The sequence below is a fragment of the Trachurus trachurus genome (genome assembly GCF_905171665.1).
Source record: "Trachurus trachurus genome assembly, chromosome: 9".
In the NCBI taxonomy this organism is placed as follows: Eukaryota; Metazoa; Chordata; class Actinopteri; order Carangiformes; family Carangidae; genus Trachurus; species Trachurus trachurus.
In genome coordinates this window covers 11703506-11761145 of record NC_139895.1, presented here as the reverse complement: position 1 = coordinate 11761145, position 57640 = coordinate 11703506, and the positions used below count along the sequence as shown (strand labels likewise).

At 41.1% G+C, this 57640-nt stretch overlaps 5 protein-coding genes and 1 pseudogene across 6 annotated transcripts; all 6 read left to right on the top strand.

Annotated features, from left to right (window-relative positions):
* Positions 1-15929: 15929 nt before the first annotated feature.
* LOC310991848 (nuclear factor 7, brain-like) lies at positions 15930-17366 on the top strand (the record flags this gene model as incomplete). The annotated part of the gene is made up of 1 exon (XM_083979779.1): positions 15930-17366. One exon carries the CDS (start codon positions 15930-15932, stop codon positions 17364-17366), a length of 1437 nt encoding a protein of 478 aa, XP_083835905.1.
* Positions 17367-21512: 4146 nt separating this feature from the next.
* On the top strand, positions 21513-22940 carry LOC310990768 (nuclear factor 7, brain-like; the record flags this gene model as incomplete). The annotated part of the gene is made up of 1 exon (XM_083978261.1): positions 21513-22940. The coding sequence occupies one exon, from the start codon at positions 21513-21515 to the stop codon at positions 22938-22940; it is 1428 nt and encodes a 475-aa protein (XP_083834387.1).
* A 2795-nt stretch (positions 22941-25735) lies between these two features.
* LOC310991846 (nuclear factor 7, brain-like) lies at positions 25736-27160 on the top strand (the record flags this gene model as incomplete). The annotated part of the gene is made up of 1 exon (XM_083979776.1): positions 25736-27160. The coding sequence occupies one exon, from the start codon at positions 25736-25738 to the stop codon at positions 27158-27160; it is 1425 nt and encodes a 474-aa protein (XP_083835902.1).
* A 2302-nt stretch (positions 27161-29462) lies between these two features.
* LOC310991845 (nuclear factor 7, brain-like) lies at positions 29463-30808 on the top strand (annotated as a pseudogene). The gene has a single exon. The product of its transcript is annotated as a nuclear factor 7, brain-like (transcript).
* A 2396-nt stretch (positions 30809-33204) lies between these two features.
* Positions 33205-51435, top strand: LOC310991844 (uncharacterized protein; the record flags this gene model as incomplete). Its single annotated transcript, XM_083979775.1, is given in 5 exon segments — positions 33205-34618; positions 36856-36905; positions 36907-37701; positions 43327-43908; positions 50005-51435. Coding segments are annotated over 5 exon segments (4272 nt in total).
* LOC310990767 (nuclear factor 7, brain-like) lies at positions 46229-47684 on the top strand (the record flags this gene model as incomplete). The annotated part of the gene is made up of 1 exon (XM_083978260.1): positions 46229-47684. The coding sequence occupies one exon, from the start codon at positions 46229-46231 to the stop codon at positions 47660-47662; it is 1434 nt and encodes a 477-aa protein (XP_083834386.1). The 3' UTR covers positions 47663-47684.
* Positions 51436-57640: the final 6205 nt, after the last annotated feature.

Here is a 57640-nt window from a genome sequence, read left to right as displayed (position 1 = left end):
TTCTATGAACATCCCATTGCACCTTGATGTTGTTGTTGCAGAAGAATCTGTTGTCAAAAGTTTCAACTTCAACCAGAAAACTGCAACAAACTCCGTCAAAACTAGAGGAGAAGGGCTGCCTGCCTGGTGTTTGATTGTTTGTGTGTTTCAGTGTCGAGTCCAGATGGAGACGCTGTGCTGCTTGACTACTCCCTGTTAATCAACACAGCAGATGGATGGAAAGATCAGGAGAGACGAGTGACGCCATTAAAAACAGTCACGAGTCTTTTCGTTGGCGGCCTGCAGCAACGAAATGACATAAGGTGTCTGAGTTTGCTCACACAATAAATGATTAATGCTTTTTTTGTTTTAAATTATTTGTCCTGTTCTCCTTCTTGAATCTGGTTTTTGAGTTTTCCTCTTTTATTTTGGAAATAACTTCGTCTTCTTCCTGCCCTGTTTTGTTTAGCTTTGTCTGGGTCTCCCACACCTGCATTTCACCTCCATTGTGTTTTTCCTCCATGTACCGATCCCCATGACTCCCTGGGTTTTCTTTTTGGGGTTTGGGTTATACTTTATGTTTTGTGTTGCACTTTCCCTTTTATCATAACTTTGAACTGTTCAGAGACCTTTTGCATTTGTCTTTTTCCCCTCTAATAAATTACTTTGTCCCTGCTCACAATTGGGTTGGGTCCTTAGTTCCTCCCAAACCTTCTTATTTATCTTGAGATGTTTGAGATTTGCATCAATAAAGCAAACTGAATATTTATTTTGTTAGGTTCTCTGTATAGGGAATAAAAAAATAAGATCTAAAACAAACAAAAACTATGTTAGAGCTGAAAGTGCCTCAGTTAATCCACTTAAATCAAGCACCAATTTTCACCAGAACCACTTTCTACTGAGGAAACAGATGTCGGCTCCTGTTGGAGACCAATGTTAACAAATGTTGAGTGGTTTTGTGCATGTGGTGGAGAAGCGATTGTTTCCTTATGATAAAGCGAAGCAAGCGAAATAAGAAAAACAAAACAAAAACAAACGGCAGCTTCACAAACCACAGCACGATCTGATGTATCATACATCTGCATGATGTCAAATTCTATAAATCTTCTTTAAAACATCACATCAGATGGATTTAATTTCATAATCAGTTTAAAATTAGTGTAAATAACAAACCCATGACCCACAGTGAAAAACAGGAAGTGGCTGTGTGGTCAGTAAACTGCGACCACAGAACACATTTGTCACAAAGTGGTTCGTATTTAAGTGACGAGAGTAAGAATGAAAAATACTCTTTGACCTCACATATGTCTGAATAAATTAAAAACTGGAGTGATGCATTGTGGGGTTTTGTTAAGCTTTGCTCCCAGTGCTGCTGCAGATGTCGAGGCTTGTGTTTTTGGTGCAGAAATTAATATTCAAGAAAGTGAAAATCATCTGAGCAACATTTCCTTTGTACTTTTAATGATGTTTTGTATTTGAAAAAAATGACCTTTTACTTCACTTTACGAATACGATGCATTCATTTTGTATTGTGCAAGTTTTCCATCTGTATCTGTGAGAGTTTCCATGTAAAAATCTATACAGGAAATCTAGGAAACACTTTTCTTGGTCAATCATTTCAAATGTCTTGCCTTTCTTTAAGTACATCTATGTTTTATATGAAATAAAAGATTACTAAGTCTATTTTCTTAGTCATAATAAACTTCAAAGAACTTTAGTGATAATTAATATTGTACAACATACAGATCAGATGGCAACTTATTTTGCTTCAGTGTCTTTGAAGACTCTTCACTCATAGTTGCACCTGCAAATAAAACAGGATCCACATGTAAAAACATATTGGTAACACTTTATTTTAAGGGGTCCTTGTTCCTGTGTATCTACCTAATTAATTACAGTGTAATTACCTACCTTACTTACATTGTAAATACATAGTGTATTTTGGTGTACTTACAGGTCATTGTTACACTTGTAATACGAAAAGTGGCCTCTCTCTTTGCACAAGCATTTCTTATTACAAGTGTAACAAGGACCTGTAAGTACACCAAAATACACTATGTATTTACAATATAAGTACATGTTATTACATACGGTTACATAGGTAATTACACTGTAATTAATTAGGTAGATACACAGGAACAAGGACCCCTTAAAAGTGTTACCAACATATTTATTTAAGTTCTATTAGAAACACATTGAGCCGTTGTATTATTGATTTTTTAATGTTTATCTACTTACCACACGAACCCTTTAGACCGTCAGAGTAAAACAAGAATGTGATAATTACGTTAATTGGGTGAAGCAGATTGTTGGACTGAGTTTCATTCACACTGGCAAACAAAAGAGCATCTGATGAAAGAAAAGAGCTTAATGAGTTCACCTGCTGCAGCATCGTTAACGTTATCGTTGTCATTATTATAATAATAATAATAATAATGATGATGATGATGATGATTGTTATTATTGGTGTCAGTGTTGTTGGTTGGAAGTCGTCACCGTCCGACTCGCTCCCTCTGCACCAGCTCAGTGGATTGAGTCTGTTGTGTCTGGAGCCCTGAGCTTGGAGATGCTCCACGATGACGCTGCTCCGAGCCTCAGTGGCAGAGGAGGGGAGGAGGAGGAGAGGAGGAGGAGGAGGAGGAAGAGGAGGAGGAGGAGGGAAGAGGGAAGAGAGGAAGAGGAGAGGGAAGAGAGGAGGAGAGAAGGAAGAGATGGAAGAGAAGAAGAAAGGAGGAGGGGAGGAGGAAGAGGGAATAGAGGAGGGAAGGAGGAAGAGACGGAATGAAGAGGGAGAGGAGCGATGGGGAGAGGAAGAGAGAGGGAAGAGAGGAGGAGGGGAGGAAGAGAGAGGGAAGAGGGGGAAAGAAAAAGAGGAGGAAGAGAGGCAAGAGAGGAGGAGGAGGAGGGGAGGAAGAGAGAGGGAGGAGAGGAGGGAGAGAGGGAAGAGAGAAAGAGAGGAGAGAGGGAAGAGGGGAGGAGGAAGAGATCGAAGGAAGAGGGAGGGGAGGAGAGAGTAAGGATGGGGGGAGGAAGAGAGAGGGAAGAGGGGGAAAGAAGAAGAGGACGAAGAGAAGGAAAAGAGGAGAAGGAGAGAGGGAAGAGAGGAAGGGGAGGAGGAAGAGATGGGGAAAGGAAGAGGGGAGGAAGAGAGGGAATAAAGAAAGAGATGGAAGAGAGGAGGAGGGGAGGAAGAGAGAGGGAAGAGAGAAAGAGGAGGAAGAGAGGGGAAGAGGAAGGAGAGGAGGAGAGGGAAGACAGATTGAGAGAAGAAGAGGAAGATAAGGAAGAGAGGAAGAGTGGAGGGAACAGGAGAGGAGGAGGAGGAGGAGAGGGAGAGAGAGGGAGAGAGAGGGAGAGGAGGAGAGGATAAGGGGATGGAAGAGATGGGGAGAGGAAACGAGAAGAGGAAGCGAAACAAGGAGAGGAAAAACAAGATGAGAGGTGGTGAAAAGAGGAATAGAGACAAGAGATGAATGAAGGAGAGGAGAGAGGAGACGAGGAAAGAAGAGTGCAGGAAACAAGGCAAAGGAGAGGAGCGGAGGAAAGAAGAGAGGAGAGGAGAGGAGAATGGAGGTCGAGGAGGAGACGAGGTTGTTAGTTTGACTCCACATATACATACATACAGTATATTACACTCCTCTGCTGCTGCTGCTGCTGCTGCTGCTGCTGTTCGGCCTTGAGCCTCTGACCCTCACATCACCTGTGGACTTGTTGTTGCTGCCTGAAGCTCAAACGACCAATCACAGTTATTTATTGAGCCTCGTCCAGGTGAAGGCTCCTGTCACGGTCTCCAAGGGCGACGCCTCTCCTCCTCAGGACCAGAGAGGGAGACACTGCTGCCGCCAAGGTGAAGTCACTGTCCTCCTGCTCCTCTTCTTCGTTTTCTTTATTGTAAACACTTGGGTTTAACACTTAAAGGGATAGTTCAACATTTTGGCAAATTGGCCCATTGCCATAATCCCTATAGTCATAGCAGTAGGTTTGTTACCTTTAATTGTCGGTGAAAACTATTTTTAGAACGGCGGAGCAGAGCGGCGAGCTGCTCAGAGCTACGCTACGGAGGCTAATGGGATTTCTTGGTTTCCCTCATCAAACTCATCAAATACACAATCCAACAACTCCAAAACGCTCTGGTGGACAAGTTGTGACCTGCACATTCACCATGTTTGATTTGAGATAATTTGTTGAAGTTTAATTTTGTTTGTGTGGTTGTGATGGAGTGAAACTTTGGAAACAACCTTTAGTCCTCTGAGTCAGGACTGAATTTCTGATTTATTATCATCAACTAGCAGTTACAAAAATACTTTAATTAATTAAATGAAAATAAAAGTGACAGTTTATAAAAAATATAAAAATCAGCTTTTCTGTTGTTGTTCCGTTTCACGCTGCTTCCAGAGGGGGGCAGTAAAGCAGCTAACGGCTGCCGCATACCGCAAGAAGACGAAGATTAGCGTAAATTTTATGATTTGCTAGAAATGGAGAAGAAGAAAACACCCAAAATGGGACTCAGCCTCTACAAATCAATGCTTTCCAGAGGTTTTTCATACCTGGAAAAACTAAAATTAGGACTAAAACTAAATAAAAACTAAACTAAAACTGATTAATCACTTGTTAAACTAACTAAAACTAAAGTTGAAAATAAAAGCGAATTGAAAAAATGAATGAAAAACAAAGAAAAACTAAAATAACATTAGGCATTTTGGTACATTTATAACACTTTTTAATGCTCTCTCTGCCATTTTTCTTGGTGTAAATGTATTTATTTTAGACGTTTCCAGACCTGCCGACCTGAGATGAGCACCACTTTTACTAATCGACTGCAGAAATGAATCCAGGTCACAGACACGCATCACTCCACCACTGGCGTCAAACAAACTGGAGACATCATCAGAAAAGTGACTGTTAACCACATTTTCCGGACCCGGCTCCATCCAGGTCCATTTCCTGATAATCTGCTGCTCGGCCGCCATGCGTCTCAGGTTTTAATTTGACATTAGTAGGTCATGTCAAACTTTACTGAAGTCCAATAATCCTTGTTCGTGCGCAAGTGTCTATATGTCCGCTCACCACCTAAGTGTTTTACTTTAGTCTGAGCCCAAAGAGGATTTGGGGAACAGCATGTATATCCCCCCTCCCTTGTCAATTAACTAACATGTTGATGTCAGCATGGTCAGTATAATCCGTCTCTTAATGTACTGTAATAACCTCCCTCCCTTCTTCTCTGAGATGCTCACACACACACGCACATACACACGCACACCAGCAGCTCCGGAGGGAAACAGCCACACAACAACATGACAGGATGCTGCATTAGCTCAGCCGTCATAACAACATTACCAGGGGCTGAATGAAACTCTCCGGGGCTTCGCCAGAGACAACTTTCTGACCCGGCAAACGGCTCACATGTACCAGTATTGGATTTGGCGTTAATCGAGATGCCTTTCAAACTCGTAGGACTCAAACATCCCTCTCATCTGTTCTCGTCTCGTCTCAACTCGTTGTCTTTTGATTTCATTTAATAACTTTTATTAAACAGTAGCTATCAGCTGCTGAGAGAGAAACAGTGAGAGAAGAGGAATGAAAAATATTTAATAGCTATACAGAGCAACAGTGAATAAATAAAATAACTTTAAAAAACAATTAACAGAATCACCAGTGGCTCTGATTATGTGATATCACTGCATTTTGTAATAATCTGCCACATTTTGTAAAAGAAAAATCGCAATACTGTATGCAATAAACTTTGCCACATTTGTAGCTAATAAGTTGTTACATAATGCACCAAATTATTACATTTTCTTCGTAACAGAAAGTGCAACACCCACATTTTGTAACTGATGCAATATGTAACAATTTATTACAAAATGTGGCAACGTTTATTGCGTTCAAGAATTTCATTAACTACAAAATGTGTCAGCTACGAAATGCAGTGTTAGCCTATTACAAAATGTGGCGCTACAGGTGCTCTGAGCTAAATACTGATGCTAACCCCTGCTAACCCCCTTTTAGCACATAGACCTAATGGATTTATGTTTGCCTTACTGTTTTAATTTCTTATTGTGTATTTATGTGTTTTTGTTGTTTTCTATCAGTGCAGTTAGTGTTCATAGGCTGCATGAGACAATAAATCCTCCTGAGCCCTGAATGCTAACAGCAGCGATGATGCTAAACTCTCATGCCGCTCTGTCATTTTACAGAGTGTTGTGTTAAAACCAGATTGAAACTTGTGCACACCGGCACAGACGGACAGGTGTGTAGGAGAAGACCTGCGTGGTCGAGTAACATGAGAGAAAGCTCCCACACACTGTCATCACTTGCAAAGATTTATTAAACTGAGACTGAAACTTGTCCTGAGACCTTCGTCAGGTTCAGAGTGTTGTGTTGCAAGCATAAAATTGAACAACTAGCACTCAACACAACCCAAAGTAGGCTATACTTAGGATATACATCAAGGGTGTAAAATGCTAAAGGGGCGCTGCAATAGAGGTTAGAGAATGAAATATAACGTATATTTGATATGCAATAATAATTGTTGAACATAATCAACAAAAACAGACTTTTGCACCATAAGCTATAAGTTGAGAACAGGATAAAATTTCCGCTGCTGTGACTTAAAAGTATGTGCCCAGTGCATCTGTGGTGCAGGTTTGTGTTTGAGTTGCAGATGCAAAATGAGAAGACAAAATTATCAGGAAGAGAAAACATTATAAAAATGTGATTGTGCACGTTGTGAATGTGTAGTCGCCAACATTGTTAGGACCGGAAATCAAAAATGGTTCCACCCACTAGTGTTGATGTCATAGTGGAGCAACAGGAGAAGTTGTCTTCGTCCTCTGGGCACCTCATTACCTGACAGTTCATTCAGCTGAGCTCCCACTGAGATATCTCAACTGGTTATGATCATTATGGCCATCTGTTTATTGCAACAATACTGGTTTTGCAATGGAAAAAAAGTAGTTTTTACAAATTTAGTTTGTAAAGTTAAAATGATGTGACTCAGCCAGAGCAAAAAAACGTAATGAAGACCTGGTTCACGTCGACATTATTATTAATCACGACACCACACTTCCACGACGCCGGTTCCACAGCCTCCCCCTGTTCCACACAGCGAGTGTCAGGGCCAAGATGGCGGTTAATGATGCGCAGCTCGCCGGGCTGAGGCGAGGGGCTGCGCTATCAGCCGGGGGGACAGAACGGACGGTCCAGCCTGGACGGCGAACGCATCCAAGACAGCTGGTGGTGACACACAAACCGAAGCCATGCAGAGGAACCGTCAGTTCACGCATCCCCCTCCAGACGCTCAGGCTCGACGGCCTGCAGGAAGTGTGGAGCTGAGTTGAGTGTGTGTGTGTGTGTGTGTGTGTGTGTGTGTGTGTGTGTGTGTGTGTGTGTGTGTGTGTGTGGTTCTCATGACTGACATCAGTGGGGACAACAGATCTTCACGGTCTCCAGTGGACTTAATGATGATGAGGGGAGGATATGAAGATTAACAGTGAGCCCTGAGGAGTGTATGTGTGTGTGTGCGTGTTTGAAACTGCTCCCAATGCACAATGCATATTACTGTAGCTCAATTTCTCAGCTGCAAATGTTTAATAAAGTTTTGTTTACCAAAAATCTTAAAGAATCGTGGGAACAAATGGTTTCACATTGAATCAAATGACACAGGTGGTCACAAAAAGACCTTAAACTCTGTGTGTGAACAGGTTGCCTTGTATCATACACAGTCCTCAGAGGGACAAGTGTCTTTTTCCACCTCCTCTGTCTCCATGGTGAAATAAATGAGGTCCCTTCCTTTAGGGACCATGATTAAGCTTCTGCATGTGTGTGCGTGTGAATGTGTGTGTGCTGATCCTAACAAGCCTCGGTGTTATGGCTCAGGTGAGAATCAGGTTGGGGATAAAGTCGGGGGTCAGTGATTGAAGAACTGGTAGAACAGGTCCTTCCTCCCTGCAGCCCCAACTCGGAATATTGCACATACTGCACTTTTTTTTCTTTTTTTTTTATAGTTTTTTATAAATGACTGTGGTGTGATGTTTATATTCCTCTTGTCTCATTCTGTTTCTCTTTTTATACTGTTGCTATTTGCTGCTGCACAAATGTAAATTTCCCCATTGCAGGACTAATAAAATAATCTATTCTTAACTGTGTGTCGTCACGACTAATATGTTCATGTGTGTGTTTGTGCAATAGAAAGTTCCATGTGTATCTTGCAGATCATAGTGTCGTGCCATAGCACTTGTCGTCTTGTCTCTGGTCTGAAACAAATAACACAACGCTATTTGTTTTACACACACACATATAAATTGTGTTCTCTTTAATTGGGAAAACAAACTTGGCTCATTTGTTGTTGAGATGATAAAACACATTTTGTTGTTCAGTAGTTATTCCTCAGGGTGATGTGTTTTATAGAAATCTAAGATGTAAAATGTGTCTGTGCATGTGTGAAGGTATTGTTAAAAATAATATATAAGTATAGTTTCCTTTGCAGAGTTACTGAGCTAAACCTAAGAGAGCGTTTCGCCGGTGGCCTTGGTTTACGTGTCCCAGTGCACTTCTGGAAGAAAAAAAAAAAAAAAATTCTGAAGCAAAAGTTGTTGAATAATTCAACCGTGTTTAAAAAGAATAAACTATGATCCTCCATGAATATGACCTGGTAATCCCCAAAGATGCTTCCTCTTTCACTTTTCCCCCTCTCTCTCTCTCCCGACAGCTGAAAACGAAGGTTTCTTTTTTTTTTTGCTTCATTTTACTTTCAATTTCTTTTTTCTTTTTTACAGTTCAACAACTCAATATTTTTACCTCATTTTCTGAAACACACACATTACATTGATTTTACATCGTGCACGTAACTACACGTTTTAGTTTCCTATCTTGTTATCACCGTGGTTATTTGCATTGGTGTTTATTACATTAATATTTGATTTTATGTCAGAGTCGGTTTTATGTTTTATGCAGCTCTTATATATATTACATTCATATTGCATTTAAAATTTAACTTTGCTCAGTAAAATCAGGACACAATTCTTCAAATGGTGCGTTCAATTTCCCTGGGAAGTTGGAATTTGGAGGTAGAAGTGACACAGCTGTACATCTTATCTGACGGCATCTCAGGTACAGTAGTTTTCAGGACCAACACTGTAGCTATTGAATATGTTGTTTTTGTTTATGTATTATATATTATTCATATATATATATATATATATATATATATATATATATATATATATATATATATATATATATATATATATATATATATATATATATATATATATATATATATATCTCTCTTTGAGACAAAGGATCTCATTCTTAAGAGAGACCTGTTTTGGACAGACATACAATATAGAAAAATATTGCATATGGACAGATTGAGCAATACAGTTCATGACATTATACTGTAATGAAAGTTGGAAGTGGAAGCAAATTAATAAACTAAAAACAGGAACAAATTTGCTAAGATGCTAAATTTGCTAAAATCCCTTAGTTTGCAGGTCACGGGGTCAGCGAACATCGGCTGAAAACAACACGCTACGTGACTGTTTGCAAAAGCAACATAAGAACATGTCTACAGGAAGAAGCTGCACAAAACTGACAGCTACCACGTTTACATGATGTTTTTTAATTCGGAATTAAAGCTCTCATGTAAACGGGACAAGTGTGACTAATTTACAGAGTAATGTTCTTTGATTATTCACTGTGGACGCTCAGAGCAGCAGCCATCTTGGATTGTGAGCTCAAGGTTACTGAAGTTCGTCAGAGTTTTGGAGGTGAAATTTCAACTTAAGGACGAGGAGTTTCTGATGAAGTTGACGACATGGATTTTTTTTTCTTTTTTTGCACTTCCCTCTTTTTAGTTTCAGCGCACAAAGCAAGATATAAGACAAAATGTTTTCCTAGTTTAGAGTGGAAGAACTTACCTAACCCTGACCTCAACCCCATCCAACACCTCCCCTGGATTAACCAATTATGATTCTCACCCACAGTTACATGGGTGCAAATCTCTGCAGCTCTAGACCCAGGTGGAAAAGGCTGAATCCAGAGGAGTGGAGGTTTGTTGTAGAAGCAAATTGAGACACAAGATCAGAGGCACTGCAACAGGCCAGGCAGCCCAAGCAGTTGCCTCAGGTTACACTGGTCCATATCGATGACAACATGATATTTCCAATGGCTGTGTACACAACACTTCATACAATAAATTACTGCTGCCAACGCCAATGTTAATTTCTCCCATTAGCAAGGGAATAATGTATTTGTTGTCAAATGATACCAACATCAAGGGCCTCCAAGGTGCCTCTTGTCTGGGGCTGCAGATTGTCTAGACACGCCCCTGCACACGGTTACTACGAAGGAGAGATGTTCAGGTGTCCATATACTTTTAACAACACAGCATGCTCTTCCACTTATCTGTAGTTTAAAACTTTTTAGTGTTTTATTCTTTTTATCTGCATATTTTCTACCTGCCTCTTCACACTGTTTAATGCTGCTTTTTTTTTTTTTTTTTTTACAATTAAGTATAACTTGATCTCTATCTATTTCGCTGGACAGAAAAATAAAAAGCTGCAGGAATATCTTAGAAATGCCGGAACATGTTTTCAAAAGATATTAAAGTTACTGTAAGTTGCCTATATCAGTGGTTCTCAACTGGTGGGTCGGGACCCAAAAGTGGGTCGCGGACCCGTTCTGGATGGGTCGCGGACAGCTGGTCAAAAAAGTAAATAATATTTAATGCACATCTGATGTTGGACATGTCTTTTATTTTGAAAAATAACTTATTTTGAAAGGCATGCGTCACGTGAACACATGCAGTTGTAATGGTCCTCCTCAGTTTCTTATTATTTGCTCCATTTGCTCTGAATGCAAAGATATCAGTTTCTTATTAATGTGGCCTTAATGCAGTGAATCTTGTTTTGTTTTGTGGGTCTTTATTTTGCAATTTCATATTTATTCACTTTTGTGAATATGCTCTGAATGCAGAGATGCATTAGAAGTCAAATATATCGTTTTGTTGGTCTCCATGTGCAGGGTTGTGCAGTTTGATATTTCTTTATTCACTTCTGTACATGCAGTTGTCATGGTCCTCCTCAGTTTCATTCATGTGCCCTGAAATGCACTTTGCTCAATAAAGAGCAAAATTAGTTTTTAAAGGCTTTAAAAAAAAATCTTGGTTTGAATTCTATAAAAGTGGGTCGCGACTTAATGACCATGGGAAAATGTGGAGCCCAGAGTGAGACTAGTTGAGAACCCCTGGCCTATATAAAGGTGTATTGTTGTTGTCAGTGAGTGATTTCAGTCACATGAGCTGGTCACTTAAATGTCAGAACAAGAAAATCTTTAAAAACACATTGACTGGGACAGGATTTAAGTCCAATCTAGTATGAATGTTAACAAAATACAATTTTTCTGACCCGATCCAACGAGAAACATTTTATTTCTGATAGTTTTTCTTGTGTATCTGATCAGTAACATGACTTTTACTCTGAAGATAAGGCTCAATTCAAAACTGGTGCAGCATCATTTCTGATTCTCTATCACTGTAACTGCCAAATGCAATGTAGAAGAAAACAAAGGAAGTGAGAGTGTGCTGTTTGAGTGTCTTTTCTCTCACAAAGACGCAGTCAAATCCACAGAGGAGAGCAACAGAAAGCAGAGAAACAGAAAGTAGTGCAGCTTCGAGTCATCCAGAGTTGTTTCTCGCCTCCTGCTGAGTTTACACTCCCTCATTTTTCTTCTTCACTGCTCTCTGTTGATGATCGAGGAGGCACTTCCTGCAGCCGCGCATGGAGCACAGAAATGTGACCTCTGCATCACCCACTGAACTCATCAGCAGCTCCAGGTGCAGTCAGTCAAGAGCATTATCTCCTCTTTGAAGGTCTCACCCCCCAATGATGAATGTGCACAGGGGTCGCATCCAACTTTAATGCTGATGTTAAGATGATACAACATAATATCACACAGGCTCAAACTAATGGGATGGATTGAAACATAAAGCAGCGCAGAGATGAAGCGGCGCCCCCTGCAGAGACTTTAAAACAATCACAAGCAAACAACAAATTAAAGGGAAAAAAACAACTAAAATGTTTACTTTTCATGACTGAAAGTTGGACACCAAAATGATTTCATTTAGATTTAATTTAAAACATAAATAATTGCCTTGCATAAAGAGTTTTTTTTTTTTAGCTCTGTATGAAAAGAGAATCTCCATCCACGTCAACACGCCAGGAATCACATGACCATTGACCATAGATGTGCACAGTGGCGCCAGTCAAACAGGAAGGAGACTAAAGACAGCTGCAGTGTTAAAATATGGATTTAACAGCTGCTAACAAAGACAACAAAGTCCGTAACACTTGCACTTGTAACTATGGTGGCCCTAAGGAGTCAAAAGTACATGTGAATAGACAAATATGCTGCAAATCCAGAAAAGATCTTGATCATTTCAGTGACTGCAAACACTTGTGTTGGATTTGCAGCATGTTTGTACATTTGTATGTGTTGTAACTTTTATTCTTGCATCTAATGTGTTTTAGATTGATGAAGATGTGGTGCATAAGAACCGTTTACAGGTGTCTGCAGTGTAGTTATGGGATTGAAAACTCAGGAGAAGTGTGCACAAGACAGCAAAAGTGACATTTGTGCATTTTGTTTATGATTTGAGAGAAATAATGTGAGTTCCTCTCTGAGTGCAGAAAGATCAGTGATGAAAACTCAAACTTGCACATGACTTTATGAACTGTTCTCAGAGTTTCTGGATTTTACTGAACCAAACCTCATGGAAATAGTAAAACTGCGAGCTCATGCTGTTGCAAGCGGAGCTGGACAGGAGTCAGTGTTCAAGGTTTTCAGTTATAGCTCCAGATGAAATGAGTTACAGTGTGATCCCAGTGGTAATAAATCATGCGGCCGACTTGAATGACGAGGCGTTCGTCTCCTTCACCTCCAGTCCTACTGTAAAGCGCTGCCACAGGAAGATTGAACATGTGTATTTGATTTCATTAAATCCGAAAGGAAATGTGCTGCTCCCACCACAGGTTTAAAGGTCCGGCTCTGAAGTCATGATTTTCCTCAGTGGTTTGTGCGATTCTGCACCGAAACGAGGCGGAATATTCATTTTGAGATTAATTAGTGTTCGAATGAATGGATGCACTTGAGCCACATCCAAGGCTGTTGGTTATTAAATAAAAGTATCCCCTGGTTTATATGCCTGTGCTGGTGAAGTGAAGGTGCAGGTTTTTTTATGATGAGAGAAGTCAACAAGTTTCATCACCATATTTTATAGTTGGATTTTTTTTTTTAACATAAGCAAAATGCAAAATCAGGATGCACGGTAGAAGAATAATCAATCAATCTTTACTTCAGACTCAAATCGGTCCATATAATAAAACAATTCATGCAAAGTGAAGGATCTTTAAAATACATCGTGATAATCCTTAAACCACTCCAACTTAAACTTATTCAAGTGCACGTTTTAAAGTATTTTAGTTCGTGGAGGTTTGTGATTATGTGACATTTTAGATCTAAAAAAAATAATAATAATAAACATATGAACTCTTGTTGTATTATTGTCTTTCATGTGGACTTTGTACCATTTAAACGATTCTGTTTGACATGAGATTAGAAATGGACTGCAGAATAAGAATGACTTTCAATGCAGTTTTTACCCCTGCATGATTTTGACATGGTGTAGTACAGAGCAAAAAACAAGGGAATATTAAACATGTAAAACTTTTTTATTTTCATGAATATATCCATATCTAAAAGATTCAAGATTCAAGATTCAAGATTCTTTATTTGTCACATGCAAAGTTAAAGTGTACACTTACAACAAGCAGTGAAATGAAGTCCTGACTACACCCCCCAGACTGTGCTGTCCCTCATATAAAAACATATTAAAAGAAATTGTAAATATAAATAACATTCGATAATATGACAACAACAGCAGCAAGTATGCATTTCAGTATAAAAACATCCAATTAAAAAGCAGCTCAAGTGCAAACCAAAGGGCATAAAGTGCATGGGCAGAAGGGTTAAAAAGATAGGGAGATGATCATGGCATGTTCTGATTCAGGAGCCTGACAGCTTGTGGAGGCTGGTTAAACTGTTGACCAGAACCACAGCAGACGAAACCCAGTGTACAATATTAACAGGCACAAAACAGTGGAACAGCAGAACCAGTGCTCAAGGTAAAAACACAGGGAAAAGTATGCATCCCCTGTTATGTGAGCCGTTTTAAATACTGCAAGAGGACCTCAGGTAATGTGGTAAATACTCAAACAGTTGCTTGTGTGTCTGGATGCACACATAGGCTACTGACACTCATCATCTTATTCACACCACACAGGTTTTTCTCCACTGGGAGGGTCAGGGAGAGCTCAGGTATGCTGCCGGTGTGCTAATATGGCAGCGAGCCGGGCCTCAAGGCCTCTGGACCGCATCAATATTATAGCACAGTGGGCCGGAGAGGAGCCGATCAAATATTCATCTATCACCCCTCCACTCTTTCTCTTTCTCCTGTGTCTGTAACACACTGAAAACACACACACACACACACACAGTCTCTGCTCAGTTATTCAGAGCTCCTCGGGGAGAGCTGAGGTTAAGTGTTACATGGAGGGAGAGCTCTGTCCGGGGTCAAACACAGAACAAGGACAATGCAGCTCTGAGGAAAAAGCTCTGCTGTTCAAACACACACAAAGATATTAGAGTCAATCATAAGTGCAAGTGTTGTGTGTTCTTCTTCTTGTTAATAAACTCCTTTTTGAACACAAGTGAAGACGTGTCGGCGGTGATCCCTTCTTTTCATCAACACATCAATATACCACACAAGATCTGCAGTGAAACAATAAGATGCAGGTACAATGAGAGCTTAATTTGTTTTTTTCTGAAAGGAATTGATCTATCGATGGGACGGTGTGAAGTGGAACTTGTTCTCTGCAGCTCAAACTCTTGTTCATACTGACCTCTAGTGGTGGAAACAGATGTGTATTTTCTAATGAGATGAAAGAGGAGAGTTTGCTATTCAGTGTGGACATGGTGGTCATATGATTCATTCAGTAAACATACATTTTTAGAATGATACAATATGGGACGAAAAAATGCATGCATGTGTATAAGATTTGTTTAATCGTCTCTGTAATAAAAGAGTGCTGAGATTTAATTATATGTTTAAAAAGCTGCAAAGTAAAAGAATAAACACAAACCAGATTCCCAAAGTTGATTGAATGCAATAAAGTGTGGATGCTATAGTGAACAGATTACACTAAAAGGGATATTTTTCAATTGTCTGTTGTAATTTGAATTATTCTGAAACAAAAAGACCAAACCAACAGGAAGTAAGAAACCAAGAAACCTTCTTACAATGCACCATTGAAACAGTGAGTCAAAAAGCTGCAAGAATACTTAAAGCTGTGACACAAACTCAGAGGAAAAGTTAAAGCTGGAATCAACAAGAGGAAAAACAGATGTATAATCAGTTCATGTCTGACATGTTGATAATGTTGATCATGTTTAAGCTTGATTGATTTCTGGATCAATCATCAAGTTAAATCGATGATAAAGAAAACATGGGCATAAAATTGTATATTTACTGAGATTCAATAAACATGGCTGCATTTCTCGGTTACACATTGACTGTTATTGCGCCACAATAAAATTATATTGTATACTACAATAAATTGCTGAGAATAGAGGACAGGTATCACATGACTTCAGCCACAACCTGGTCTGTTGAGGGGTTAATAAAAGAAGGTGCAGGAGGTGCTGCCATCAATGGTTAACCAAGTGAAGGATTTGGACAAAATTGAAAGCAGATTATCTCATTGCTGAATGGAGTGAGGACACTACTTCAGACTCGCAGATCTCTAAACTGAGCTTTCAACATGATGACTGTACGAGACCAACTGAGGGGAAATTCAACTTGGTGAGTTACGAACAATTTAAAGTCAGACGAAATGGCCGAGAAAAGTTTCCTGAGTTGCCACGTGTGTTCAGAGACTTTCAGAGATCCTGTGTCTCTGAGCTGCAACCACAGTTTCTGTTCAAGCTGCCTGCAACAATTCTGGGAGCAAGCTAAAAACAAAAACTGTCCCATTTGTAAAAAGAGATCTTCAAAGGATTTTCCATTAGCGGACTTTGGACTGAAGGCTCTGGCTGATTCATTTGCTGGGAGACAGAAATCTGGATCATCAGAGACTGGATTAGATAAGAAGAAAGTGGAGGTGGTTTGTGGTAAACATCAAGAAGAACCTAAATTGTTCTGTAAGGATGAAGACAGAGCTGTGTGTCCTGTCTGTGAGTTTTCAGTCCACCAGAGTCACAAGGTGGTTCCTGTAGAAGAAGCAGTCAGTGACCTGAGGGAGCAGCTGAAATCTGACTTAAAGTCTCTGCGGGACAAGAAGAACAAATACAAACAAGTGGAGAAAACATACAATGAAATGATTCAACACTCCAAGAAGCAGCTGTCGTCCACAGAGAGGCGGATCAGAGCAGAGTTCAACAAGCTCCACCAGCTCCTGAAAGAGGAAGAGGAGTCCAGACTGGCAGCTCTGAGGGAGGAAGAGGAGCAGAAGAGGAAGACTATGAGCAGAGAGATGAAGATGATTGAGGAGCAGATCTCCTCTCTGTCAGACAGTATCTGTGCTGTTGAAGAAGAGCTGCAGAAACACAAGGTGGCGTTCCTCAGCAGTTATAAAGCCACTCAGACCAGAGCCAGAGCCCAGTGCTCACTGTCAGATCCACAGCTGCTCTCAGGAGCTCTGATAGATGAGGCCAAACACCTGGGCAACCTGTCCTTCAGAGTCTGGGAGAAGATCAAGGAGAAGCTCCACTTCACTCCTGTCATCCTGGACCCAAACACTGCAAGTCCCTGGCTCCATCTGTCTGATGATCTGACCAGTCTTAGATATGGAGACAAGTATCAACAGCTTCCTGAAAATCCAGAGAGATTCATTTGCTTTGCAGATGTTCTGGGCTCTGAGGGCTTCAGCTCAGGGAAACACAGCTGGGAGGTGGAGGTGGGAGATCATCCTGACTGGATTGTGGGTTTGGTTAAAGAGTCAGTTGAAAGGAAGGGAAAGATATGTCTTTCTCCGGAATATGGAATCTGGTGTTTATGGCATGGTGATGGAAAACACGTTAATAGTGTTGGTGAGACTGTGACAGTGAAGAAGAGTCTCCAGAGGATCAGAGTCCAGCTGGACTACGACAGGGGGGAGGTGTCCTTCTACGACCCTGAAGACATGACTCACATCTACACTCACAGAGACACTTTCACTGAGAAACTCTTCCCATATTTCAGTGTCGGAGAAGATGGTGATACTAAAACCACTGATATCAAAATCTGTCCCTCTGAGATCTGTGTTTATAACACTGAAAACACAAACATCTAAACATCTGTTTTCAACTTCTCAGGATTCCTGATTGATGATTATCGATTCTTTTGTTCTTTGATCTGTTGTTACGAGTTATGGTAAATGTTTTTCATGATATCTAAAACCCAGAATTTTCTACCTATAACAATATTATTTAGTTATAGGTTTGATTTCTTTATTCAGATTTATTAGGATGTTACATATGATAAAATGTGGGTGTGATTTTACATGCAACTCTGCAAATATATTTGCAGAGTTGCATTATAAATGTGTGTCTCCTTGTGAAACACATCTATCTTTAGACTTTCTTTGCCTTATAAACAAACAGAGACAATTTTTTTTAAATTTTGTCTCTGTTATAATAAACCAATAAATTTGGTATTTTAATTTGAAGTTTCATAACTAATTGTATAAGCCAATATCTGTTAAAGACAGACTAGACTCAGTTACGACTTGGAGAGCTGAGGAATATTTGGACCGAGCTGTATTGGTTTCTAAACTTCTTCCACTGTTAAGGACAATTTATATTTCCACTATATATTAGACAAGAATGAATATTTTTCACAGAATATTTGGTTCTTTTAAAAAGTTGAGTCAATCAACAGCACTTACTGATGAAATTACAGAATATGAAGAACATAGATCAGTGACGCCCAGAAGAAACTACTTTTCATTTATAATACTTTGGAAGAATATGCACAAGATATCCCATCACATAGCTGGTGATCCTTACAACTACAACTATTGTCATTCAATTTCAAAATGACTGATTCAGCAAAACTCCTGAAGTTGCAGGTAAATTCTCAACTGAGACCTGTCACTGCAAAAACTCAAAATCTTTCCAAGAATATTTGTCTTATTTCTCATCAAAATGTCTCACTTCTCATTTATGTATACATATACTTATTTTAGGTATAATGAGATTTGTTTTGACTAGAAATGAGACAAATATTCTTGGTGAGTTTTTGAGTTTTTGCAGTGAATTCAAGAGTCAAATCACACGTACATTACAGGCCGAGCTGTGCAGCAGCAACAGGTTTATGTTTATTCAACCATATCAGTGAAGTTGGACAATCATTAACATTGTGCTGCACTTTACTTGTCTAAAGTATTTTGATTCAGCTGATTATGATTTTCTACCACATGAGCTGGACTCAACTGGGTGTAAATCCACAGTGCATGAAATGGTTTCATGATTTTGTCAAATTAAAACCAGAGAGCCGCCAAAGATTTCAAGTCAAGTCTCTTCTGTCTAAATACAGCCGTTAATAAAATGCTAATGTGTGTAAAGTGTGCAAACTTGTGTTGAACAAAAAGAAGTCCTGTTGTATGATTTTCAGTACACGTCACCTCCATTCAGTTGATTTTCATATTTATTTTTCTGATGGATCTCCTGTTGATAAAGTTGACACATTTAAATATATTGGACTTTGGATTGACCCGGAACTTACCTTTAAACCTCATATTGATTACATTGTTTAAAAAAAGCATATGGCTGTCTCGCTTCATTTCCTGTCAGAAAAGGGCTAATGTCACAACTGATACTACCACTTGTTGACTATGCAGATATTGTTTACCAAAACACTCCAGACACTCATCTTAAATCTCTGACTGCATTATTTAATTAGTGTGAATGCTGAAAACATTCACACTATTGTTCTTCTGTTCGGCCATTTTCTTCCGCCTTTTTACGGTCTTCTTCTATTCCTTCATACTTTGTGCTATTTCAACAATTCATACATCAAATCGTGCAGCTTTTTCTGGACATTATCGGAATTACTTTTCTCTTTTCAAAAATTCATACTTTTTGCAATATTCAACTATTTCTGACTTTTTTTCCCCATAGAGAATGCATTGGAACAGTCTTCAAACTCTTCAAATCTTCTTACTTCTTTCAGCCACTAAAGCTTCACCATACTTTCTGCTAGAGACTTCATTCAAATTCTAAGCTGTAGACAAACTTTTTAAGTGTTCCTCTATGACTCAGCTTATTGATATCTTCAACAGTTTCTGATATTTGGCAGTTTTAAAATCATTACGTTCTTTGACAAAATCCAGCTTTATAATGGGTGTGTGTTGCGTCTAACGAGCAGAGCTAGAGTGGTGACATAGTCAGCCAGAGTGGAGAGAGGCAAAAAAACATTCTCGAATTTTTCTGGTTAAACTGTCAGCACGGCCACAAATTAAACTCTAGACACATGATTTTCTCCAGTTTTGTAGCCACACTTGTCTTCTGGCTAAAATGCAAAGAGACGTAGATAATAATTTAAAATATTTTTTAAATGCAGCCAGGAAGCTCTCTGCTCTCATTCAGCCCAATGCATTTTTTTCACAGCAGCAGGAGAAGGAGCTCAACTTTGTAACTTGCTGTTAAGTGCTTTTTAATTCGTTTTAATTAACCAAAAAATAGTCACAGGTCATAAAAAAGTCCTCTTCTTACTTGGTGTGGCTCATTTCTACTCATTTATTTTTATTTTTAGCATCGTCTCTGTTCTCCACAAGTCTATTGTAGTGTAGTGGGCAAGGTGGCTGCTTGCCAACCCCAAGGTTGCTGGTTGAAATCCAGGCTGAGCAATTTTGTTATGTTATGTTGAATTCTGCTCTCATCCCCCGCCTTCAATTTGTTACAGGTGGTCGTTAAAAGACTCATTAATTGCTACTGCCACCGTTTGCAGCACATCATCACATTACAATGGCAACATGCTTTTGTCTGTGCTCTCTGTGGCAAAGCGGCAGAGTAAAGGTTAACTGATCAAGAGAGCATGGGTTTGAGTCCTGCCTCAGTCATGTCATTGCTTGACTTATGATTCCAATTTTGTAATTCACTGGAATGGGCATTATACTTTGTTTGAATTCACCAAAAAATAGTCCCAAGTCACAGAAAAGTCCTCTACTTACTTGATGTGGCTCATTTCTACTCGATTCTTTTTTTTAAAGCAGAAGTTAGTGAGCCTCTTATACAGGGATTTCTTTTACCCTTTTTTCATTGAATGTAACTATGGTAAAGTGGTTAGATCACTGGGCTGAAGACCTGAAAGTTGCTGGTTCAAATCTTGCCTCAACAACAATTATAGTGAATTATTTTCCCAGTCGTCCTCTGTTGACTTCTGATAACTTGCTTCACGTTGAAACTGCTGCTCTCAGCCTGAAATTCACAGACATTTTAATTGTAAGTCATTGAAGCTTGACTCTCAAGCTTTCTTGGTGTTGACACAGTCTGTTTCCAACAGGTGCAGCTTTGGGCTCGTTAACTTCAGAGTGAGACAGAGTGCAGCTCATCAACAGACAACAGTCTTTGCAACTGTGTGTACACTGTATACACTGTGACTAGAGGCAGAGTGAAAGTCTAGTGACCATGAGGTTGTGGGTTTGATTCCTACCTCGGTCAAACATTTGTATGGTGATCAGTCACTGCTTGCACTATTTGCTAATTCTGCAACAGCGTTCAGCTGCTTTCGGCATTCACACGCATTTCCATCAGGAAATGCTACTTTATCTAGTTTCATTTTAAAGCTCCATCTGATTGGAGTGGCCTCCATCTTTTTTGGCATTCTGTTACCTCTTTTCACTGTTTCAGGATGCCACTACACTTCTTTATTCTTGTTATGTTTTTATGTTCACATCATTGATCCTTGTTATTCAATATGTCTATTTTGTATGTTAGACTTATGGGTTGTGTGTGGGAGTGGGTGAGCAAGATGTTTTGGATGTATTTGTTATATGTTATCTATGTCTATAATGTAATGTAGTGTAATGGTGTCATGTGTTTTATGTATATGTTTGTCTAGGGACCCCCTTGAAAATGAAATGCTGCATCTCAAGGGGGCTATCCTTTAATACATTCAAATATAAATGTAAAGCGTTATTTTTATTTTGTGTGTCCAGGAACTGTTAAAACAACACAAACAAGATGAGATCTGAATAAACAATCAGATAAAAGTATGCTGGTGACTCAATAACATGACTGCATTTCCTCCCCGTTGTCATTTAACCAATGACAAGAGGTAGAAGAAAATGAAAGTACATTTGTCATTGTTGATGAGCGCTGAGACGCTGTCACAGGGTGTGAGATCTCTACTGGAAAACACACGTTTTGGGAATATTTTCATGTGCAGAGTCAGTGACTTGGTGAGTCTCCCTGCTGAAATATAAGATAATAAGGAAATGGCTGAGAAAATTGCTCTGGTTGAAAGTTTCCTGAGTTGCCATGTGTGTTCAGAGACTTTCAGAGATCCTGTGTCTCTGAGCTGCAACCACAGATTCTGTTCAAGCTGCCTGCAACAATTCTGGGAACAAGCAAAAAACAAAAACTGTCCCATTTGTAAAAGGAAATCTTCAAAAGAGGATCCACTGATAGACTTTGCACTAAAGAGTTTGGCTGATTCCTTTGCTGGGAGACAGAAAACTGGATCATCAGAGACTGAAAAGCAACATGAAAAACAAATAGTGGTTTGTAGTAAACATCAAGACGAAACTAAATTGTTCTGTAAGGATGAAGATAGTGTTGTGTGTCCTGTCTGTGAGTTTTCTCTCCACCAGAGTCACAAGGTGGTTCCTGTGGAAGAAGTAGTCACTGACCTGAAGCAGCAGCTGGAATCTGACTTAAAGTCTCTGCAGGACAAGAAGAACAAATACAAACAAGTGGAGGAAATATACGAAGCAATGGTTCAACACTCCAAGAAGCAGCTGTCGTCCACAGAGAGGCGGATCAGAGCAGAGTTCAACAAGCTCCACCAGCTCCTGAAAGAGGAAGAGGAGTCCAGACTGGCAGCTCTGAGGGAGGAAGAGGAGCAGAAGGGGAAGACTATGAGCAGAGAGATGAAGATGATTGAGGAGCAGATCTCCTCTCTGTCAGACAGTATCTGTGCTGTTGAAGAAGAGCTGCAGAAACACAACGTGCCGTTCCTCAGCAGTTATAAAGCCACTCAGACCAGAGCCAGAGCCCAGTGCTCACTGTCAGATCCACAGCTGCTCTCAGGAGCTCTGATAGATGAGGCCAAACACCTGGGCAACCTGTCCTTCAGAGTCTGGGAGAAGATCAAGGAGAAGGTCCACTTCACTCCTGTCATCCTGGACCCAAACACTGTAAGTCCCAACCTCTACCTGTCTGATGATCTGACCAGTGTGAGACAAGGAGACAAAAAGCAGCAGCTTCCTGACAATCCAGAGAGATGCACTTATTATCCCATTCTTCTGTGCTCTGAGGGCTTCACCTCAGGGAAACACAGCTGGGAGGTGGAGGTGGGAGATCATCCTAGCTGGAATGTGGGTTTGGTTAAAGAGTCAGTGAACAGGAAGGGAGGGTGTTCGGCCTCACCAGTAGATGGAAACTGGTGTTTATATCAACGTGATGGAACGTACTCAAATGGTGCTGGTAAGACGGTGACAGTGGAGAAGAGTCCACAGAGGATCAGAGTCCAGATGGACTATGACAGGGGGGAGGTGTCCTTCTACGACCCTGAAGACATGACTCATCTCTACACTCACAGAGACACTTTCACTGAGAAACTCTTCCCATATTTATGTGTTGGAGAAGCTGGTGATGCTAAAACCTCTGATATCAAAATGTGTCATAATGAGATCAGTCTGTGATGTGTTTCTTTCTCAGCTTTTAGGGTAGGGTTGAGTCACTTTTTTAAATCAAGATTAATATCTGAGAAAATTTGAAAGCATGCTGAAAGTGTTTCACATCATCAGGAAAAAAAACTTTCAAATATCAAATCTGTTCATTATCCTGGTTATCAGCATCTTGTTTAATGTCAAACAACATTGTATAGTAGTTTATATGTGTAACAGAGGTTCTGGGTGCACTCACTCACCCATAAAGGACATGCAAACCCAAATGCCAAGCGGTCATTGACCTCTTGGCACAACGTTTTGCATCATCGCGCACCGTGCGGGAGACCATAGTTCGGATCCCACCTGAGGCAGTCCATACCGAACACAGCGCAGAGGGCCAGATTCACATCAACTATATATGCACTGTACTGATGTTTTGATTGTTTCAGTTTTGCGACAGTTTGTTCATCAGTTGTAGTTTTTAATATTCTGAAAAATATTTTGATTATTTAATGAGTTTGATAAGTTTTGGATGTGTTGGAAGCAAGTGTTTAATATCATTTTACTTGAATTAAATATTTAATTACACTGTGTCTTCAGTTTTATGCTCAATATGTCATAATCATGGTCTATTGATGTGCAGTTAATGAATCAAACTTCACTATTTTAAAACTGTTATTATCTCATAGCGTGGTGAATGTGCAGGTCACAACTTGTCCACCAGAGCGTTTTGGAGTTGTTGGATTGTGTACTTGATGAGTTTGATGAGGGAAACCAAGAAATCCCATGAGCCTCCGTAGCGTAGCTCTGAGCAGCTCGCGGCTCTGCTCCGCCGTTCTAAAAATAGCTTGCACCGACAATTAAAGGTAATGAACCTACTGCTAAAAATACAGGGATTATAGCAATGGGCCAATTTGCCAAAATGTTGAACTATCCATTTAAATCACTATATAGTTTAGAAAAGGTCTAATAATAATTGTAGTTTATATTTTTCACAATTTGTTGTTTTCCTCTTTTATTTTAATGTGAATTTTATAGGATTATTGCCACGAAAACAAATTAACAAAGCCGTAAATGTAGAAAGAGAAGTAGATTGTGGGAGATTTCCTTTATTTTATATATAAAACATTTACATTTATCTTAAAAGTCCTAATGGAGTGATGGAGTGAGCAGAGCTGTTAGCGCTCAGACTGTGGCTATAAACCGCAACATGGATAACATCTTGGAGAAGCTTTCGGCTTTGCAAAGGCGAAAGAATCGATTTGAAGACCAGAATGGACAAACAGAGTAAGTTGTGTCTATTGAAATGCAACTACTCGCCCTAACCCAAACAATCATCTAATCTGCACTCCGGCCCCTCGCGGCAGCAACACATATGCAACACACCCCGTCTACCCCCCATGCCACGCCTTTGGCTTTCACCCCCCAGTGCGACAGGCCGGGTCCGCTGGCGGAGCCGAAGATGGCTGCGGCCGTGGCTGTCTGTCTGTCTGCGTTGGAACACCTCCTCCCCCCTTTCCCCCTCCCCAGGTGCAAGTTGTTTTTGAGTTCTTATGTTGTAAAGTGTGATCATATGTGCTTAAGTTGCTGAGGTTTGTTTCCCGGGCCCTCACTGTACTCCCCCACAGGAGCATAGTCTGGGAGCTGCTTTTTTTTCTCCTCCCCTCTCCTCTTGTTCTTGCCTTTTCCTTCCCCCTCTTAAAAATAATTTCACTGCAATGATCTTGTATTATTGTATGTGACAAATAAACTCTCTTGAATCTTGAATATGCTGAAGTTATGAAATGTCGCTTTTAAAGATTGAAAAAATGTCACCTGAAACTTTCTCAACATTAAATCTGTCTAGTTATTTGTGTGTTATTTGTTAATGTAATGACAATCAGTCCAGCTGGTGCATGATGGCATATAGAGTCAAGTCCTCCTGTGACCCTGAACAGACAAACAGTGAATGCCACATGAAATGAAGAAGTCATGATGATGAAGAAGTGAATCGGTGAGAACATGTGGGACAAAGAAAGAGATATCTGAACAAGATGAAGAAGAAGAAAGTTGAATTAAAACTTTGACTCTGATGCTGCATTTAAAGTCAATAACTACAATGTTTAAAGTGTCTGGAGGAAATAAACAGTTTCACACCGATATGTTGGCAAAGCATGTTTCTTGGTGCAGCTGGGGAAACATAAAATGCTGTAAAACTGGTTCAGTGTCTATGAAGTAAAAAAAAAAAGTAAGACGTTGACTGAACATTTTTGTCGTTTTCAAATAGTCAATCATTTTTGAGTTTGCTCTTGATCAAATGATCCTGATTCCAGACACTTAACAAACTCAAGTCTTGTGTTTTGTATTGAAAACAGGGAGATAAATACAATGAATGAATGAATGAATGAATGAATGAATGAATGAATGAATGAATGAATGAATGAATGAATGAATATGTGATTTTATGATAAAAGGAATACAAGTTGAGGTAAATGTGTAAGCTAATTAAAGGCTTCTGGTATTTATAATCACCATTGTGCACATACACAAGTTGAACATGTTTCCATCTACAGTCACCGGAAAATAAAAAATGTTGTCCAACTGGTTTATTGTGAGTGAGTCTGTTGAAGTGTTCAGGTAAACGTCCTTGTTTGTGACATCACACAACAACGGAGCTGCATTTTTTCCCCTGGTGACAACAGAGATTTTGACATTGGTCATCAGGGCTGAGACGCCATTACAGGGTGAGAGATCTCTACTGGAAAACAGACACATTTGGATTATTTTCAAGCGCAGGGTCAGTGACTTGGTGAGTCTCCCTGTTGAAATATAATCAAGATAATAAGGAAATGGCTGAGAGAGCACTTTTGGAAAGATACCTGAGTTGCCACATGTGTTCAGAGACTTTCAGAGATCCTGTGTCTCTGAGCTGCAACCACAGTTTCTGTACAAGCTGCCTGAAAAAATTCTGGAAAGAAGCTGAAAATAAAAACTGTCCTATTTGTAAAAGAAGATATTCAAAGGACGAACTCTTGGTTAATTTTGGACTAAAGGATCTGGCTGATTACTTTGCTGGGAGACAGAAATCTGGATCACCAGAGACTGAAAAGCAACATGAAAAACAAATGGTGGTTTGTATTAAACATCAAGAAGATCCTAGATTGTTCTGTAAGGATGAAGAAAGAGCTTTTTGTCCTGTCTGTGAGTTTTCTCTTCACCAGAGTCACAGGGTGGCTCCTGTAGAAGAAGCAGTCAGTGACCTGAAGGAGCAGCTGAAATCTGACTTAAAGTCTCTGCGGGACAAGAAGAACAAATGCGAGGAAGTGGAGAAAACCTGCAATGAAATGATTCAACACTCCAAGAAGCAGCTGTTGTCCACAGAGAGGCAGATCAGAGCAGAGTTCAACAAGCTCCACCAGCTCCTGAAAGAGGAAGAGGAGTCCAGACTGGCAGCTCTGAGGGAGGAAGAGGAGCAGATGGGGAAGACTATGAGCAGAGAGATGAAGATGATTGAGGAGCAGATCTCCTCTCTGTCAGACAGTATCTGTGCTGTTGAAGAAGAGCTGCAGAAACACAAGGTGGCGTTCCTCAGCAGTTATAAAGCCACTCAGACCAGAGCCAGAGCCCAGTGCTCACTGTCAGATCCACAGCTGCTCTCAGGAGCTCTGATAGATGAGGCCAAACACCTGGGCAACCTGTCCTTCAGAGTCTGGGAGAAGATCAAGGAGAAGCTCCACTTCACTCCTGTCATCCTGGACCCAAACACTGCAAGTCCTTGGCACCATCTGTCTGATGATCTGACCAGTGTGAGAAATGGAAACACAGTAAAGCAGCTTCCTGACAATCCAGAGAGAAATATTAAGTATCCCAATGTCCTGGGCTCTGAGGGCTTCAGCTCAGGGAAACACAGCTGGGAGGTGGAGGTGGGAGATCATCCTCGCTGGACTGTGGGTTTGGCTAAAGAGTCAGTTGAGAGGAAGGGAGAGTGTTTGGCGTCACCAAAAGATGGAGTCTGGTGTTTATGTCACCGTGATGGAAAACACGTTAATGGTGATGGTGAGACTGTGGCAGTGAAGAAGAGTCTCCAGAGGATCAGAGTCCAGCTGGACAATGACAGGGGGGAGGTGTCCTTCTATGACGCTGAAGACATGACTCACATCTACACTCACAGAGACACTTTCACTGAGAAACTCTTCCCATATTTATGTGTTGTAAAGTCTGGTGATGCCAAAACCACTGATATCAAAATATGTCCCACTGAGATCAGTCTGTGATGTTCAGGGACGTTAGTTTTTCTATCATGATGGTTTGAGGTCTATTAAACTCTAAACTCATCATCACACTTTACAGCCAACCTGCTTCTACACCTGCTCAACTGTCATTTTGTCTTACATTTGATTTGATGCTGAGGGTCACTAAAATATTTATCTGACTGTCTCTGAGCTGTGATATGAATTATCCAGAAATGTGTTAAAGCTATAGTCCGTAACTTTGTCATGCCCGTTAAATGTCCGTTGCACTGAAGCCATTACTATGAGATAACACTACACTGATCAGCTCTGCAAGTCTCCTGCGGTACAGCATTTGTTGTTTTGAATGTTGTATCCACCTGCAACATTTCTGCACTGGCGCACGAGAAATTATGTGTTTTACCTCATGACAAGAAGGGAGGGGGGAGCAGCAGCAGTGAGTCTACTAGCAACAGGTAGAAACAAGTGCCCAAGACACGGTTCAGAAGTGGATTGTACTACACAGAAAAAGCCTTTCTGTTCAGCAGAAGAATACAATCAAAGAAAGAAAGCGAGCAATGGAGAAGACATTTACATTGGTGTTGTTTTTCCTCAGTGGAGAGCACTGAAAGCAGAAATCACACTGAGGGCTGACACAGATGTCACTTTACTGCTGAGTTGATGAGGATGTGTTGCTAATACTCGTGTGTGATGTAACGCTGAACGTTGCAGCGCGATCGATGTTTTGCGTTGGGTTCTCTCAGTGAAAATTCAGTGCTTTTATGTGTTACTGGAATGAGTGAAACATTTTTTTCAAGAAAATGTATTTGTTCTTGAGAGTTACCAACATTGATTTTTTTTCTGATCAAGAAGGTTTGATCTTCATTTGTTGTTGTCTTGGTAACACACTCATACATTACACCCCAAACTGTTAATTTCCAAATGAAGACAGAGTTATAATTCATTTTTCATAATGTCAGACTTGACAGTAACTCCTGTTGTTGTTTTTACAGCTTTCAGAAAACAGATTGTGTTTGTAGGTTGTGTCAATTCTGAAAATAAAAAAATAATATGTGAGAAAATGTGAAAACAAACTAAACAAATCAAAGGTGTTCATTATCCTGGTAATTTTCATCCTTTCTTCTATGTCAAACAACTTTGTAAAATAGTTTATATCCACTGCATTGATGTTTTGATTGTTTCAGTTTTGTTCATCAATTGTAGTTTTTAATATTCTGATAAATATTTTGATTATTTCATGAGCTTGATAAGTTTTGGATCTGTTGGAAGCAAGTGTTTTAATTTCATTTTATTTTAAGCAAAAATGTTATTATATTGTGTCTTGATTTTTATGCTCGGTGTAACATGTAAAAATGGTCTATATGAATGATAAACTACAATGTCCAGTAAATGATGATGAGCCGTAGCGACACATTACAAAACTTATTAAACATTTAAAAAAAAAAAAAAAAAAAACAGTGTTTTCTCCATCTTCACTTATTAATGATTCATACTTACTTTTTGTTTTCAAAACAGCAAATGTCTTGATGAAACTCCTCCACTCAGTTTTCAGGACACACTATTTAAATGACAAAATCAGCTCTTCAACATTTATTTACAAAAGAAAGTAAATTATCTAAAACTATGTGAAGATTAAATCACTGCATGTTGGATGAGAAGAGTTGTATTTACACTTGTAGTTGATATTTCATTCTGATGCTATTTGATGATCCTCAAAGAAATATTTATTCAGAATTTTTAACACACAATAAATGAGCTTAACTGAGTTCTACTTTCTACACATTGCACAGTGATTCATGTTGTGTGTTTGAAAGGTGTTTGTTGCACAGTGCAGACAAAGTATGTGTGCAGCTGTTGGTTCAGAGTTCAGAGTTGAAAACTGTAACCACAATTTATGATGATGACAAATTATCATTTCCTGTAGTTTGAATATGAATGTGCTCAACATTATTATTATTATTTTTAAATCTTGATCTCTTTATAACACTGTCTTGGACCAACTACTATTTCCATCACATTTATGTATTAAAATATGTTTGACAGATCATGTTATTGGTTATCAAGAGGAAAACATCTGGTTGACTTGCTGACAGCTCCATCTGCTGGTGACTCAACAACTTGGCTGCATTTCCTGCCTGTGATAATTTAATCATTGACAAGAGGTAGAAGAAAACGAAAGTACATTTGTCATTCATTGTCGATCAACGCTGAGATGCTTTTACAGTGTGAGATCTCTACTGGAAAACACACGTTTGGATTATTTTCAAGAGCAGAGTCAGTGACTTGGTGAGTCTCCCTGTTGAAATATAATCAAGATAATAAGGAAATGGCTGAGAGAGCACTTCTTGGAAGTTTCCTGAGTTGCCACGTGTGTTCAGAGACTTTCAGAGATCCTGTGTCTCTGAGCTGCAACCACAGATTCTGTTCAAGCTGCCTGCAACAATTCTGGGAACAAGCGAAAAACAAAAACTGTCCCACTTGTAAAAGGAGATCTTCAAAGGAACATCCACTGATTGACTTTGCACTGAAGGATGTGGCTGATTCCTTTGCTGGGAGACAGAAATTTGGATCATCAGAGACTGAAAAGCAACATGAAAAACAAACGGTGGTTTGTAGTAAACATGAAGAAGAACCTAGATTGTTCTGTAAGGATGAAGATCGAGCTGTGTGCACCGTCTGTGATTTTCCTCACCACCAGAGTCACACGGTGGTTCCTGTAGAAGAAGCAGTCAGTGACCTGAAGCAGCAGCTGGAATCTGACTTAAAGTCTCTGAAGGACAAGAAGAACAAATACAAACAAGTAGAGGAAACATACGATGACATGATTCAACACTCCAAGAAGCAGCTGTCGTCCACAGAGAGGCAGATCAGAGCAGAGTTCAACAAGCTCCACCAGCTCCTGAAAGAGGAAGAGGAGTCCAGACTGGCAGCTCTGAGGGAGGAAGAGGAGCAGAAGAGGAAGACTATGAGCAGAGAGATGAAGATGATTGAGGAGCAGATCTCCTCTCTGTCAGACAGTATCTGTGCTGTTGAAGAAGAGCTGCAGAAACTCAAGGTGGTGTTCCTCAGCAGTTATAAAGCCACTCAGACCAGAGCCAGAGCCCAGTGCTCACTGTCAGATCCACAGCTGCTCTCAGGAGCTCTGATAGATGAGGCCAAACACCTGGGCAACCTGTCCTTCAGAGTCTGGGAGAAGATCAAGGAGAAGGTCCACTTCACTCCTGTCATCCTGGACCCAAACACTGCAGCTTCCTGCCTCCATCTGTCTGATGATCTGACCAGTGTGAGAGGTGGAGACAAAGAGCAGCAGCTTCCTGAGAATCCAGAGAGATGCACTAATTATGCCAATGTCCTGGGCTCTGAGGGCTTCAGCTCAGGGAAACACAGCTGGGAGGTGGAGGTGGGAGATCATCCTGACTGGAATGTGGGTTCTGTTGAAGATTCAGATTACAGTAGGTATTATTATGACAGTGAAGAAGAGTCTCCAGAGGATCAGAGTCCAGCTGGACTATGACGGGGGGGAGGTGTCCTTCTACGACCCTGAAGACATGACTCACATCTACACTCAGAGACACTTTCACTGAGAAACTCTTCCCATATTTCTATATTGGAGAAGCTGATGATGCTAAAACCACTGATATCAAAATGTGTCACACTCAGATCTGTCTGTGATGTTCAGGGACGTTAGTTTTTCTATCATGATGGTTTGAGGTTTATTAAAGCAGAAGTAAGCAATCCGGTCATTTTGGCTAATGCTGCGTTCCAGGCAGGCTTTTGAAACCGTAAATTACAGCTTCAAGTCACGACTTACGACTTTTTAGCGTTCCAGGCAACCCACTCGTGTTTTTCCAACCTGTTTTACCTGTGAAAGTCACTATAACAGCCACTCGTAACTTCTGACCCGTGAACTCGTACCAGATCGAACTGGTACGACTTCACAGGTCGGAAAAACACGAGTTACGGGTTGCCTTGAACGCACCATAACGTCTTGTCAGCCGATGGAGTTAGCAGCCCCCGCCCTCGTCATGGATCTATTGGTCCTCGTCCCTACGTCACCACATTCAGGGGCATCCCTTGGCTGCACACACAGCCCTTCACCGTTCTCTCTCCTCATTGGATAAAGGTTGTAGGATACAAGAAAAGTTTTCTTCTCGGCTCAGAGCAGAGCAGAGTGACTGAGAGACAAGACAAGAAGGGAGGGGGGAGCAGCAGCAGTGAGTCTACTAGCAACAGGTAGAAACAAGTGCCCAAGACACGGTTCAGAAGTGGATTGTACTACACAGAAAAAGCCTTTCTGTTCAGCAGAAGGATACAAGAAAGAAAGCGAGCAATGGAAAAGACATTTACATTGGTGTTATTTATTTTTCCTCAGTGGAGAGCCCTGAAAGCAGAAACCACACTGAGGGCAGACACAGATGTCACTTCACTGCTGAGTTGATTAGGATGTGTTGCTAATACTCGTGTGTGATGTAACGCTGAACGTTGCAGCGCGACCGATGTTTTGCAGTGACTTCTCTCAGTGAAAATTCAGTGCTTTTATGTGTTGTTGTTTTTTTCAAGAAAATGTATTTGTTTTGAGAGTTACCAACATTGATTTTTTTTTTCTGATTAAGAAGGTTTGATCTTCATTTGTTGTTGTCTTGGTAACACACTTATACATTACACCCCAAACTGTTATTTCTACATGAAGACAGAGTTATAATTATTTTTTCATAATGTCAGACAGACTTGACAGTAACTCCTGTTGTAGTTGTTTTTACAGCTTTCAGAAAACAGATCGAGTCTGTAGGTTGTGTCAATTCTTAAAATAAAATAAAAAATATGTGAGAAGATGTGAAAACAAAATGCTGAAACTGTTTTACTTCATCAGGAGAAAAACTTAACAAATCAAAGGTGTTTATTATCCTGGTTATTATCAGCATCTTGTTCTATGTCAAACAACTTTGTATAATAGTTTATATCCACTGTACTGATGTTTTGATTGTTTCAGTTTTGTGACAGTTTGTTCATCAATTATAATTTTTAATATTCTGATAAATATTTTGATTATTTCATGAGCTTGATAAGTTTTGGATCTGTTGGAAGCAAGTGTTTAAATTTCATTTTATTTCATTAAAACATTTTAATTAAATTACGTCTTCATTTTTATGCTCGGTGTAACATGTAAAAATGGTCAATATGAATGATAAACTACAATGTCCAGTAGCCTAAATGATGATGAGCCGTAGCTACACGTTACAAAACATATTAAACGTCAACATTTTTTTTTTAAAAACAGTGTTTTCTCCATCTTCACTTATTAATGATTCATACTTACTTTTTGTTTTCAAAACAACAAATGTCTTGATGAAACTCTTCCACTCAGTTTTCAGGACACACTATTTAAATGACAAAATCATCTCTTCAACATTTATTTACAAAAGAAAGTAAATGATCTAAAACTATGTGAAGATTAAATCACTGCGTGTTGGACAAGAAGAGTTGTATTAACGATTGTAGTTGATATTTCTGATGCTTGATGATCCTCAAAGAAATATTTATTCAGAATTTTTACACGCAATAAATGAGCTTAACTCAGTTCTACTTTCTACACATTGTACAGTGATTCATGTTGTGTGTTTGAAAGGTGTTTGTTGCACATTGTAGATGAAGTATGTGAGCAGCTGTTGGCACAGAGTTCAGAGTTGAGTGTTTTATTATATTGATCTCTTTATAACACTGTCTTGGACAAACTGCTATTTTCATCAAATTTATGTATAAAAAAATGTTTGACGGATTAAGAATGAGGAAATCATGTTATTGGTGATCAAGAAAACATCTGGTTGACTTGGTGACAGCTCCATCTGCTGGAGACTCAACAACATGACTGCATTTCCTGCCTGTGATAATTTAATCATTGACAAGAGGTAGAAGAAAACGAAAGTACATTTGTCATTGTTGATCAGCGCTGAGACGCCATTACAGGGTGTGAGATCTCTACTGGAAAACACACATTTGGATTATTTTCAAGAGCAGAGTCAGTGACTTGGTGAGTCTCCCTGTTGAAATATAATCAAGATAATAAGGAAATGGCTGAGAGAGCTCTCTTTGAAAGTTACCTGAGGTGTCATGTGTGCACAGAGACTTTCAGAGATCCTGTGTCTCTGAGCTGCCACCACAGCTTCTGTTCAAGCTGCCTGCAACAATTCTGGAAACAAGTTGAAAACAAAAACTGTCCCATTTGTAAAAGGAAATCTTCAAAGGATTTGCCACTAGTGAATTTTACACTGAAGGATCTGGCTGATTCCTTTGCTGTGAGACAGAAACCTGGATCATCAGAGACTGAAAAGCAACATGAGAAACAAATGGTGGTTTGTAGTAAACACCAAGACGAAACTAAATTGTTCTGTAAGGATGAAGCCAAAGCTTTTTGTTCTGTCTGTGAGTTTTCTGTCCACCAGAGTCACAAGGTGGTTCCTGTAGAAGAAGCAGTCAGTGGCCTGAAGGAGCAGCTGAAATCTGACTTAAAGTCTCTGAAGGACAAGAGGAAAAAATACATACAAGTGGAGAAAACATACAATGAAATGATTCAACACTCCAAGAAGCAGCTGTCGTCCACAGAGAGGCAGATCAGAGCAGAGTTCAACAAGCTCCACCAGCTCCTGAAAGAGGAAGAGGAGTCCAGACTGGCAGCTCTGAGGGAGGAAGAGGAGCAGAAGGGGAAGACTATGAGCAGAGAGATGAAGATGATTGAGGAGCAGATCTCCTCTCTGTCAGACAGTATCTGTGCTGTTGAAGAAGAGCTGCAGAAACACAAGGTGGCGTTCCTCAGCAGTTATAAAGCCACTCAGACCAGAGCCAGAGCCCAGTGCTCACTGTCAGATCCACAGCTGCTCTCAGGAGCTCTGATAGATGAGGCCAAACACCTGGGCAACCTGTCCTTCAGAGTCTGGGAGAAGATCAAGGAGAAGGTCCACTTCACTCCTGTCATCCTGGACCCAAACACTGCAGACCCCTGGCTCCATCTGTCTGATGATCTGACCAGTGTGAGCTTTGGAAAGAAAAAGCAGCTTCCTGACAATCCAGAGAGATTTAATAATTCTTCCAATGTCCTGGGCTCCGAGGGCTTCAGCTCAGGGAAACACAGCTGGGAGGTGAAGGTGGGAGATCATCCTTACTGGATTGTGGGTTTGGCAAAAGAGTCAGTTGACAGGAAGGGAGAGATATTTGTTTCACCAAAATATGGAATCTGGTGTTTATATCACCGTGATGGAAAATACAACAATGGTGTTAGTGAGCCTGTGACAGTGAAGAAGAGTCTCCAGAGGATCAGAGTCCAGCTGGACTATGACAGGGGGGAGGTGTCCTTCTACGACCCTGAAGACATGACTCACATCTACACTCACAGAGACACTTTCACTGAGAAACTCTTCCCATATTTTCATGTTTGGAAATCTGGTGATGCTGAAACCACTGATATCAAAATCTGTCCCACTGAGATCAGTCTGTGATGTTCAGGTATGTTAGTTCTTCTATCATGATGGTTTGAGGTTTATTAAACTCTAAACTCATCTTCACACTTTACAGACAACCTGCTTCTACACCTGCTCACCTGTCATTTTGTCTTTAAATCACATTTGATTTGATGCTGAGGGTCACTAAAATATTTATCTGACTGTCTCTGAGCTGCGATATGAAAATGTGTTAAAGCTATAGTGCGTAACTTTGTCGTGCCTGTTAAATGCCCATTGCACTGAAGCCATTACTATGAGATAACACTACACTGATTCTGCAAATGTCCTGCTGTACAGCATTTGTAGTTTTGAATGTTGTATCTACCTGCAACATTCCTGCATTGGCGCACAAGAAATGACGCCCTTTACCTTATGACAAGAAGGGAGGGGGAAGCAGCAGCAGTGAGTCTACTAGCAACAGGTAGAAACAAGTGGCCAAGACACGGTTCAGAAGTGGATTGTACTACACAGAAAAAGCCTTTCTGTTCAGCAGAAGAATACAATCAAAGAAAGAAAGTGAGCAACAGAGAAGACATTTATATTGGTGTTGTTTTTCTTCAGTGGAGAGCCCTGAAAGCAGAAATCACACTGAGGGCTGACACATACTGCTGAGTTGATTAGGATGTGTTGCTAATACTCGTGCGTAATGTAACGCTGAATGTTGCAGCGCAACCGATGTTTTGCAGTGACTTCTCTCAGTGAAAATTCAGTGCTTTTATGTGTTTTTTTTTTTTTTTTCAAGAAAATATATTTGTTTTTGAGAGTTACCAACATTGATTTTTTTTTCTGATCAAGAAGATTAGATCTTCATTTGTTGTTGTCTTGGTAACACAGTTATACATTACACCCCAAACTGTTATTTCCACGTGAAGACAGAGTTATAATTAATTTTTCATAATGTCAGACTTGACAGTAACTCCTGTTGTAGTTGTTTTTACAGCTTTCAGAAAACAGATCGAGTTTGTAGGTTGTGTCAATTCTTAAAATAAAAAATATATATGTGAGAAAATGTGAAAACAAACTAAACAAATCAAAGGTGTTCATTATCCTGGTAATTTTCATCTTTTCTTCTATGTCAAACAACTTTGTAAAATAGTTTATATCCACTGTACTGATGTTTTGATTGTTTCAGTTTTGTTCATCAATTGTAGTTTTTAATATTCTGATAAATATTTTGATTATTTCGTAAGCTTGATAACTTTTGGATCTGTTGGAAGCAAGTGTTTAAATTTCATTTTATTTTGTTAAAAAAATGTAATTAAATTGTGTCTTGATTTTTATGCTCGGTATAACATGTAAAAATGGTCTATATGAATGATAAAATACAATGTCCAGTAAATGATGATGAGCCGTAGCTACACATTACAAAACGTATTAAACATCAACATTTTAAAAAACATTTTCTCCATCTTCATTTATTAATGATTCATACTTACGTTTTGTTTTCAAAACAGCTAATGTCTTGATGAAACTCTTCCACTCAGTTTTCAGGACACACTATTTAAATGACAAAATCAGCTCTTCAACATTTATTTACAAAAGAAAGTAAATTATCTAAAACTATGTGAAGATTAAATCACTGCATGTTGGACGAGAAGAGTTGTATTAACAATTGTAGTTGATATTTCTGATGCTTGATGATCCTCAAAGAAATATTTATTCAGAATTTTTACACACAATAAATGAGCTTAACTCAGTTCTACTTTCTACACATTGTACAGTGATTTATGTTGTGTGCTTGAAAGGTGTTTATTGCACATTGTAGACGAAGTATGTGTGCAGCTGTTGGCTCAGAGCCCAGAGTTGAAAACTGGAACCACAGTTTATGATGATGACAAATTATAATTTAAAGTAGTTTGAATATGAATGTGTTTTTTTTTTCATTATTATCTTGATCTCTTTATAACACTGTCTTGGACCAACTACTATTTTCATCACATTAATGTATTAAAATATGTTTGACAGATCATGTTATTGGTTATCAAGAGGAAAACATCTGGTTGACTTGCTGACAGCTCCATCTGCTGGTGACTCAACAACATGGCTGCATTTCCTGTCAATCATTGACAAGAGGTAGAAGAAAACGAAAGTGCATTTGTCATTCATTGTCGATCAGCGCTGAGACGCCATTACAGGGTGAGATCTCTACTGGAAAACACACGTTTGGATTATTTTCATGTACAGAGTCAGTGACTTGGTGAGTCTCCCTGTTGAAATATAATCAAGATAATAAGGAAATGGCCGAGAGAGCACTTCTTGGAAGTTTCCTGAGTTGCCAGTTGCCACGTGTGTTCAGAGACTTTCAGAGATCCTGTGTCTCTGAGCTGCAACCACAGATTCTGTTCAAGCTGCCTGCAACAATTCTGGGAACAAGCTAAAAACAAAAACTGTCCCATTTGTAAAAGGAGATCTTCAAAGGATCATCCACTGATAGACTTTGCACTGAAGGATGTGGCTGATTCCTTTGCTGGGAGACAGAAATCTGGATCATCAGAGACTGAAAAGCAACATGAAAAACAAATGGTGGTTTGTAGTAAACACCAAGAAGAACCTAAATTGTTCTGTAAGGATGAAGAAAGAGCTGTGTGCACCGTCTGTGATTTTCCTCACCACCAGAGTCACAAGGTGGTTCCTGTAGAAGAAGCAGTCAGTGACCTGAAGGAGCAGCTGAAATCTGACTTAAAGTCTCTGCAGGACAAGAGGAAAAAATACAAACAAGTGGAGAAAACATACGATGAAATGGTTCAACACTCCAAGAAGCAGCTGTCGTCCACAGAGAGGCAGATCAGAGCAGAGTTCAACAAGCTCCACCAGCTCCTGAAAGAGGAAGAGGAGTCCAGACTGGCAGCTCTGAGGGAGGAAGAGGAGCAGAAGGGGAAGACTATGAGCAGAGAGATGAAGATGATTGAGGAGCAGATCTCCTCTCTGTCAGACAGTATCTGTGCTGTTGAAGAAGAGCTGCAGAAACACAAGGTGGCGTTCCTCAGCAGTTATAAAGCCACTCAGACCAGAGCCAGAGCCCAGTGCTCACTGTCAGATCCACAGCTGCTCTCAGGAGCTCTGATAGATGAGGCCTGTTATATCTTCCGTCTTATTAATATAACAATGATTTGTCGGACCACGACGTCTCTTCAAAGATTTATTGATAGCGGTACAACTTGTTAGCCCATGGCTACCCTGGCAACAACAACCTAGCACAGGTTACCCAGCATGCACCAGGTGCATCTCAACTACGGGTCCTAGTGTAACCCAAAATACACAACATCTCCTCCCCTCTTACAAAGGATGTACTACAGAATTAACAGGTGAGTGTTTACTCAAATTCTCCTGTCTTCACTGTAACATGACAGTAACAATATCACAAACATTTCCCCATTTCTCTTTATCCATTCAACTAACTGTACGGTGTAACAACAACTCTCTGTTTTAATAATTCTTTTCCTTATAATTATCCTAACTTGGGAGCGAGGGTGGACTACCTCAACCCCCCCCCATGACCCATGGGGATTATTCTGCCCCGTTGACTTGGGTCAGGTGCTCTAACTTAATAACTCAGACGAACAGGAGACCGCCGCTCTCTGGTGGGGTATCTGCGGTCTGTAGAAACATCAGTCTCTGTGTTCTCTGGTGTAGAGTCTGCTTCTGGCACTGATGCAGCAGAAGATGTCACAGTCTCTTTTCCAGTCACATCCGCAACTGGAACCGTTGTCCCTGGTGTGTTTACTTGCACTGGTGGATAAACTGATGAGTTGATGAGTGCCTCATTAGGATCTTCAAAAGACCGTTCCGCAGACACTGGTGAGGTCTGTAGAAGTTGATCCACGTGCCTTCTCCAAACACTATCAGCAACTTGTACTGTGTATGAGACTGGTCCAGTTTGTGCAATAACAGTTGCAGGAACCCACTTAAGTTCACCTCTGTAGTTCCTAGCAAGCACAGATTCACCAGAGCTGAAAACTCTCTCCTTGACCCGTTGACCCCTGTACATTATTTGTTTCTCTTGTTGTTTCTGTACAGTGTCTTTCACTGCTGACGGTTTCAAGAGATCAAAGGTCGTGCGCAGATCTCTCTTGAACATCAGGTTGGCGGGAGACGTCTTTGTGGTTGCATGTGGACTGTTCCGGTAGTTAAGGAGAAATTTGTGCAGTCTCTGATGTAGTGTTCCTTGACCTTGTGATGTTTTCAGTGCGTGTTTCATTGTCTGAACAAACCTTTCTGCGAGGCCATTTGTTGCAGGATGGTATGGAGCTGATGTAATGTGTTGCACTCCGTTAGCCTGCAGAAAAGCCTCCATTTCCTGTGAAACCAGTTGAGGTCCATTGTCAGAGACTAGCTGTGTAGGAGATCCAAACCTACTGAACATTTCTCCTAGTGCTTCTATGGTCTTCTCTGTGGTGGTTGATTTCATGATAGTCACTTCAGGCCATTTGCTGTGTGCATCAACAGCAACAAGAAACATTCTGTCCTCATATGGACCTGCAAAGTCAATGTGCACACGATGCCATGGCTCCTGTGGGAACTCCCAGGGGTGAAGAGGAGCTAGTGGCGGGTTGTTTCGGACCTTGTGACAAGATGAACAGCTTTTAGCTATCTCTTCAATCTGTTTGTCCATATTTGGCCACCAAAAATAGCTTCTTGCTATTTCCTTCATTCTCACTATTCCACTGTGTCCTGCATGAAGTTGCTGTAACACTTTTGTTTGAAGTGACAGGGGAATAGTGACTCTCCTCCCCCATAGCAAACATCCCGACTGAACAGAAAGCTCCGCCCGCTTCCCAAGGAAGGGCTTCAAGTTTGCATCCTCACCTGCAGGAAGACCCTTAATGATCAAGTCCATCACTGCCGACAACACAGGGTCATTTCTGGTCGCTTTCTTTACCTGTACAGCTGAGACAGGTGCTTTTTCTACCTCCCTGAAGTAGAGAATCTCCGCAGTGTCCGAGTCCGGCTTCTTGACAGGAAGTGGTAACCTGGATAAACCATCAGCGTTGCAGTGAGACTCTGCTTTGCGATACTTTATGTCATACGAATGTCCAGACAACAGCAACGCCCACCTCTGCAGACGAGACGCAGCAAGGGACGGAATCCCTGTGTGAGGTCCCAGGATGGTTGTGAGAGGTCGGTGGTCAGTTAAAAGTGTAAACTTCCTACCATATAAGTACTGGTGAAATTTTCTAACACCAAATACAATGCTCAGAGCCTCTCGTTCCAACTGAGCATAATTGGACTCAGCCTTGTTTAATGTTCTCGATGCAAAAGCAATTGGCTTTTCCTGGCCATTTGGCAGTACGTGGGAAATCACTGCCCCTACTCCATACGGAGAGGCATCGCAGGCCAGCTGAATCGGGAGCGAAGGATTGAAGTGGGTTAGGACCTCCGACGCAGTCAGTGAATCCTTCGCCTTCTGAAAAGCCTCTTGGCAGCTTGCTGTCCACTGCCATGCTTCCTCTTTGCGTAGCAGGTTATGTAGTGGTTTCAGAAGCGATGCCAAGCTCGGTATAAACCGTCCGTAGTAATTCAACAGTCCTAAGAATGACTTAAAGGGATAGTTCAACATTTTGGCAAATTGGCCCATTGCCATAATCGCTATAGTCATAGCAGTAGGTTCATTACCTTTAATTGTAGGTGTAAGCTATTTTCAGTACGGCGGAGCGCAGCAGCTGGCTGCTCAGAGCTACGCTATGGAGGCTAATGGAATTTCTTGGTTTCCCTCATTAAACTCATCAAATTCAACATCCCAAAACTCCACAGCGCTTTTGTAGACAAGTTGTGACCTGCACAACCACCACGCTATGAGATAATGACGGAACGATACGAAACGGAGCCGTTTTCGAGGTAAATACAGGGTAAATACGGAGACTGCTTGCTGAAAAACTGTCCCTGAACGCAACTCGCATCAGCGGTTTTGTATGAATTTACCTCGAAAACGGCTCCGTTTCGTATCGTTCCGTCATTATCTCATAGCGTGGTGGTTGTGCAGCTCACAACTTGTCTACAAAAGCGCTGTGGAGTTTTGGGATTTTGTATTTGATGAGTTTGATGAGGGAAACCAAGAAATTCCCTTAGCCTCCATAGCGTAGCTCTGAGCAGCCTGCTGCTGCGCTCCGCTGTACTAAAAATAGCTTACACCTACAATTAAAGGTAACGAACCTACTGCTATGACTATAGCAATTATGGCAATGGGCCAATTTGCCAAAATGTTGAACTATCCCTTTAAGCTGGCTGACATTTTGTGGTGGGGGTGCGTCCACAATCGCTGTGATTTTTGAAGGTGCAGTATGTAGTCCATTAGCGTCGATCACATGACCTAAATATTCAACAGATGACTGGAAGAAGTCACATTTCTCTTTACGGACTCTCAATCCGTATTCCTTCAGTCTCTGAAGAGTTGCATCCAAGTTGCGCAGATGCTCTTCATCATCTGCTCCTGTACACAGGATATCATCCAGGTAACACTGCACTCCAGGTAATCCGCTCAGGATTTGATCAATAGCTCGCTGAAACAATGCCGGGGCTGATGTGATGCCAAAAGGCAATCTGCAGTATCGAAAAAGTCCCTTATGTGTGTTGACAGTCAGCATTTCACGTGACTGCTCTTCAACATGCATTTGTAAGTAAGCCTGGTTGAGATCTATTTTGCTGAACTTCTGTCCCCCACTCAGGCCAGCAAACAAGTCATTGATCAGAGGAAGAGGATACTGCTCGGCTGTTAATACAGGATTCACTGTTACCTTGAAATCTCCGCAGATCCGAATTCCTCCGTCCTTTTTCGGAACCGGGACGATGGGCGTGGCCCACTCGCTTGTCGTCACAGGCTCCAGAACTCCATTCTTGACCAGCGCATCCAAGTCAGCCTCCACCTTGGGCCGAATGGCGTATGGCACCGGCCGAGCCTTCATGAACACTGGTTTGCTGTCAGGTTTGATATGCAGCTTCACTGTTATTTTTTTCATGCTGCCCAACTCCTCACGAAAAACATCCTTGTGCTTTTCCAGGATAGTCTGCAGCTGCGTGGAACCGTGTGACAGCTTCCTTATTTCCTGCCAGTTGAGTCTGATTCTCTTGAGCCACTCACGCCCCATTATGGCAGGACAGTTCTTTTGGGTAACGTACACTGGCAGCTTGGCAGTTTGATCATTACAATGAACAGTCACCTCTGTCATTCCTTTAATCTGCACTCGATGCCCAGTGTACCCTTTAAAAACTGTGTCGGAAGGTTGGAGTGGAAGGTGCTTCAGAAACTTCCTGTAAACATCATATGACACTAATGATGCTTTTGAACCTGTGTCTATCTGCATTTTTACAGAATGTCCTTCCAGCTTGGGTCTGGCCCAAAAGCCGTCTGAAGTGTCATCAACAGTCAATATTCGCACAGTATTTATTGCAGTCGACACTTCTTCTTCTGAGGAATCACTCAGTCTGCCCTCATCATGCTTGACTGTGCGAACATGTCTTTCCTTTTTGAATTTTGCCATGTCTCTTTTATTTCCAAACTTTGAGCCTTTATCCATGCCCTTCTTGTTCCTGCATGCACGTGCAACGTGGCCTTTTTTCCCACAGTTGTTGCAGTCCATTTCCTTGCACCAGCAATCATTAGCAAGGTGTCCTAACTTGCCACAGCGGAAACATGGTCCTTGTGCATTTGTTTTACCACTGTCCACCTTGTATATTCTGCCTGTAGCATGCAGAGCATGAGCTTCTCTTGAAGCCAGTTCCATGGTCACACTGATATTAATTGCCTTGTCAAGAGTCAAGTCACTTTCTGTGAGTAATTTCTTCTGTGCAGCTTCATTTCTTAATCCACACACCAGTCTGTCTCTTAATGTGTCATTTAAAGCATCTTTAAACTCACAGTATTCAGCTAATTTCCGCAATGATGCAACAAACATGGTGACCGACTCACCCTCTTCTTGGTTGCGTTTGTGAAACCTGAATCTTTCAGCGATCACCAGGGGCTTGGGTGAAAAATGCTTGGTCAGTGTGTCCACAATTTCTTCGAAAGTTTTACTGCCTGGCTTTGCTGGTTGTACAAGGCTCCGTAGCAGGTTAAAAGTCTTTGGCCCCATCACACTCAAAAAAGTGGGCACCAGCTTTTCATCCTCTATTTCATTAGCCTCGACGAAATATTCGAACCGCTCTGTGTAGGAGCCCCATTGCTCCGTGCTTTCGTCGAAGGGACCGATCGAGCCAATAACTCCAGCCATTTTCTGCTCCTGGTTAAAAGGCGTTCCTCCCTTCACAACTGCTCCTTCTCGTAATGTCGAGCCTTTTTCCGGCGTTACTCACGGTGTTTTTCCTTTCCTTTTTTCCCGCTGCATACTCCTCCCCGCTTAGCTGAAGGCAGTCGCATCCACCGGAGCACACACGGCGAAGCTTCCCTCTCCGGCGGCGTCTAACACCCGGGCAGCGCGAGGCATCGGCAGGGAAAAAAACAAAACAAAAACGGCATAAAATATTCCTCCGTCGCGGACTGCAGCGTCGGTCCAGTCGTCCTCGTCGCCACTTTTGTTATATCTTCCGTCTTATTAATATAACAATGATTTGTCGGACCACGACGTCTCTTCAAAGATTTATTGATAGCGGTACAACTTGTTAGCCCATGGCTACCCTGGCAACAACAACCTAGCACAGGTTACCCAGCATGCACCAGGTGCATCTCAACTACGGGTCCTAGTGTAACCCAAAATACACAACAAGGCCAAACACCTGGGCAACCTGTCCTTCAGAGTCTGGGAGAAGATCAAGGAGAAGGTCCACTTCACTCCTGTCATCCTGGACCCAAACACTGCACATCCCTGGCTCCATCTGTCTGATGATCTGACCAGTCTTAGATATGGAGACACAGAGCAGCAGCTTCCTGACAATCCAGAGAGAAACACTAAGTATACCACTGTCCTGGGCTCTGAGGGCTTCAGCTCAGGGAAACACAGCTGGGGGGTGGAGGTGGGAGATCATCCTGCCTGGAATGTGGGTTTGGCTAAAGAGTCAGTTGACAGGAAGGGAGAACGATACCCTTCACGTGAATATGGAGTCTGGTGTTTAAGGCACCGTGATGGAAAATACACCAATGGTGATGGTGAGACTGTGACAGTGAAGAAGAGTCTCCAGAGGATCAGAGTCCAGCTGGACTATGACAGGGGGGAGGTGTCCTTCTACGACCCTAAATACATGACTCACATCTACACTCACAGAGACACTTTCACTGAGAAACTCTTCCCATATTTTCATGTTTGGAAATCTGGTGATGCTGAAACCACTGATATCAAAATCTGTCCCACTGAGATCAGTCTGTGATGTTCAGGGACGTTAGTTTTTCTGTCATGATGGTTTGAGGTTTATTAAACTCTAAACTCATCATCACACATTACAGCCAACCTGCTTCTACACCTGCTCACCTGTCATATATCACATTTGATTTGATGCTGAGGGTCACTGAAATGTTTATCTAACTGTCTCTGAGCTGTGATATGAATTATCCAGAAATGTGTTAAAGATATAGTGCGTAACTTTGTCCTGCCCCTTAAATGTCCGTTGCACTGAAGCCATTACTATGAGATAACACTACACTGATTAGCTCTGCAAGTCTCCTGCGGTACAGCATTTGTTGTTTTGAATGTTGTATCCACCTGCAACATTCCTGCATTGGCGCACAAGAAACAACGCCCTTTACCTCATGACAAGAAGGGAGGGGGAAGCAGCAGCAGTGAGTCTACTAGCAACAGGTAGAAACAAGTGCCCAAGACACGGTTCAGAAGTGGATTGTACTACACAGAAAAAGTCTTTCTGTTCAGCAGAAGAATACAATCAAAGAAAGAATTCAAGTGAGCAACGGAAAAGACATTTACATTGGTGTTGTTTTTCCTCAGTGGAGAGCCCTGAAAGCAGAAATCACACTGAGGGCTGACACAGATGTCACTTTACTGCTGAGTTGATTAGGATGTGTTGCTAATACTCGTGTGTGATGTAACGCTGAACGTTGCAGCGCGACCAATGTTTTGCGGTGACTTCTCTCAGTGAAAATTCAGTGATTTTATGAGTTACTGGAATGAGTGAAACGTTTTTTTTTTTTCAAGAAAATGTATTTTGTTTTTGAGAGTTACCAACATTGATTTTTTTTTTCTGATCAAGAAGGTTTGATCTTCATTTGTTGTTGTCTTGGTAACACAGTCATACATTACACCCCAAACTGTTATTTCCACATGAAGACAGAGTTATAATTAATTTTTCATAATGTCAGACTTGACAGTAACTCCTGTTGTTGTTGTTTTTACAGCTTTCAGAAAACAGAGCGAGTTTGTAGGTTGTCTCAATTCTTAAAATAAAATAATAATATGTGAGAAAATGTGAAAACAAACTAAACAAATCAAAGGTGTTCATTATCCTGGTAATTTTCATCTTTTCTTCTATGTCAAACAACTTTGTAAAATAGTTTATATCCACTGTACTGATGTTTTGATTGTTTCAGTTTTGTTCATCAATTGTAGTTTTTAATATTCTGATAAATATTTTGATTATTTCATGGGCTTGATAACTTTTGGATCTGTTGGAAGCAAGTGTTTTAATTTTATTTTATTTTGAGCAAAAATGTTATTATATTGTGTCTTGATTTTTATGCTCGGTATAACATGTAAAAATGGTCTATATGAATGATAAACTACAATGTCCAGTAAAAGATGATGAGCAGGAGCTAAACATTACAAAACGTATTAAACGTCACCATTTTAAAACCAGTGTTTTCTCCATCTTCATGTATTAATGATTTATACTTACTTTTTGTTTTCAAAACAGCAAATGTCTTGATGAAACTCTTCCACTCTGTTTTCAGGACACACTATTTAAATGACAAAATCAGCTCTTCAACATTTATTTACAAAAGAAAGTAAATTATCTAAAACTATGTGAAGATTAAATCACTGCGTGTTGGATGAGAAGAGTTGTATTAACAACTGTAGTTGATATTTCTGATGCTATTTGATGATACTCATAGAAATATTTATTCAGAATCTTAACACACAATAAATGAGCTTAACTGTGTTCTACTTTCTACACATGTACAGTGATTCATGTTGTGTGTTTGAAAGGTTTTGTTGCACAGTGTAGACGAAGTATGTGTGCAGCTGTTGGTTCAGAGTCCAGAGTTGAAAACTGGAACCACAATTTATGATGATGACAAATTATAATTTCCAGTAGTTTGAATATGAATGAGCTCAACATTTTTTTTTTTTTTAATCTTGATTTCTTTATAACACTGTCTTGGACAAACTGCTATTTTCATCACATTTATGTATTAAAATATGTTTAGGATTAAGAATGAGGAAATCATGTTATTGGTGATCAAGAGGAAAACGTCTGGTTGACTTGCTGACAGCTCCATCTGCTGGAGACTCAACAACATGGCTGCATTTCCTGCCTGTGATAATTTAATCATTGACAAGAGGTAGGAGAAAACGAAAGTACATTTGTCATTGCTGATCAGCGCTGAGACGCCATTACAGGGTGAGAGATCTCTACTGGAAAACACATGTTTGGATTATTTTCAAGAGCAGAGTCAGTGACTTGGTGAGTCTCCCTGTTGAAATATAATCAAGATAATAGGGAAATGGCTGAGAGAGCTCTCTTTGGAAGTTTCCTGAGTTGCCACGTGTGTTCAGAGACTTTCAGAGATCCTGTGTCTCTGAGCTGCAACCACAGATTCTGTTCAAGCTGCCTGCAACAATTCTGGGAACAAGCGAAAAACAAAAACTGTCCCATTTGTAAAAGGAAAACTTCAAAGGATCATCTCGAGATAGACTTTGCACTGAAGGGTTTGGCTGATTCCTTTGCTGGGAGACAGAAAACTGGATCATCAGAGACTGAAAAGCAACATGAAAAACAAATGGTGGTTTGTAGTAAACATCAAGAAGAACCTAGATTGTTCTGTAAGGATGAAGATCGAGCTGTGTGTCCTGTCTGTGAGTTTTCTCTCCACCAGAGTCACAAGGTGGTTCCTGTAGAAGAAGCAGTCAGTGACCTGAAGCAGCAGCTGAAATCTGACTTAAAGTCTCTGCAGGACAAGAAGAACAAATACAAACAAGTGGAGAAAACATACAATGAAATGATTCAACACTCCAAGAAGCAGCTGTCGTCCACAGAGGGGCGGATCAGAGCAGAGTTCAACAAGCTCCACCAGCTCCTGAAAGAGGAAGAGGAGTCCAGACTGGCAGCTCTGAGGGAGGAAGAGGAGCAGAAGGGGAAGACTATGAGCAGAGAGATGAAGATGATTGAGGAGCAGAGCTCCTCTCTGTCAGACAGTATCTGTGCTGTTGAAGAAGAGCTGCAGAAACACAAGGTGGCGTTCCTCAGCAGTTATAAAGCCACTCAGACCAGAGCCAGAGCCCAGTGCTCACTGTCAGATCCACAGCTGCTCTCAGGAGCTCTGATAGATGAGGCCAAACACCTGGGCAACCTGTCCTTCAGAGTCTGGGAGAAGATCAAGGAGAAGATCAAGGAGAAGGTCCACTTCACTCCTGTCATCCTGGACCCAAACACTGCACATCCCTGGCTCCATCTGTCTGATGATCTGACTAGTGTGAGATTTGGAGACACAAAGCAGCTTCCTGACAATCCAGAGAGACACACCAAGTATCACACTGTCCTGGGCTCTGAGGGCTTCAGCTCAGGGAAACACAGCTGGGAGGCGGAGGTGGGAGATCATCCTCGCTGGAATGTGGGTTTGGCTAAAGAGTCCGTTGACAGGAAGGGAGAACGATTTGCTTCACCAAAATATGGAGTCTGGTGTTTATGGCATGGTGATGGAAAATACACCAATGGTGTTAGTGTGCCTGTGACAGTGGAGAAGAGTCTCCAGAGGATCAGAGTCCAGCTGGACTATGACAGGGGGGAGGTGTCCTTCTACGACGCTGAAGACATGACTCACATCTACACTCACAGAGACACTTTCACTGAGAAACTCTTCCCATATTTCAGTGTTGAACCGTCTGGTGATGGTAAAACCTCTGATATCAAAATGTGTCCCACTGAGATCAGTCTGTGACGTTCAGGTATGTTAGTTTTTCTATCATGATGGTTTGAGGTTTATTAAACTCTAAACTCATCATCACACTTTACAGCCAACCTGCTTCTACACCTGCTCACCTGTCATTTTGTCTTTACACACATTTGATTTGATGCTGAGGGTCACTAAAATATTTATCTGACTGTCTCTGAGCTGTGATATGAATTATCCAGAAATGTGTTAAAGCTATAGTGCGTAACTTTGTCATGCCCGTTAAATGTCCGTTGCATCGAAGCCATTACTATGAGATAACACTACACTGATCAGCTCTGCAAGTCTCCTGCGGTACAGCATTTGTTGTTATGAATTTTGTATCATCATCGTCATGCAACATTCCTGCACTAGCACACAGGAAATGATGTGTTTTACCTCATGACAAGAAGGGAGGGGGGAGCAGCAGCAGTGAGTTTATAGCAACAGGTAGAAACAAGTGGCCAAGACACAGTTCAGAAGTGGATTGTACTACACAGAAAAAAGCCTTTCTATTCAGCAGAAGAATATACAATCAAAGAAAGAAAGTGAGCAACGGGGAAGACATTTACATTGGTGTTGTTTTTCCTCAGTGGAGAGCCCTGAAAGCAGAAATCACACTGAGGGCTGACACAGATGTCATGTCACTTTACTGCTGAGTTGATTAGGATGTGTTGCTATATACTCTTGTGTGAGATGTAACGCTGAACGTTGCAGCGCGACCGATGTTTGCGGTGACTTCTCTCAGTGAAAATTCAGTGTTTTTATGTGTTACTGGAATGACTGAAAAGTTTTTTTTCAAGAAAATGTATTTTGTTTTTGAGAGTTACCAACATGGATTATTTTTTTGATTAAGGTTTGATCTTCATTTATTGTTGTCTTGGTAACACACTTATACATTACACACCAAACTGTTAATTTCCTCATGAAGACAGAGTTATAATTAATTTTTCATAATGTCAGACTGATTCTTGATAGTAACTCCTGTTGTTGTTTTTACAGCTTTCAGAAAATACATCGAGTCTGTAGGTTGTGTCAATTCTTAAAATAACAATAATAATATGTGAGAAGATGTGAAAACAAAATGCTGAAACTGTTTTACTTCATCAGGAGAAAAACTTAACAAATCAAAGGTGTTCATTACCCTGGTTATTATCAGCATCTTGTTCTATGTCAAACAACTTAGTATAATAGTTTATATCCACTGTACTGATGTTTTGATTGTTTCAGTTTTGTGACAGTTTGTCCATCAAATTTTTAATATTCTGATAAATATTTTGATTATTTCATGAGCTTGATAACTTTTGGATCTGTTGGAAGCAAGTGTTTTAATTTCATTTTATTTCATTCAAAAAACGTAATTATATTGTGTCTTGATTTTTATGCTCGGTATAACATGTAAAAATGGTCTATATGAATGATAAACTACAATGTCCAGTAAATGATGATGAGCCGTAGCTACGCATTACAAAACGTGCTAAACGTCACCATTTTAAAACCAGTGTTTTCTCCATCTTCACTTATTAATGATTCATACTTACTTTTTGTTTTCAAAACAGCAAATGTCTTGATGAAACTCTTCCACTCAGTTTTCAGGACACACTATTTAAATGACAAAATCAGCTCTTCAACATTTATTTACAAAAGAAAGTAAATTATCTAAAACTATGTGAAGATTAAATCACTGCATGTTGGACGAGAAGAGTTGTATTAACAATTGTAGTTGATATTCCTGATGCTTGATGATCCTCAAATAAATATTTATTAAGAATTTTTATACACAATAAATGAGCTTAACTGAGTTCTACTTTCTACACATGTACAGTGATTCATGTTGTCTGTTTGAAAGGTTTTGTTGCACATTGTAGACGAACTATGTGTGCAGCTGTTGGTTCAGAGTTCAGAGTTGAAAACTGGAACCACAATTTATGATGATGACAAATTATCATTTCCAGTAGTTTGAATATGAATGTGTTTTTTATTATTATCTTGATCTCTTTATAACACTGTCTTGGACCAACTACTATTTTCATCACATTTGTGTATTAAAATATGATTAGGATTAAGAATGAGGAAATCATGTTATTGGTTATCAAGAGGAAAACATCTGGTTGACTTGCTGACAGCTCCATCTCCTGGTGACTCAACAACATGGCTGCATTTCCTTCCTGTCAATTTAATCATTGACAAGAGGTCGAAGAAAGCGAAAGTACATTTGTCATTGTTGATCAGCGCTGAGACGCATTACAGGGTGAGAGATCTCTACTGGAAAACACACGTTTGGATTATTTTCAAGTACAGAGCCAGTGACTTGGTGAGTCTCCCTGTTGAAATATTATCAAGATAATAAGGAAATGGCTGAGAGAGCTCTCTTTGAAAGTTTCCTGAGTTGCCACGTGTGTTCAGAGACTTTCAGAGATCCTGTGTCTCTGAGCTGCAACCACAACTTCTGTTCAAGCTGCCTGCAACAGTTCTGGGAACAAGCTGAAAACAAAAACTGTCCCATTTGTAAAAGGAAATCTTCAAAGGATTTTCCACGAGTGAATTTTACTCTGAAGGATCTGGCTGATTCCTTTGCTGGGAGACAGAAAACTGGTTCATCAGAGACTGAAAAGCAACATGAGAAACAAATGGTGGTTTGCAGTAAACATCAAGAAGAACCTAAATTGTTCTGTAAGGATGAAGAAAGAGCTGTGTGTCCTGTCTGTGAGTTTTCAGTCCACCAGAGTCACAAGGTGGTTCCTGTAGATGAAGCAGTCAGTGACCTGAAGCAGCAGCTGAAATCTGACTTAAAGTCTCTGCGGGACAAGAGGAAAAAATACAAACAAGTGGAGAAAACATACAATGAAATGGTTCAACACTCCAAGAAGCAGCTGTTGTCCACAGAGAGGCAGATCAGAGCAGAGTTCAACAAGCTCCACCAGCTCCTGAAAGAGGAAGAGGAGTCCAGACTGGCAGCTCTGAGGGAGGAAGAGGAGCAGAAGGGGAAGACTATGAGCAGAGAGATGAAGATGATTGAGGAGCAGATCTCCTCTCTGTCAGACAGTATCTGTGCTGTTGAAGAAGAGCTGCAGAAACACAAGGTGGCGTTCCTCAGCAGTTATAAAGCCACTCAGACCAGAGCCAGAGCCCAGTGCTCACTGTCAGATCCACAGCTGCTCTCAGGAGCTCTGATAGATGAGGCCAAACACCTGGGCAACCTGTCCTTCAGAGTCTGGGAGAAGATCAAGGAGAAGGTCCACTTCACTCCTGTCATCCTGGACCCAAACACTGCAAGTCCCTGGCTCCATCTGTCTGATGGCCTGACCAGTGTGAGACAAGGAGACAAAGAGCAGCAGCTTCCTGACAATCCAGAGAGAAACACTAATCATGCCCACATACTGGGCTCTGAGGGCTTCAGCTCAGGGAAACACAGCTGGGAGGTGGAGGTGGGAGATCATCCTCGCTGGACTGTGGGTTTGGCTGAAGAGTCAGCTGACAGGAAGGGAGAGTTATTTGTTTCACCAGAATATGGAATCTGGTGTTTATTGTATGATGATGGAGAATACACCAGTGGTGATGATGGTGAGACTTTGACAGTGAAGAAGAGTCTCCAGAGGATCAGAGTCCAGCTGGACTATGATGGGGGGGAGGTGTCCTTCTACGACCCTGAAGACATGACTCACATCTACACTCACAGAGACACTTTCACTGAGAAACTCTTCCCATTTTTTTATGTTGGACCGTCTGGTGATGCTGAAACCTCTGATATCAAAATGTGTCCCACTGAGATCAGTCTGTGACTGAGAAGGTGTTGTTTTTCCTCAGTGGAGAGCCCTGAAAGCAGAAATCACACTGAGGGCTGAGAGTATAGCCGTGTTTCCATTGCAGGAACTTCGGGGTAATTTTACGGGGCCAGCCCCGTTGGTGCGTGTTTCCACTGCACTCCCCCAAAAGGGCCATATACAGGAACTTTTACGGGGGCCAACGGAGTACCTACTCCAGGGTAGGTACTCCATTCGGCCCTGAAAGGCTCCTGGGTGGGGCTCGAGGTTAACCCGGCACTGATTGGCTAAAGCTAGAGCAGGCTCTGACGCTACCAGAAAGCACCAAAACAACCGGCATTTTTAAAAGGGGGAGCAGAAGGGGAGCATTAGCCTAGCAGACACCGCTGTAAACAACAAGAAAACAGCAGGAAGATGCACGACAAATGGACCGACGGTGAGGTGCAGACATTGATTGCAGTCTACAGCACCGAGGAGATTCAGAGGGGGTTTGAGTCATCGCGGCGAAATGAAAATATCAGTGCACCTCGACACACTGGGGATCCATCACGCCGCGCAAAACAATGCCGTGAAAAGTAAAAAAAAAAATAAAAAAAACTCAAGCAGGATTACAATCAACTGCCATGTGCACAAACACACAAACCAGAAACGCGCCTACCGCCTCAGCTCCTTCCATCCTTCTTCTCCGTTGTTGTTATGATTTTTGTGCATGTGCTTGTGACCTGCCTGGGTGACGTCACGGTCGAAACTGTCGCACAGCGATTAAGCGGCGATCGAAACTCATGACGTCGCCGCGGGGTCAGACTCTGCAGTGGAAACACGGCCACTGAGAGGGCCAAGTGAGAGGACGGTTCCTGTAGAAGTTCCTACCCCCTCCCTTTACCAGGAACTCCTGCAGTGGAAACACGGCTTATGTCACTTTACTGCTGAGGTGATTTGGATGTGTTGCTAATACTCGTGTGTAGCCTAATGTAACGCTGAACGTTGCATCGCAAACAATGTTTTGCGGTGGCTTCTCTCATTGAAAATTCAGTGCTTTTATGTGTTACTGGAATAACTGAAGTTTTTTTTCAAGAAAATGTATTTGTTCTTGAGAGTTACCAACATTGATTTTTTTTCCCTGATTAAAGCAGAAGTAAGCGATCCGGTCGTTTTGGCTAACTTCCTGTCAGCCGATGGAGTTAGCAGTCCCCGCCCTCGTCATGGATCTATTGGTCCTCGTCCCTACGTCACCAAATGCACGCGCATCCCTTGGTTGCACACACAGAGAGGACCGCCCCTTTATGCCGTTCTCTCTCCTCATTGGATAAAGGTTGTAGGATACAAGGAAAGTTTTCTGGGCTTACAGCAGAGCAGAGTGACTGACAGACCCGTGTTTCAGACCACACACTCTATGTAAGTGATTGCTGTCGGAAGATATAACTATTTAGGACTTATATTAAAGCAGAAGTAAGTGGAATGTTTGTGTTAATATAAGTCTTTAATAGTTACATCTTCCGACAGCAATCACTTATATCCAATGAGGAGAGAGAACGGCATAAAAGGGCGGTCCTCTTTGAATTTTAGAAAGTTGTATGACAAACCAGAAAAAGTTGAACAGGACAAGGTTATTCTCCATCTGATGACCACATAACGTCCAGCGACACCGTCAGAAGGTTGACGATGAGGAAAGACGTAAGGACAGGAACGTGTCTGTGAAATACAGTCTGCTTTACAACGATCACCCAAATAAAGTCCCTGTCTGCAAAGCAACATTCCTCACAGTATTAAGGAAAAATTCCATGGAGTTTTTCCTCAGTCGATGTGAGGGTCTAAGGACAGAGGATGTTGTTACGATGCCATGTAAAGCCCTTTGAGACAAACTGTTTGTAAAAACGGGCTATACAAATAAAATTGCCTTGCCTTGCCTTGCCTTGCCTATTAGGTGAGTAATGTTTTCATTTAATGTAGTGTGAGTGATGTATATTGTGACCAAACGTCCACTTTTACCCGGACATGTCCACTTTTTACGTCCTGTCCGGTGCGTCCGGGCGGGTTTTATAAATTCATGAAAATGTCCGGTTTTCAATGTTTTTCATGGGACCATTAAACATACTTGATTGGCGCTTTGCACAGAATACTCCGGTATTTTGTTGTGTCTCTGACGTGTGGCTGCCTCTGTATGTGCGGCTCTGCAACGCGCTCATACAGAGGGAGCAGACGTCGGAGCAACTGTCCTCTTTTTTGGAAATCAAAATATGGTCACCAAACACCATTTCGTAGATAGTTTGTACCAAATGTTTACACACAACATTAACTTTATGAAGTAGTGTACAACTGGGCAATCAGACATGGGCCTTTGGTTGTGCATAAATAAATAAACCCATATTGATTTTGTATAATCATTAGCTTAACTACATGGCAGTAACTTACAATTCTCAGTAGTTTCATTATTTCCTGAATCAAGTTGCTTTTCAGTATGTAGCTTGGCCATACAAACTACAGTTTTATGTGGTAAATATTTCAGTCGCTACACACAGCGCAGGCGTTTGTAGTATAGAAAATAAATTGTAGAAATTTAATATTAATCACAGACTCGGCCCAAATATGTTATGTTGATTGGGAAAGATTTATTTATGGCAAAGTAATAGTGTTTTTTGTGTGTTCGGTGTGGAAGTGCAGATATCAGTGTTAATCCATTTATGTAGTTTTGTGTGTGTTCAGGATATGGTAGGCTTAAGGAAAGACAGACAGTTCTCACTACTTTCACTGTTGTATTTTATCTAGAGGTCTTTTAAGTTTGTTCAGAAAAAAAGTTTATTACCTGAACCTAATGCTTTTTATCTGAAGTTAGTAGCCTATAGATGACTGACAACCTCAATTATTATGTTTTTCAGGCATCAGCAAGGACCGTGCCTCCCGAGTCGCACAATATTATGCAGAGACTGCAGAAGCACGTCCAGAGAGAAGGGGTGGTGCACGACAAGTGCAAGACAATGAGGAAAGAAGACAAAACATCATCCAGCACATACAATCCTTCACCTGCAGAGCCAGCCATCATGGGCAGAGGGGAGCCCCAGGGCGCAAGTATCTACCGAGTGACTTAAATGTGAGAAAAATGCATGAGTTGTTTGAAAGTCTAAATCATGCTCATGTCAGTTACTCCCTGTACTATTCAGTGTTTGCCAGTGAGTTTAATCTTGGCTTTGGCCACCCAGCCACTGATGCATGCTCGGTTTGTGCCATGCACAAGCTCAAGATTAAAGATCCAAGCTTGACAGGGAGAGAGAAACAGATTGAATCTGCTACATTCATTTTGCACCGTCGCAGAGCTCGTGTCTTCTATGACCTCCTACTGTAGGTAGGGTCACTGAAAATTGTGTCACACTGTGTTTTGATATGATGCAAAACCTGATCCTACCTAAAACTCCAATTGGACAGGCTTATTATTCTACTTTATTATGTACCTGTTTGGAGTGGTAACACATCACGGAGAGAACAGTCATCAAACAAAAGACGATGTCCATATTTACGTCTGGCAAGAAAATGAAAACAGTAAAGATAACATGATTGCATCTGCACTTAGAGACTGCTTAAATGTCCGTCTTCAGGGGAAAATCCGTCAATCCAGGGCACTTCGTCTTTTTAGTGACTCTTGTTATGGACAAAACAAAAATATGAACATGGTGTCCATGCTCATGGATTTTCGCAAGAACTTTCCCAATCTTGCCATTGAGTACACATTCCCAGTGAGGGGACATAGTTATCTACCGGCTGACCGTGTGTTTGGGAGGATAGAGCAGAGGATCCACAAAATAGACACCATCTTACTACCTCAGGAGTATCATTCGTTACTGAAGAACTTTGGAAATGTGCACATCTATGGCAAAGATTGGGAGGCATTTGATTTCCGATCTGCTACTAAGAAGTGTGTGAAGGCTCAGAGAAGCTTTAAAGTAAGTGAAGCGCGCATGCTTGAACTGAGTTCCAACAAGATTGGATTCAAAACCACTTACAGTGGAGCATACTCTTTCCACAGTGTACTGAACCCGGGAAAGCGGTGGGCTGACTTGAAACCTGACATACTCCCTAAGCAGACCACTGTAAAGGATGCAAAGAAACGTGATGTGTTAGCACTTCTGACAGAAATGGGTGTGTCAGGTGAGGTGCAGGCATTTTATAATGATGCACTGTCTGAAGTTACTGATGATGTATGCCCGAGTGATGTTGAAGAGTAAATTGCCCAGAGTTTGATGGTGATGTGATGAACTAATAACTGATAATAACTAACTTAAGCCACTAAGGGCCGGATTTACTAAGATCCCAGATAGCGGGCGCTATATTGTTTGCGCCCTCTAAAATATTGCGTGTTTGGTTAGTGCACGCAAAACAGGTGATCTACTAAGAGTAACACGCTAAATGAAAACACGTGCAAACCACAATATGTAAATGAGGGTTTTGCGCGTGGTAATCGTTTCCGCCATGGAGAGACTGGACAGAGAGCTGGACGGATGAAGGGACAGAATGACATTTGATCCGATGCATACAATGACAGCATGTGTGTTCATCTCTCTCGCGCTCTGTTTAGATAAATAAACACAAATCGCTACAGGGCCCAGCTCGTCATATACTGACGAACAGGTAGCAGCTGCAGCGACAATCACACACCTATAATGCGTGTGTGCCGCCCATGATCGAGTTGATTAATAGAGAGCTCAGGTGGGACACACGGATCGAAACGCTCTGACCACTGACCAGGGGGATCAAAGGCGAGTGAAGGCAGCGGTGACGTGTCTCAGTCCGGGACCGGGACTGAGAGACGGAGCTGAGCAGCCAGGTGAGAGGAGAGGAGAGGAAAGGAGAGGAGGAGAGGAGAGGAGAGGAGAGGAGCGCACTGCAGGACAGACGTGCCCCGTGCGTAACAGCGCGTAAAAGACTTTTAACACGGCTGAAAAACTGTTACAGAATTACCCAGACGTGAGGAAATGCAGAGATGTAAGATCACGGGGCTCTGACAGGTATCAAACCAATAAACTGTTAGATCCCCGGTATTAGGCCCCTGTAAAGAAAGGCCTATACTAGACCAGCTCTCCGTTTAAAGGGTACGTTCTTAAGTTCTAACGGTCATGGACCAGAGTAGAATTTCTAAAGAATGTTTAAGCTGGTGATGAGGAAACTCGCCTAGCATCTAACTGCCTTCGTCCTGACGTCTGTCCCGCTTCCCCAAGCCACTAGTTCTGATAGAGCAGCCCCCCACCCAGAAGTAGTAACCCGGCACGCCTGTTAACGGCAGCTTTCCTCTTTGATCCTTGCACTTGTTATTGGCTAGGTTTAATTTAACGGTTTGGAAAAATAACCCTAGGGACCTGTTTATCTTTTGAAGTGAACACAAAACTAGATTAACCTTTAAGAGTCTTAAAGATGTTGTGCACACTATGGCTTAGCTTCTTACGATCATGAACAGCATAACAGTAATATTTGAATTAAAACCTCTGACACAAAAGATGAGGATAACAGTTCTCTTGTCTTTTAGGTTGTAAATTTATTTGCAGGAATTTAGCAGGGGCAAAGCAGCATCAGAGCATAAATATAAAAATCAAAGAAAATAATTAAAATCAAATTCTCACCCTATTAATCAACCCTACCTCTGATGGATAGTTGCCTGATTCGAATTTCTAGAATAAGGACGCAGGTTTCGGCCGAATTCCCTGAACCCCTTCTGCTGGGGATGATGATCGGGAGCCTAAGCCCCTGGGAGCGGACCAGCAGAGAGTGTGGAGATCAACCGAGTCCAAATTGCTGTGCGCAGTCTTCTTGTTCGATGGCAATCTTCTGTAGACGCACCAGCCCTCGGAGTCTTCGCAGGAGTAGGGTCTGAGGAGCTCGCTCTCGCACCCAGTCCCGACGCACACTGTCTTTACTTCGTCCCGATGACCTTTTTATATGTTTGGACCACCGACACCCTTCCTTTGTGTCATGGAATAATTTCTCCACCACTCTGCACCGGTCCGTGCCCAAATTTGGTCAACGCGCACTTCTCTATTTCTCTAAATTTCCCCAATTACCTGACCCTGTGGCCATCTCACCTCGACCTGTCCTGGCATGTCCCGGGACAGGCCACAGGTTCCTCATTTTGGTGACCTTTGTCCTGCCCACCCCATTCTACTTCTCCTTTCCAATAGATTACGGCAACTATTCCATCAGCTCGGGATTCATCATATCATGTAATACTTTCCCTGAGTCA